The sequence below is a fragment of the Euprymna scolopes genome, chromosome 16 (assembly GCF_053919585.1).
Source record: "Euprymna scolopes isolate OS-2025 chromosome 16, ASM5391958v1, whole genome shotgun sequence".
NCBI lineage: Eukaryota > Metazoa > Mollusca > Cephalopoda > Sepiida > Sepiolidae > Euprymna > Euprymna scolopes.
Window position 1 is genome coordinate 21,228,435 of NC_136497.1, and position 72,089 is coordinate 21,300,523.

General features: G+C 32.8%; 2 protein-coding genes across 2 annotated transcripts; both read left to right on the forward strand.

Moving 5' to 3' along the window:
• The first annotated feature begins 4,755 nt into the window (after positions 1 to 4,755).
• On the forward strand, positions 4,756 to 21,700 carry LOC145296309 (uncharacterized). Its single transcript, XM_080142509.1, has 4 exons — positions 4,756 to 4,923; positions 9,764 to 9,902; positions 15,844 to 15,992; positions 21,689 to 21,700. Exons 1-4 carry the CDS (start codon positions 4,921 to 4,923, stop codon positions 21,698 to 21,700), a joined length of 303 nt encoding a protein of 100 aa, XP_079998635.1. The 5' UTR covers positions 4,756 to 4,920.
• A 32,652-nt stretch (positions 21,701 to 54,352) lies between these two features.
• On the forward strand, positions 54,353 to 59,568 carry LOC145296249 (uncharacterized). The gene is made up of 2 exons (XM_080142461.1): positions 54,353 to 54,907; positions 58,765 to 59,568. The coding sequence occupies exon 2, from the start codon at positions 58,779 to 58,781 to the stop codon at positions 59,346 to 59,348; it is 570 nt and encodes a 189-aa protein (XP_079998587.1). The 5' UTR covers positions 54,353 to 54,907; positions 58,765 to 58,778; the 3' UTR covers positions 59,349 to 59,568.
• Positions 59,569 to 72,089: the final 12,521 nt, after the last annotated feature.

Consider the following 72,089-nt stretch of genomic DNA (forward strand, 5'->3'; position numbering starts at 1 on the left):
AATCCATTTTTAACCCCATTCCACTACAGACTGGAGTATTCCGCCAGGGTTTCTACTATTGCCTTGGATATGTGTTCATTAGTTTTCCCTCGTATCTGTCATAGAGCGTGTTGTCGTTAGCAAATATACCCATCTTAGAGATTATTTTATTAGGGAGGCTATTTATGAATATCAGGAAGAATAAAGGTTCAAAGATCGACCCTTGATGCACACCTATATTTATATCATATTGTTTTGACTTACAATCATCGAGGATAACTTAGATTCTTCTCTTATTTAAGATGGATTTAATTATGTTAAGCATTCGTCCAGTAATATCATATGATATAGCATATATAAACAATTCCTCCACTATCCAACAATCACGAGGTTGTTTGCTCTGCAACTGAGAAGGCTAACATGCTTGCCAGTCGGTTTGCCTCCAACTCCATACTGGATCTGCCAACCACCCCGTCTCTGACTTTCCTTTGCGGATAGACGCCACACTAGACGATCTGAAAATCACCTCTTCTCAGGTGCATGCTATCATAAGAAATCTTCACACTGCAAAAGCATGTGGACCTGATCTCATCCCGGCTGTGCTATTAAAAAAGTGCTCCGCCGAAGTAGCTCCAATTCTTTCCAAACTTTACAGCAAATGCCTTAATGAATCTTGCTTTCCTGCCTGCTGGAAAACTGCTTCTGTTGTACCAGTTTTCAAGAATTCTGGTGAAAGAACTGACCCAGTAAATTATAGTCCCATTAGCCTCCTCCCACTTTTCGCCAAAATATTTGAGACCATAATTAACAAAGCTCTAGTCCATCACCTTACAGATCCTAAACTTCTGACTGATCAACCATATGAATTTAGGCAAGCTCGTTCCACAACAGACATCCTAACTGTAATCTCAGAACGTATATACCATTCACTGGACAATGCGAGGGAGGGCAGAGCGCTAGCTCTAGATATATCTAAGGATTTCGACAAGGTACGGCATGAAGGTCTTCTCAGGAAAATCAGATCGTATGGTATCACTGAAAGAATACATAACATAATTAAATCCTTTTTAGATGAGAGAAAAATTCAGGTTGTCCTCGACGGTCGTACATCTAAACAATATGATATAAATGCGGGAGTGCCTCAGGGGTCTATCCTTGGACCGCTGTTATTCCTAATATTCATAAATGACCTCCCTGACAAAATTGCCTGTGAGATGGGTATGTATGCTGATGACACCATGCTCTATAACAGACACGACAGGAAAACAAATGAATACATATCTAAGGAAATGGCAGAAACACTAGAGGATGACCTCCGATCTTTAGTGAATGGGGACATAAATGGTTGGTCACATTCAATGCTGCCAAGACTAAACTGGTTTCCTTCAATAATTACAAAAACCTTCTCTACCACCAATAGCAATGGTCAATGACTCTTTATCTGAAAGTACATCTTTTAAACTCCTCGGCCTAACGCTCACAGAAAACATGAGTTGGAAGAATTGCATTGAGAGTATCGCCAGGACCGCTGCGAAGAAGGTAGGCTCTTTCTACTGTGCTAGAAAGATACAAATACCCGAAAATATCCTATACCTCTATAAGGCCACCATTCGCCCATGTATGCAGTATTGTTGTCATATTTGGGCTGGTGCATCTGCCACGAGTCTCTCGCTCCTAGACAAGGTTCAAAAGAGAGTCGCCAATCTGATAGGTCCTGAACTGTCAGCTAAACGTCAGCCTCTGTCCCATCGGCGAAATGTTGCATCCCTCTGGCTGTTCTACAAGTACCTTAACGGCGAATGCTCTGACGAACTGCAAGCACTTGTACCCCTTCAATGTAAATACCCCCGACAAACTCGACAATTAGCTAAATTTCACCCCTTCACAGTAGAGATCCCTAGATGCAAGAGAGCCTTCTACAGTAGTTTCTTCCCCAGAACTGCTAGATTTTGGAATTTCCTTCCAGGTTCATGCTTCCCCAACTGTACTGACATGCAGAAGTTCAAGTGCAACGTGAACCGACATCTTGCTGCCCAACTCCCTACATAGTACACCTGATGCTTATATCCCTGATAGTAGCCCCCTACAACAAAGTGGCAATGTGCCTTGTTTGGGGTAAAAATGTATAAAAATAAAAAAATTAAAAAATGATCTGATTTCCCTGAGAAGACTATCGTGCCATACTCTGTCAAAAGCCTTGGACATCTCTAGAGCTACTGCACAAGACTCCGCTGCCTTATCCGATGCATTGTATATACGTTCAGAAATTACAGTTAGGATATCTGCAGTAGAACAGCCTTGCCTAAATCCATACTATTGGTCGGACAAAATTTAGCAACTGTTTAACCGTGGACTAAAGCTTGGTTAATTATGAACTCTAAAAGAATTTGGGCGAAAGAACTGACCCTTAAATTATCGCTCTATTAGCCATCTCCCTCTTTTCGCCAAAATATTTAACTGTTACCACAGAATCAGTTTTCCAGCAGTCACGTAAGCAAGATTCGTTTAGCCATTTGTTTAAAAGTTTTGAGGAGAACTGGGGCAACCTCAGCCGAGCATTTTTGATAGTACAGCCGTTTATATATATATATATATATATATATATATATATATATATATATATATATATATATATATATAGCTTAGTGAGTTAGAAGAAAAGAGTAAACCCAATTCTACAAAAGGGGACTTATCGGGACAATATAAAGCTCAACAAGTATCATTGGAGCTTCTGTAGGAGAACAATAGGAATGGGACATGAAGTCACAAATATATATATATATATATATATATATATATATATATATATATATATATATACTTAATTTACTCACATAAAATTAATATACGAAAGTACAGATTTATGCCTAAACTTTAAGGTATTTACTTCAAAAGTGCTCAATACGTAGTTAGAGCTAGTTAGTAATTTATAAAATGTATATGGCGATTAAGCTACACTGAATAGTGGATGAAATGCGGAATATTCAGTGTAGCTTAATCGCCATATATATTTTATAAATTACTATATATATATATATGTATATATATATATATATATATATATATGTATATGTGTGTGTGTGTGATGTCTATTATCTATGCAGGGGCATTTTATTGACAGATGCAACCGAGACGACAACAACACTCTGAAGTGGTGTATAATTCTATAATAATCTTACACACCGATGAAATAGAATTACCACTCATCCACACTATACCTCTCCTTTAGCCTTTAAACATATACTACATCCATTTAAGACTATGATAAAGACCCAGTACACCTTTCTACATTACATTCTATATAATACGCTCCTAGTTTATTTAGAATTCGATAACCCCCCCCAACATCATCTATAATTTTAATTGATCTATTTCGTTCCTAATGAATCCCAGGCTAGACGCAGCATCCCCATTATGTTACCTAGCAACTTCTCTACTCTTCTGATGAGGCTTCGAAATGCCTTGGCATAAATAGTCCCTTCTATCCCCCAACTAATTGTTTATATTCTCTTATTGAATAAATGAACCAATCTATATTTACCAATATATAGTTTTTGTGACTTCATTCCTCATTCCTATTGTTCTCCTTTATATATATATATATATATATATATATATATATATATATATGTATATATATATATATATATATATATATAAATCTATTATATTCGCAACACTTATGTTGCATTTAGAAGCATATTTTACAAACAAAAATTGTTAATATATAAAATAAATATTTAAAAAAAAAACTAAGCTTGACCAAATTGATGCGAAATATTTAATGGATTCTGGAACTAATAGACAAATTAAATAACATAAAGTCTAGGATAACGTAATATGTAATTGGACAGATTAAACACTATAGGCACCATTAACGTATTTGATAATGCGTTTAAATAATAATATTCGTTTAAATAATAATATTCGTTTAAATAATAATATTCGTTTAAATAATAGCAATTAATTAATTTTACTTTTGTTCTTCGAATTTTCTTTTTTTAAAACAAACTCCTATCAATCTCCGGATCCCTGAATTTTGATCGTACATGACTGACCACTTTAATAAAACTATTGCATAATATTTTTGTTATTTAGAAACTTTTTTCAATTTTCTTATCATTTTGTTATAGGCATGGGGCATCGTACGGAATGTATAAAATTCACCCGCATATTCAGACAGTCAGACAGAAAGATCTTTTTTATGATTCTAACTGTTATTTTAAGTGCAATTGTTTGTATCTTTCTAGCATTTGGTGTACTGGATATATTCACCATGTAGTTTTTGAAATTCTTTTCCTTCTTCTATAATTACTGGAATGATGGGAATCTTCCTAAGATTCCAGTTTCTTTTAATGTCGTACATAAGTCCTGAGTATTTTGTTATCGTTTCCCTGCCAGCTCTGATTAAGACAGTATAAACGCGTTTTTTAATAATATCTTTTGATAGTAAGTTATAATTTACACTAAGTTTAATTCAAATTCATGGAGGTTTTCTAAAATTTTAACCCATGTGAAATGTTGACTACATCTGTGTATCTTTTCTGTTTTGAAATCCGATAAAGAATGATATATTGTTTATAAGTTGAAACAAACAAAGAAGAAATACAGAAAAAAACGGGCAATTCTTTTTCAATGAACGACGCACGTTTATTCGACATTAATCATAAAACTGCAATTTGGGCGGTTAAATAATTAAATTACAATCTATTTTATGCGGGCCTTAAGTGGGTCGTATGTTTAATGTGCTTGCTTTAACAATGATAATTTCTCTATTGTACTGAACTCTTTATAGGATCTGGATGTGGCAACAAATTCCCAGAACTAACGCCACCCGGACCGACTGTCTGTCTACCCGGGAACGACGCAAGCGCTTGCCCTGCCCCCATCTTCATACACGCGCCGCTGTATGATTGCGTGACCGGAGCTCAATGCTGTGTTATGGTAAGAAATTAGCATTATTGTTATTATTGTTGTTATTCTTGTTATTGTTATTATTATTGTTGTTATTCTTGTTATTGTTGTTGTTATTGTTATTATTGTTGTTGTTATTGTTATTATTATTGTTGTTATTGTTGTTGTTATTGTTGTTATTGTTGTTATTGTTATTATTGTTGTTATTGTTGTTATTGTTGTTGTTATTCTTGTTATTGTTGTTGTTATTGTTATTATTATTGTTGTTATTATTGTTGTTATTGTTGTTATTGTTATTATTATTGTTGTTATTGTTATTATTGTTGTTGTTATTGTTATTATTGTTGTTGTTATTGTTATTATTATTGTTGTTATTGTTATTATTGTTGTTATTCTTGTTATTGTTATTATTGTTGTTGTTATTGTTATTATTGTTGTTATTATTATTATTATTATTATTATTATTATTATTGTTATTATTGTTGTTATTGTTATTATTGTTGTTGAGTTTTATGGCATATCAATCATCGTTAGGTAATTCCATGTCGAAGTCGTTTTTTATGAAATCAATTTGTTCGATTAATTTCCATAGATTTTTGTTATATGCACGACCTAGTATTCATAAGTGGTCACTCATTTAGTATTGGCCAGATTTAAAATTGCTTTACTTTTGTTACTTTACATGCACCCCAAAATATGGTATGTTATCTTATCAGTTCGAATTGATTAAACGTGATTTTACGTATTAATTAATGAACTTCCATATCCATTTTCGTCCAGCTCTGAACCCGATAATACTATTTTTATGACTTTGAAATTTTGATAATTTCAATGTTTCAAGATATAAAATAAAATACGATCATGATGTAAGTTTTGCAAGCGTATTTTTCACCAGACACATACAGAGACAACATTATAACTTTAATTCAACCATATACTAGCAAGGAGACACGACGTTACACGGGATTGAATGATGATCAACGAAAGTTCTACACTTCCAATACTTTTATTGTGATCGGAATCGGTGAAATGGTCTATTTTCAATAAAATCGATTGCTTGCTTGTTCTAGTTCGAGACCCACCGTGGTAAACTGGGAGGAAACTTCACATGTCTCCCTGCAGTGACTTAGTCGAAACTGCACTGTAGGGAACTTACTGTTGATTCGATGAGATTATTTCATATAATGGTTTGAATTAAACTTTAAATTGCAAAAAATCAAATATTGTTCAATTGTGCTTTAAACAGAAAAATACATTTCGAACTCGCCCTTTTCTTATAAAAAAATCTGTTGTTGATTTTATACGTCGGTCCATTCTGCTTGTACGGTGATAACACTTCTCAAATGCACTTGTGATGTTAGGCTGTATAAGAGTGTTAACTTTGGTCAAAATTAAACTGTTCCTTCTTTAATCAGAATTTTATCGACTTTCTATACTTATCGATGGGAAAACTATCTAAGAACAAATAAACCGTGTATTTCTTCTTTTTCATCTTCTTCTTCTTTGATTCTGGTAGTGTCGCCGTCTCTCACGTTGGCGGCTGTAAAGAGGCACACACGGATTCATCAAAATTTAAAGAAAACACACTATTTAGTGTTTTCTCTCTCCAATGCGTTTCAGCATTAAATGCAAATCACTTTCCTTCTTCAAGTGTCCATCGTAGACTGCACATATTATGAACTTGCATGCGCATCAGCGTAAAATCTAAAGTGGTTTTGCGCAGCAATAAATTGGCAGCATTTAAACGATTTCGCTTCTTTTCCACCGTTCCAAATTGTACGCAACACGAAGCATGAAGTATGTTGGAGCAACGATGAAAAGGCGGGGAATTGTTGCTTCGTTTATTCTTGGAATGCGATAATGGAAACGGTACGTTCAAGAGCGAAGAGATACCGGGTAGACTAAACTGTAATTGACTGTGTGAAAAGATATTTTAATATAGTGAGTCACTTTTGTTCCATCAGTTGACGAGAAAACCACAAGCGTAACAGGTGGTCACGCTGGTGACTTTCATCATGGCCACTTGAATTAAGTAAATATACTTACAGTAACATATGGATATAATATAAATTATGACACAAAGTAGCTTACGATGTAAAGTAACTTATAAAAAGTAACTTAGACCCAAAGTAACATAAATGCACACATGACGAAAAGTATTGAATGACATAAAGAAACGTATAATTCAAGAAAGGTATAATGTAAAGAAAAATATGACGAAAATTATCGTATGAACCAAAGCAATCTATGATTAAAATTAACCGTTGACGCAAAGTAACTAATGATGCATATTAATTAATGACACCAAATAATAAATGACGCAAAGAAACTAATGACGCAAAGTAACTAATGACGTATAGTAAGTAATAACGCAAAGTAATAATGCATAGTAAGTAATAATGCAAAGTAACTAACGACGCATAGTAACTAATGACGTAAAGTAACTAATGACGCATAGTAACTAATGACTCAAAGTAACTAATGAAACAAAGTAACTAATGATGCAAAGTAACTAATGATGCAAAGTAACTAATGAGGCAAAGTAACTAATGACATAAAATAACTAATGACATAAAATAACTAATGACATAAAATAACTAATGATGCAAAGTAACTAATGATGCAAAGTAACTAATGACGCATAGTAACTAATGACTCAAAGTAACTAATGAAACAAAGTAACTAATGATGCAAAGTAACTAATGATGCAAAGTAACTAATGACGCATAGTAACTAATGACTCAAAGTAACTAATGAAACAAAGTAACTAATGACGCAAAGTAACTAATGATGCAAAGTAACTAATGATGCAAAATAACTAATGACATAAAATAACTAATGACATAAAATAACTAATGACATAAAATAACTAATGATGCAAAGTAACTAATGAAACAAAGTAACTAATGAAACAAAGTAACTAATGACTCAAAGTAACTAATGATGCAAAGTAACTAATGTTGCAAAATAGGGAGGATGTTGCAATATTTTGGAACACTAATGGGGTATAATCCCACACAGTCAGACGATTCTATTTATAAAGGATGCTGCTAAGAACTGACGAATCAAATTAATTCACGTGCTGCTACCAACCAATCAGAAACCAGAATTGCTTCATAAATATTGAACTTTTTCTGGAGCAATTTCACATGTTCTTTCCCGGGTTTCGACACGGTAAGAATATTTTGTTCTGTGGAACTGTCTACTACAAACAAGTCACCTCCCAGGACTTGTGTGTAACAGTGAACCATCTGAAACTGTTCTGAAACTCAAAATGGCTTACACTTCTAGATGATGCAAAGTAACTAATGACATAAAATAACTAATGCCATAAAATAACTAATAACATAAAATAACTAATGAAACAAAATAACTAATGAAACAAAGTAACTAATGAAACAAAGTAACTAATGACACAAAGTAACTAATGACACAAAATAACTAATGACGCATTATAACTAATGACGTATTTAAAATAATGACGCTTAGTAACTAATGACGCAAAATAACTAATGATGCATAGTAATTAGTGAGTCATGGTAACTAATGACGCATAGTAACTTATAACGAGAAGTAACATACGATATAAAACAACATCGTATGACACAAGGTAACGTATGATATAAAGTAATCTATGATGCAAATAAACCTATAACCAACAGAAATTTATTAAGCAATGTAACGTTTGATAATGCCGTACAACCACATCCGTTAAGTTCCATCTTTATTTTCGGTGACTTTAATGCTCATTATACTGACTGGCTCCCACACTCTTATCACACATCATATCATTGTTGATGAAATCTTAACTTTTCCCTCATAACTTGGCCCAAGTTACGCCCATCCCTACATGTTTTCTGTAAAATGACTTCAACCATTTTTACTTGATCTTTTTCTCACTTTTGTTTCTGAATCATATTCTGTTTTCTCTTTTTCTCCGTTGGATTCTTCTGATAATCTGTTGATGGTGAGATTGATTTTTCTGTCAAGTCTTTAGTTGATCGTCCCTTTCATAGGAAGATGTTTAACTCCAGGAGGGCTTATTGGGATAGTCTCATCAACTTTCTATGTGACATTTCATGGAGTCCTGTTTTTGGTATGTCTCCGAATGCGTCTTAGGAGGTTACTGACTGGCTTTTGTTAGAATTGACACCTTCATTTCTCATTATCAGTTTCAAAGCGAACCTCATTCTCCTTCCTGGTTTTCATCTGTTTGTGCCTCTACCATTGCTCATCTTAATCATTACTTCAATCAGTATCGTCGGGATGGTTCTGAAGATTCTAAATAATCCTGGAGAAGACAGCAATTCCTGAGGCTATCTAGCTATTCTCAAGGGATTCGTGACCCTATCTCCTCTCAAACAGTCGGCTATGGTGACTTTTGAAGAATCTATAATATTAATAGTGACAAATCTGCTATTCGCCCTCTTTTTAATGGTCTCCAGTTTATTTCATTTACTCAGAATTAGACTGATCCTTTTGCTCGCCTTTTTGCTAAAATTCTTTTATCGATAATTCTGGTGCTGTTCTTCTGGATTTTCCTTTGAAACCTGATCAAACTCTTGATTCTGTAATTATCATTCCAAAGATGGTTGCTAAAATAATTGCTGATCTTGACTAATCTAAGGTTCCTGGTCCTGATTTGATTCTTGTTGTTGTTCTCAAACGTTGTACACCTGAAGTTTCTTCAATCTATATTATTCAATCTCTGTTTATCTCAGTTCTGTTAGAAGAAGTCCTATGTTGTCCCTATCGTCAAAAATACTAGTAATCGATCTGATCTAACTAAATATCGTCGTGTTAGCCTTCTCTCTGTTATTAGCAAATGTTTTGAGATGTTTGTCAATTGCTATTAATTCTCTACTTGAAGCAACCTCCGACTACAGCTCCGCCAACAACGACAGCAGCCCCAACCACAACACCTGAACCGACTACAACAACACCTGAACCGACTACAACGACCCCAGAGCCAACAACGACCACGCCATCACCAACGCCAGGTCAACCAGGTCAGAATAATTACATTGAATATTTCTTTCTGAAAAAAAAAATACTTCTCTTCATATTTGAATTTTTTAACAAAAAAGAATGATTCAACATTTTTTCTTCTCAGCTGAGTAATTTGTAGTTAGACTATAAATAATAATAATAATAATAATAATAATAATAATGCAAAAAGTAAGCCACACAAACTACAAACACTAACCAATCTTATGAAAACTGCAACAGAAGTAAAATAATGGGATCAAAAGAAAACCACAGGAAACTGGCGCTGCAAAAATTCTTATAAACTGACCCCCCCCCCCCGAACAAGCGTCATCCTTGGCTAATTCCACGCAAAATAGGCGTGAAGGGGCAAGGAGGATGGAATGACCGTGAATGGAAAAAAATAACAAGACTTCTATTGAATAAGTGCTAAGAGTACTTACAGTCGCTGCCAGTGAGACACTAATAGCAACCGGATGTTGCGAAAATACAAAGTCATTTGCAAAAATTGTCGGAAGAGGCGCATGTTACCGGAAATATGGTGAAACTCGTTGTCACTCTGACTCCAGAAAACACTACTGGTTATTGTCAGTTAGTAATCTCTGATAATGGCCTGTGTGATAACTACTAGGAAATACAAATAATAATAATAATAATAATAATAATAATAATAATAATAATAATAATAATAATAATAATAATAACAATAATAACAATAATAACAATAATAATAACAATAATAACAACAATAATAATAATAATAATAATAATAACAATAATAATAATAATAATAATAATAACAATAACAATAATAATAATAATAATAATAATAATAATAATAATAATAGTAATAATAATAATAATAATAATAATAATAATAACAATAATAACAATAATAACAACAACAACAACAACAACAACAACAACAATAATAATAATAATAATAATAATAATAATAATAATAATAATAAAGTGTAAACACGTGGGCAGTATATACTCTGAACTGTTTATAAGCTGGACCAAAAAAGAACTAAGGAATCTCAACTAGAAGACCAGGAACCCCATGACGATGCACAGTACACTACATCCAAAAGATGATATTGGCCGACTATATGTGAAAAGTAAAGACGGAGATAGAAGGCTGGTCTGTATAGAAGACTGTGTAAATGACACACAAAAAGAATTGGAAAAATACAAAATGCAGAAAGAATAATTACTACAGCAAGAGGCCCTGAAAAAACGAAAAATAGAAAGAAAACGAGGAAAAAAATGAGAAGAGAAGTAGCTACACGTAAGGATGACTAAAGATGAGACGAACAAAAACACCTGGAAATGTCCACAAAAAGGAAACCTAAACAGGGAAACAGAATCCCTTATAATAGCCGCACAAGATAACGCGATTTGAACCAACCACATCAAAGCAAAGATCGACAAGACACAAGAAATGCAGACTCTGCGAACAAAAGACGAAACAATAAACTACATAAAAAGTGAATGTAGCAAACTAGCCCCCCCCCCCAATATAAAAATATTCACGATCAAGTCGGGAAGTCAGCACACTGGCAGATGATTGCACCTTGTACACCCAGATAAATGGTACAAACACAAAACGGACAGCAGTATTGAAATATGAAACTCACAAGATCCTATGAAACATGGATATACAAACGGATACACCCATCCAAGCAAGAAGACCGGATATCATAATAGTTAACACGACGGAAAATACCTGCCAGATTGTAGATTTTACCGGTTCAACAGATCACACACCGAAGATGAAGGTCACGGATGGGCAGATCAAATACACGGAACTGGTCAGAGAAGTCAAAAGGATCTGGAAAACGAAGAAAGTTAAGATAACACCACTAATAGTAGGAGCGCTAATAACAATACCGAAAAACTTTGAAAAAAGAATGGGAAAGATTGGAATTAAGAAGGATAGCTGAGAAGATACAACGGATAACAATAATGAAAGAAATATTAAGGAAAACTCTTGAATATGGAGCCTAACACACGAAATACAGACACAAATTGAACACAGAGAAACGACTATATATGTAAGGCAAAAGAACATCACCTAGAATCAAATCTTTCTTTTTCTTAGTGTGTGTCACCATAAAGTGGCACCACACCAAATAAATGAGGGTCAAGGAGGATGGAAAGATCAAGAGGAAGCATTAACCAGACCTCCGCTGGTTGAGTGCAAAGAGGATTGGGACCTTGGGGAGGCTAATTGCCACCCAAACTCCAGTGAAGATCAATGATCGCTGCAAACGAGAAATCAATGATATGCAGCTGTTGCGATAACACAAATTCTTTTACAAAGGTTATCGAAAAAGGTGGAGAGTACTGGAAATTTGCGAAGTCTTGTTGTCACTCAGATTCCAGAGAACTCGACGATTCGGTCTGAGAGAAAGAGCGACCTTTGATGATGGCTTGTGTGACTTCTCCTAGTGAGTAAATAATAATAACAATAATAGATTTCTAATTCACATTTGAACATTTAAAGTCGCCTTTACATAATTTGTGAAGTGTTTTCGTAGTAAAAGTGTGATTTGATTGTTGAAAAAAAATGAACTAAAACATACAGAGAAATCACACAAGACAGTGAAAAGTAATAATATATGATTAAATGAGAAACGTCTTTGCAAAACTAATTGTGTCTACGACTTAATTAAAAGATCTCTTTATTATAAAATGATTCCTTTTATTCCTAAACAAGCCAATTCTTTAAATGCGTCCAATTCAAGTTAGGAATAATTTAAATGGAGACGTTTACTTGGCGTCTTATTCGGGTAAAGCCAGCATTCAAAAGAGAGCGAACAAAAACTTTCTGTCTTCATCCCTTTAAAATTAAGTCTGCTGATTGGTTAAAAAGAATCAGATAAGGCTGTTGATTGGTTAAAAAGAATCAGATAAAGCTGTCTTGTCTAATCAGATAAGACTGTTTTAGAACAAAAGAGCGTAATTTATTGTCGTGAGAGACGAAGGCATAGAATCTATTTTAGACAAAGGGGAAAACCTTTTTAAGTACTTATGCAGAATAACGATCATGCTATAGTCAAAATTTTCTAATCAGTTCATGTAAAACATCGGAAAGTGCCAAAGGAAAATTTCGTGAATTTTACCGCGCAAACGCTAGTCGCCATTTTTTTTCATTGAAAAGTATATTATTTCTGTTATTACAAACGCTAATCGCAATTTTTTATTGAAAAGTTATTATTTCTGTTATATTAAATTCTTTTTGTTAGGAAGAAAATACAAGGAATAATTATTGGATAGTTTTTTACGAAACTTTAAGAAAATTCAAATTCAAATTATGAAAAGTAAACCCTCATTGTAATATAAGTTTACTGAATAAATATTTACTGTTTTAATAAGAAACAAATGATAGAAAAAAATATTTTAGTTTTATATGATTTTTTTAAATGATTTTTTTTTTGTTCAAATTAAAATAAATATTCAGTTTTTCTCCATATATAATATTTTAATTGCAGAAATTACCCTCTGAACGAATGTACCGTAGGTTTGCAACAACAGATGCCACATACAAATTCCATGCATCTACCCTGATAGCCACTATTTTATGTAGCTTACCACTCCAATTTCTGCCACATTCACTTGTAATAATAAAATGCTACATTACATTTGATGAGCGATATCATCACAATCGCCACATCTATAGAGGAAGAAGTTCCTATTTTTCTTTCTCAATATATAGTGTTCCAACCGCTACCAATTGAGACCGGGTCAAATATTATATTTTCCTACGATATTGTGCTTGCACCGCCACTAAATGGTCTTTACATGCATACACATAACATACTCTTTTTATTTTTTCGATTCACAAAAAATAAAGTCACCCCTGCCTTATTCCGTTCATTGTGATTGGCTAATATCTTACCATTCTTATATTCGGAATTAACAGTATCAACAGCATAAACGGTCGCTAACCCACCATTCAAATATGACGTCGCAATGATACCTATTCTCCCCCCCCTCTGAATAATAGCTGTGCTCTTTTTCTTAGATTATGCCGACAAAACACACCGGACCTTTAATAGATGAAATAAAATACATTGCTTCTTTCCATTTTTACACGAATTTTCCCTATTTACAAATACTGCTACATGGCGATATTTCGGTAGATGGCGAACATAGGAACATACGGACACAGAAACATGTTGACCGCAGAGAACTAGATTTATTTATTGCACGCGCGTCTTTATATATAGAAAATTTATTGTCTCCGCAAAATCTAATCGCGATTTTCGTAATTAGCGTACTCGGAAACCTACAAAAGCCGTCAATTTAAAGACATTTGAGGGGGTTGATTTGCTGTAAAAAAAAACAAAAAAAAACGTAAAACCATGACAAAAAAGGAACAGTAAGAAAAAAAAGTAAATAATAAAAAAAATCAAAGTTATGAATTTTTTTAGTATTTTTTATAACAAAATAATGCTCATGCTCAGTATAGACTAACGGTTTTCGTTGAAAAAAAAGTAGTAAAAATTGTGAATTGATTAGAGTAGGTTGTTTTCATGGTCGTTTTGGTTAATAAGTTCAATACGTTTGATATAATCGGACGGTTGTTTGTCGAGTGTCGCTGCGCGCCGAACGAGATCCACGGAGAAACGTAATGTAAACAGTAGAATATATATATATATATATATATATATATATATATATATATATATAGAGAGAGAGAGAGAGAGAGAGAGAGAGAGACAGACAGACAGACAGACAGACAGACAGAGAAACATAGACAAAGTGTGGAAGATCATATATATTTATATATGATGATTGCAACGTCTTGTCAAACGAGTGCCACTTCATCAGACATTTAAAATCCATGAGCCCAAATGTCTGAGGGAGTATCTATACAAATATGATGTTACAGAGTCTTAGCTTTGTACGACAGCTAAGTTTCTCTCTCAGTTCAAAATGTTGAGATCCAGCAACAAGCAAGAGCAAGATAGCCAGCAACAAATTAAACTGCAGACCAGCTTAATGCGGGTAATAGTCTTGCGCTTTATGGTTTTTTAAATCAGAGATTTGCTTCTCCTAGAAAGGTTGCCTTCACCACGGCTTACGGGAGCCCTCTCCACCCCAATAAACATACACACACACACACACACACACACACACACACACACACACACACACACACACACACAAATATACACGGTGCTAGTTGGCCGTTAACCCAGAAAAAAGAGTTCATTCGCCCTTTGGAAAGTCTTGTTTTTAATCCTTCAGGGAGACTAGCCGCCCTCCTCACCAAACAAGTCTGGTGGGGGAACCAGTTTAGTCGCCGGTAACCCGACCATGAGGCAGGTAGTACTGGGTTGCATGATACCAGTAGCACATGACATGACCTGACAAATTATATATTATTTATATATACATATATATATACATACATATATATTCTTCACAACTCTCTCTACCTCTCTACCTCTCTCCCTCTCCCTCCTTCTGTCTGTCTGTCTCTCCCTCTCCCTCCTTCTGTCTGTCTGTCTCTCTCTCTCCTTCTCCTTCTCTCTCTCTCTATCTCTCTCTGGATATTATTTTTTATAATGAAAATAAAATACAGTTTGCCACACTTATTCCGTCTCAAAAAAAATTTTTAATTTTGTCTGGGGGGGGGGTCCATTCAAACAAACTACGCCACAGCAACGCATGACCGGGTACAGATAGTTCTTATAATAAGCCAATGATAGCAAATAAATGTTTACTTAAATGACGTAAGCTGCTGCGATTTCATTGGTTCGGCGTTTCGGCACCTTTGTTTTACGTAAACTACTCGAAAAATTCCGACGACAGTACCGTCCTTATGCTACACAAGTACCAATCTGTTTTTTTAATGTCCCAAACGGGAATTTTAAAATCAGTATTCAAAACAAAAACTGATAATGCGCTTATGAGAAACGTTTTATTTTTCTATTGGAATTCATTTTTTAGGTCAAACTTGTGGTAATAAATTCCCAGAATTAACTCCTCCGGGTCCAATCCTCTGCCTTCCGGGATCAGGTGAGGGGGCCTGCCCGGCACCAGTGTTTGCCTATGCACCGTTTTTCGAATGCATTGCAGGATACCAATGCTGTGCTTTGGTAAGTAGCCATCTCTATTTACATTTTTTTCAATATCTTTCATTAGCACGGCGGTTATCAAAAGTCTACCTCGTGTTTTTACTTAACTAATTAACATGCGAAAAAAGGTTAATTTATTTGAATAATATAACCTAGTATCACGAATGTGACCAATAAATATAGGAATATTAATGTAAAATTGAAGTTTAGACGTCACTTCGAATAAATTTATCTTGTTTGTGCGCTAACAAAAATCATATAAATCTGTGTCGGTTTAAGTAAATTTTCACTTTCGCATTTCAAAGTGGTCAATCTATGACTGTTCATAACTGTTCCATTATCAAATATTAAAGATGCGCTGGTCAGTAACAGCTTGTAATTCAATCTTGACTGTTACGAGATAAACTTTTAATAAACTTGAATTCCTCTTGTGCCATTTCGCTAATAAGGTCGGCGTTATTGTCTTTTAAATCAGGAGAACGACTACAGACGTGGCCAAACCATCGGAGTTTCTCTGTGAAATAATGATTACCTAAAGTCTGGACATCTTATATCGCTTATGGGTTGTGATGTTGGGGTTTTGACCAGTGATACAAAGCTTGAGGATGCGTCGGAGATACTCGAGGTCGAACACTTGAAGTCTCTGAATGTCGGCGACACAGAGTAGGAAATAATAATAATAATAATAATAATAATAATAATAATAATAATAATAATAATAATAATAATAATACATCGACAAAACTGCAGAATCACCGATGTGCAGAATGTGTAATGAAAGGGAAGAAACATTAGCGCATATTGTACCAGAAAGACCCATGCTAGTTCAACATCAATATAAAAAATGGAGACACGGCAAAGTTGCTCAGGTCCTACACTGGACTATATGCAAACTTTATGAGAAGTGAGATGAGCATAAACCAGAAGCGGTGCAGGAAAACAACAATGTTAAACATCTTTGGGATATGCGCATACAAACTGATAACGTCCTTGAACACTCCAGACCTGATATAATTTTATTAAATAAAAACAAGAGAACTTGTTCAATCATTAACGTAGCCTTCCCTTTCGATACCAGAGTGAGAGAGAAAGAACAAGAAAAAAAAATACCAAGATCTAAAATGGGAATTGTTAGACTCTGGAAATGTAAAGAAGTCAAGGTGATACCCTTTGTGATTGGAACGCTTGGGACAATAAAAAAGCCATCACAAATGGCTTAATCAGATTGACAAGACAATTTCTTTTACAATCTTACAAAAGGCTTGCCTGTTTTTTTGGGGGGGGGGTACAAAGTAGTCGCCACTTATCAAGGCCCGGAAGCCACTCAGGGATAGGGGTTATTGTGTGTACAGTACGTTAGTGTTGGAGATTTGATAAAGGGTCTTACTTAAGGGGGTGGTTCATCAGGATTTTGTTTACATTGACATACAGGTTGTAGTCAGGTGGGAAACAGGCAACCGGAACAGAGTTCCACAGGCGTGCACTTCTAAGAAAGAAGCTTTGTTCATGGAATCTAAGTTTTGATTTTGGCACAGATAAGGAGTGGGGAAAATTTTTGACAGTGGTTTCAGCTAGGCGGGTGTTTATCGTGAAAGATTGGTGAGGGGGGGCAGAGATTGGAGTTCAGACGAGCACCTGCCATGGTAGTAACGATAAAATAAAGACAGGCTCGCAACGTCTCTCCTGTGAGAGAGAGGTTGCAGGGAAGAGAAAAGGGCATCACCCACTAGGCTACGAAGCATATTTTGTACTCTGTGAAGGCAGGATAGGCTGTTTTTAGCAACTCCTACCCAGATGTGGCAGCAGTACTCCATCCTTGGACGTACTTGGCTTTTATATCAGGGGTGATATATCTTCTGGAGCAGTAGAAGGATCCTACCATTTTCCCAGCGACCTTGGCAACTGACTTGATGTACGTGTTCCATTTCAGGTCAGAAGTAAAGGTCAAGCCCAGAAGCTTATCAAAACATGGAGCTTCCCCTAGACGAGAGCCATCCATTTCAATTGATGCCAGATGGGGAGCAGAGCGTTGATGATGTAAAGATAGGAGCTTGGTTTTAGATGCATTAAAAGTAACCAGCTACTTCATCCCCCATTGTACCACGCGCTCAAGATAAGAGGATCAGAGCGAACTTTGTCATTTACGACCTTTGATGTATTGCCATAGATGGTCGTGTCATCAGCATAGATGTCCACGAATGATTTAAGCATGGGTTTGGGAGATCATTGCTGTATATCAGGAAGAGAGTTGGGTCTAGGATGGACCCATGAGGGACTCCAGCATTAATATTGAGGGCCTCTGATTTCTGCCCACCAACCACTACTCTTATGAGCCTATCGGGGACAAATGATTTAATGATTGAGTAAACATTTCCAGTTATACCGTAGCTGGAAATCTTGTGAAGTAGGCCCTTATGCCATACCTTATCAAAGGCCTTTGATATGTCAAGATCAATTGCCCTAGTTGGGAACCGCAAAAGTGTTAAGGTATAGCTTGAATGTCTAAAAAATAAATAAATAAAGATAAAAATAAAAAAATAAAAATTTAAAATTAAAAAAAAACATCAGAAAGTTAAGAATGTTATGAAATAATAATAATAATAATATGTCAATGCCTCCAACTCTATGACAGTCGTTGTGATTCCCATTGTACCTATTTACTATGCCTCCCCACGGGACAGAGTTAGACACCAGGGTCGTTTTTTAACGTGGAGAAAAGGTACAAAAATAAAAAATTGTCTCAGTCGTGAAGGATTTCTCCTCCACCGAAAGAGAACAAGAAATAGAAGTGCAGCATCTGAAGAACAGATACTACACTTTGATCTTGTCCCGAAGGCCAAGTTGTTTTTCCCATTGTAATTGAAAAGCTTGGGAACATAACAAAAATCCACCATAAATGACTTAATCAGATTGACAAGACAATTTCTTTTACAATTTTGCAAAAGGATTGCCCGTTGGGAACGACGCTAGTCTTAAAACAGCCTGAATGTCTGAAATCAAAGGAATTGACCTGATGTTTAAGAAAGAAAATCCAACTAAAACATCCAAAGTTTGAGACTACCATAATAATAATAATAATAATAATAATAATAATAATAATAATAATAATAATAATAATAATAATAATCATCGAAAGACACAGACTGCAATATAAAGTTTCTTCGTTTTTATTTGTCTCATATTTGTATGTAAAATATCTTTTAAGTACCAATAAACATTATTTTGCGATATACGACAAAGTATAGTGTAACTTAAAATCGTGTTATTTCATTATTTTCTTTTAGTTAATGTGCAGAGTGGAATATTGAAATTAATAAATTGTATAAACGAAACGAAATATAATTCTTGCGTTGCGGTGTGTGTATAATCTCATGTTGTAGTCAGTAAACCACGTGTTACCATCTCTTTACTCGATCCGTTAATAGGAATACACCGGTTTTCTTTTGTTGGTGGCGGATTATTCGCATAAGAAAGATTTATTGAAATTCAGCTACAGAGAATATTTAAGGCAGAGACGAAACTGTCGTCCCACACGTGTATTTGCTGAAAAAGAAGTCACAAATAACGTCACGTTTGTTTTTCTACCATCTAACGAGTTTACATTTTCACGCAACATCGGTTCATTATTCATCAGATTTGTCGTTCGCTCCGGGGTCATTTTCATTAACCCGTTAATCTTAGTCGCTGATTATGTAACATAATTTGGTTTTATAGTTTTTATAATTGTGAAGTAAAAACATGTATTAAACAAGTGAAGCATGCAGGGTCTGCCGTGAGTTCATAGTGAACGAGGCATAAAAAAATGACAAAGTTCAGCATCCCTCCCATTTAGCCGCAAAAGTCCCCAGAGGACGTCAAATTCTGGTGAAAATGAACAAACGGTTCAGTTTTAGGCCTTAACATATGTTAACTTGAGTTCTGCACCATGCAAAAAAGAAATGACCATTATTTACCTCATCCCCCATTTAGCCCCAAAAGTCCCCAAGGCCTTAACATATTAAAATTTGAGTTCAGCACCATGCAAAACAGATAAATAGACATACACAGAAAATTTTGGACAATTATGGTAAAATAGTCCCCAAAAATGCAGTGTTTTTATTAGCCCTGAAAGAACCCGTTTTTTTTTATTAGCCCTGAAAGAACACGTGGCAAGAGTTATCGCGAAGTATAGACAAACAAAATGATATAGAAATCAGTTAGTTACAAGTTTTCAAAAGGTGTTATAAAAATCTAAGAAATCAATTTTTTTTAATAAGCACAAAAGTGTCAATTTTAGCCTTTTTAACCCGAAAGGCACCCCTAGGGGGGGATAACCGGAGTTTTACCTGAAAATCCAGTCTGTTACTTTTTTACTCATATCATGTTTAATGTTTGTGCAAAAAAATTTTTAATTCTACGGCGTAGTTATTGAGAAAAGTGCGAACAGACGAACGGACGAACAGACAAGGGTGAATTTACAGGTCCTAACTCCTTTTGTCAGGGAATCAATAACTATTTCTTATAAATAATATTAAACTTAGTTATCATTGTACGGAAAATATGCAAACACTTACAAAAACAACAATATAAAAATATTAATACTATTAATAATAATAGTGATAGTAATAATAATAGTAACGAGCGGTACCTGTGAAAATTCCACATCGGCATCTTTCATATGTAATATATAACTGCTGGTCATTCTTTCATATGTACTATATAACTGGGAAAATTCTTTCATATGTAATATATAACTATGAAAATTCTTTCATGTGTAATATATAACTGCTGGTCATTCTTTTATATGTAATATATAACTGTGAAAATTCTTTCATATGTAATATATAACTGTGAAAATTCTTTCATATGTAATATATAACTGCTGGTCATTCTGTGGACGTCCAGTGTGAATGGAGACACTGGGATATTATTTGTTAAAACTGTAAAAATATTTATCTAAGAAATTTGGTTAATGTAGTGTTAGAATATATCGGGTTATTACAGCTTATCTCCAATATCTTTATAGGAGTCTGTGACATATTTCCATTGCATGGACGCCCAGTGCGAACGGAAACCCCACGGTATCATGAAACTATCTTTAGACAGAACAGATACTACCCTTAGATCCTAGCCAAATGACTTGGAGGGTATATTTTAGTTTCATGTACGACCCAAAAGCGCCATCATTAACATTTTTTTTACATTGCGTCTTCGGTGATCGGGAGATTCTATTTATTAAAAAGGATGATAAAAAACGATATTAAATTAGAATATAGATACGCTAATTTAATGTTTGTAGTATGTTATGACCTTCTATCCTCCTTTTTAATGAATAGGATCTCCTGGTCGACTAATTTATAATCTTGAAACCGTGACACACGTACGTACGCACGTGTGTCAAAGGTACTACAGAATTAATATATAGATAATAGTAAGAGTTGTTGTTGTTATAATAATAATAATAATAATAATAATAATAATAATGATAATAATGATAATAATGATAATGACAATAATAATAATAATGACAATAATAATAATAATGACAATAATAATAATAATGACAATAATAATGATAATGACAATAATAATGATAATGACAATAATAATGATAATGACAATAATAATGATAATGACAATAATAATGATAATAATAATAATAATAATAATAATGACAATATTTCTACCACTAGTACAATTTGTTACGAAATTAAGATTCCCATTTTTTTTTATTTCAGGTGGAAAAGTGAAATGTTGCCCGACAAGAATTTTGTGAGAGAATTTCAACAATTGCTGTTTCAAAATTATGTATAGCATGAGAAATAAATCAATTTAATACAATTACCTTATTACAAATGTTTATTTACTTTTTTCAAATACCACGTAAGACTCGACCGGTTATAAATTCATTCCTATTTACATCCCAACTATGACGAGAAATGAGATAACAACATGGTTGCCATCAACACAATTCACACGTGGGAATTTTACATAAAGTCACGCTGATGAGCTGTAGAACAGCGAAACATGTTTTCGTAGCTTACTGTTTTATAAGCAAAATAAATATTATTAGGTTGAGTAGAAAGTTCTTGCAGAATTTTAAATTTTGATTTCAAATTATATATTTTATTTTCGAATAAGTATCGCTTTATCGTTATTTTCATGGCAAGTGCTCGTCTTAGCTCCAATCTATGGTCACCGTATGCCAAACATTTACGAAAAGCATTCGTAAAGATGAAATCACTATCAATAATTTTCCCATCTTTACCTGTGCCCAAACCTAAACGTAGATTCTATGAACAAAGCTTCTTTCTTAGAACTGCACGCCTGTGGAGCTCTCTTGCATTTGCCTGCTTTCCAGCTGACTACAATTTGGGCGTCTTCAAGTTCGACGCAAACAAGTTTTTGATGAGCCGCTTACACTACTAACGATTTGTCCCATTGTCTACTGTAGACTCACTAACCTCTATCCTTGATGAGTGATAACTCATATGTGATATATATATATATATATATATATATATATATATATATATATATATATATATATATATAGTCTTGGAAGTTTTTAATCCTTAAAACTATACAAAAAACATTATTTTCTATCATTCGTTAGAAAACCATTTAGTCAGTAAGCCATTCAATCACCTGCAATCACTGCATCAACTTGCCCTCTCGAATACACTATCGTACCAGTAATAATTTATTTTTTAAGGGATATATATCAGAATAATGAGATTAATTAGATCACAGATAAGTGAATGTTGTGGTTTCAAGTCTTACAAGATAATTGGGGGGGGGGCAATTTTTTTATAAGACAACCCTTGTTTCAACACTTATGTTCTTTCTTTATGTCCTTTAAGGAGATTTGGTTTTTAAAATATATTTTCTATGTATGTGCTAAATAGCAAAATTAAATCAATTCAAAATTAATATTTTGCTAATTACTTTTTCCTCTGAGGAGATGAGCCTACATCGAAAATCCATGGATGAAGGAAATTAATATAAGTATGGTATTCTTTGTCCAAACAATAATTTTGTTTTTTTTGTAAAATTATATTTTTCTGAATGAAATTTAAATATAAAAACTCTAAATTATATATATATATATTATATTATATATATATATAACTATTTCATTTGTTTACTTTCAGTATTAATTAACATGCATATGCATAAACTATCACCCATATATATGTATGTATATATATATAAATATATATATGTGTGTATATATAAATTAACATAAAAAAGCCTAACCTAGATTTAAAACAGGTCAAGACACTAGATACCCAGGCTAAATAGAGCACACACAAAGAATCAGGTCAACCAGAGGTCAAATGGGCCTTTGTCCTGTAAGTGCATGTTCATTGGCTGATAGGAAGGGCGCGGTGGATACTAGAAAGCTGACTGGCTAACTAAAATCTCAATAGAAGGTGCGTATATAAAAAAGACAGACAACCACAAAAGTCGCGCATAAGCCTGAAGAATCCTAGAGTGGATGAAACGCGGAATATTCAGAGTAGCTTAGTCGCCATATATATTTTATAAATTACTCTCTCTCTCTCTCTCTATATATATATATATATATATATATGTATATATATATATATATATATATATATATATATATATATATATATATATGAAATACAAATTCGAACTTTATCGGTTTTATTTCTGTAATCTAATAAATAAAAGGTGCCATAAAAGGTGTTTGTAACTCGGAAAGTTCTAGAAGTTTCGTAATAGTTTTCATCTTGTCTGATTGGAATAGGTGTGAAACTAAGAATGATAACAAAATCGGCAACTATAAAAATACGTTCACCAAGTCAGTAAGTAATATTGTACGAACGGCAATAATGGACACAAAATGTGATTCAAACATGTTACAAGCATAAGCAAAGAGAAAGCAAAAAAAAAAAAAACGTATATTCATTCTCTTCTCTGCCTTCATAGATAGATACTATTGAAAGTGAATTGCATAAAGCATGCAAGGAGCAAATGTAAATATCGGATGATTTTTTCGTTATTTTGGAGGATTGAAAAAACTAAGTGATTGTGTGATTTATGGCTGTTAAACTACGGAGTAGGAACAGCACGATACGTAAGCATATCTGTATTTGTTTGTTTCGTTTTCCTCTCTTTCTTTCTTTATTTCTCTTTCTCTCTCTCTCTCTCTCTCTCTCTCTCTATATATATATATATATATATATATCTCCGTCGCTCTCTCTTTTCTTGTGTAAACGAAGGTTAGTAACAAAATGAAAATGTATAAAAGAATACTTTAACAGTTTATGCGATTAATTGGTTTCCGTCTTATATTAATCGTGAGAAATACTGGACTGGTTATTTTTAAAATGAAATAGCGAAATAAACGTGTGTTGTTTTTAGGATAGTTCCATCTTGTTTAGTTTCTAACCGTTCGAAAATCACTGAATCCTATATTCTGTTAACCTGATAAACGTATGTGAACAGCCAATTTAATTACCTGAACTTTTTGGAGAGGGGTCCGTATTTTAAGCTTACAAGATAAAAGAACTAATGTTAAATATATTATAATGAAAAATTGCTGGTGTGAAAAAAATGAGGCAAATATGTAAAAGTTCACGGTCCTGTTGAATGTAAGAAAGGAGAAAATAATTAGAGAATAAATATCGTGCAATCGCTTGTAAAGGTAAGTTGTTTTTAAAAAACTCTCCAAGGGATTTTGTTAGTTTTTTTGGTAAATAATGACAGCGACTGTTAAGAAGTGCAAAACCTACTTCAGATATTGGCTAGAAGTGTGAGTATAGTGAAGTTAGATGTGGTGTGTGCGTTTATATAGCTACTAGCTGGCAGCCCGACTTTTCCCAGCCATAGCCTATGCTTAAACATAATATTTGAATTTATGCAGATTGCGTATGTATTATTATAGAATGTATCCTCTATTGATTATTATTATATATTGATTATTATATATTACGAAGAAATATTTTGTCGGTTGACTAATTCGCAAAAAAATAAATAATAATAAAAAATAATAATGATAATGTCGTTCATCAAAATCTGTCTGTGTTTACAATATCACGTCAGCTGATATTTGGGCCTGACGATGAAAGCCCTCGAGAAGTCACTTCTGATTAATGTTTAGTTTTAAAATATGCAAAGGAAGAAATGATTTGCGGCGATTTTAATGTTAGCTCTTCTTTTATAGTAAATTGAACTCATTAATAATAAGAAAAATAAATAAAATAAAATGGTGAGATACATCCGGGCCTTAGCACGGGATCATTCGATCGGTAGTTGAATGCTTTATCTCTAAGCTATGTCTCCAGATTATAATAAATCTGTTTGTTTTTTTAAAGAAGAAATGATTTGATGAAATATTATTATCTCAGTGTAACGTAAAATATTCACCTGTAAAAATTATTTTTATAAGAGAAATACTATTTTAAGATCGGATTGTTTCGATTGTTTATACTTATCGGATTAATTTTCGTACAGAGCATATCTAAGAACGCTGCCAGACATATAAATTAGCTGTTTGTGACATTTTCAAAAGAAATGCTCAGCCGTTTCGGAACCTATAAGAAACGAACCAGCACGCACACACACACAAAATGACTTCTATATAATAGTAGAGATCGAGATAAAGATAATATTTTCTGGTGGGAACTGATATTATTTTATTACGTATAGCAATTAAATATGAAGGATTAACATATTTATGCATTTAGCCTCGTATTATTTGCATTATTTGAACTTTATTTATGCAAGAACTTCATCTATGCAAGAACTTCATCCATGCAAGAACTTTATCTATGCAAGAACTTCATCTATGTAAGAACTTCATCTATGCAAGTATTTTATCTATGCTAGAACTTCATCTATGCAAGAACTTCATCTATGCAAGAATTTTATCTATGCTAGAACTTCATCTATGCAAGAACTTCATCTATGCAAGTATTTTATCTATGCTAGAACTTCATCTATGCAAGAACTTTATCTATGCAAGAACTTTATCTATGCAAGAACTTCATCTATGCAAGAACTTCATCTATGCAAGTATTTTATCTATGCTAGAACTTCATCTATGCAATAACTTCATCTATGCAAGAACTTTATCCATGCAAGAACTTCATCTATGCAAGAACTTCATCTATGCAAGAATTTTATCTATGCAAGAACCTCATCTATGCAATAATTTTATCTATGCTAGAACTTAATCCATGCAAGAACTTCATCTATGCAAGAATTTTATCTATGCAAGAATTTCATCCATGCAAGAACTTCACCTATACCAGAACTTCATCCATGCAAGAACTTCATCTATGCAAGAACTTCATCTATGCAAGAATTTCATCTATGCAAGAACTTCATCTTTGCAAGAATTTTATCTATGCTAGAACTTCATCTATGCAAGAACTTCATCTATGCTAGAACTTCATATATGTAAGAACTTCATCTATGACAAGAACTTCATCTATGCAAGAACTTCACCTATGCAAAATTTTATCTATGCTAGAACTTCATCTATGCAAGAACTTCATCTATGCTAGAACTTCATATATGTAAGAACTTCATCTATGCAAGAACTTCATCTATGCAAGAACTTCACCTATGCAAGAATTTTATCTATGCTAGAACTTCATCTATGCAAGAACTTTATCTATGCAAGAACTTCACCTATGCAAGAATTTTATCTATGCTAGAACTTCATCTATGCAAGAACTTCATCTATGCAAGAACTTCATCTATGCATTAATGTACCAGATAAAGTACCAGATAAAACCCACTTGTAAGGTCAAATCCTCAATACAAACGATTCTAAGATCACATTGTGAATTACTTTATCTTTTACCCGGTCGTCGCTGAGATACGTCGTAGATGAAGATGAAATAAATGGTTACGTTCTAAATTCACTGCAAATTCCCCGAGTCTCACAGAAAGATTTCCAAGTTTAATAGAAAGCTTTCCGAGTTCGGTAAGATACCTGAAAGAGGTCAAAGGCGACAATCGGCCGAAACATTGTATGGATGACGATCAAGATGAGGACAGTAGTTTGAATAATCCAAATAGTCCAAATTATTAATCTTTATGTAACAAATTCAGAAACAGCATTTATTTTTGTGTTAAGCACAAAAAAATGTAATTATTACAATTCACAATATTCCGCCTGGAAAATGATATATTTTCTATCAAAAAATGCTCAATACACTAAATAGGGCTAATGTGTTTAACTATTGCCTTACTGAGGTTAAAATTTTTTAGTCGTATATTATAATTTTATATACAAACTACTTGGCGTTGTCCTGGAACCATGATACTAATGATACAGTAGTAATATTGGAAATTTCGCATGACAAAGCGCTTAATACAGTAGGTATCTTTGAACACTGTGTTGTTCGAGACAAAAGAAATGCACAGAATTCTTGGTTTAGGGTTGTTTACAAGAAAAACTACTTGGCGAAAGCAGCAGCAACAACAACAATAGTAATAAAATAATAATAATAATAATAATAATAATAATAATAATAATAATAACATTATTCAATATAATAATAACAAATATAATAATAACAATAATAGTAATTACAAAATAATAATACCAACAACTATAATAAGAATAAAAATAATAATAACAACAATTATAAAATAATAACAAAAATGATAATATTAATAACAACAACGACAGCAACAACACTAATATTAGTAGCAATGATAATAATAACGATAATAACAATAATAACAAAAACGACAACAAAAATAATTTTAATAATAATATCAACAAAAATAATAATAATATCAATAATAGCAATAAGAACAATAATAATAACATAAACAATATTACTAACGATGATAATAGTGACAATAATAACAATTGTAAAACAAATAATAATAACAATAATAATAATAATAACAACAAAAATAATAAAAATAATAACTAATAATAACAATAATCATAAACAATAATAACACTAATTATAATGACAACAACGTGAATATTACAATAGTAATAAAAACAATAATAACAAAAATAATTTCAATGATAGTAATAAAAATAATAATAATAACAACAATAATAATAACAATAGTAATGGCAAAAATAATAATAACAACGATAATAATAATAATGATAATAATAAAAACTAATAATAACAATAATTACAATAATAATAACAATAATGACTATAATAATACAATAATAATGATAACAATAAAAACAATAACAGCAACAGTAATAATAACAATAATTATAACAATAAGAATAAAAAAATAATACTAATAATAATAATTACAATAACAAAACTAATAAAAATAAAAACAATAACAACAATGATAACAATAATAATAATTACAATAATAATAAAAACAACAACAATAATAATATCAACAATAATAATGACAACAACAAAAATAATAATAATAAGACGTTTCTGAATTTTTTAATAATAGTAATATCTACAATAATAATAACAACAACAATAATAATAATATTAATAACAGCAACACAACAGTAATAATAATATGATAATAATAATATGATAATAATAAGATTATAATAATAATATGATAATAATAATGATATGATTATGATAATAATAATAATAATATGATAATAATAATATTAATAATAATAATATGATGATGATGATAATAAGACGTTTCTGAATTTTTTGATAATAATAATATCTACAATAATAATAATAATAATAATAATAATAATAATAATAATAATAACAGCAACAACAGTAATAATATGATAATAATAAGATGATATTAATAAGATGATAATAATAACAATATTAATAACAGTAATAATAATAATAATAAGAAGAAGAAGAAGAAGGAGATTATAATAATAATAATAATAATAATAATAAGAAGAAGAAGAAGAAGAAGAAGAAGAAGAAGAAGAAGAAGAAGAAGGAGATTATAATAATAGTAATGATATGTATTTAATCTATGTAGAATGGTATTTGTATCAACATCATTCATATTATTTTGAAATCTACTTGATTGATAACTGTAAATATAAATATATATGTATGAAATTCAGTCTGACTTATTTTTCTTTATCGACATCATTTACATTCGTATGATTGTGAAATGGAGAGGAAGAAATTAGGAATTGACTATGATCACTTGTTCTACTCGGCATTGGCCTGGGTCAATTATTATAAATTTACGTTTGCTGAGTAGCATACTTCAATTTGCTTCTTATTATTGTCTTTATCTCAATTATTTTAATATTATGATGAAATGGAGAAGGAACAAAGAAATATGAGGGGTGGGCAAAAAATTAGGAATTGACTGGACCAATTTTTCTATTTGGTGTTGTCTGGGATCAATAATTGTAGGATATAGTGTGACTTTTAGTACGTCGTAAATATTAAATCTTTTTGGACTAACTTCTTTATAAAGATTATTTATCTTAATTTACTCAACATTAAAAAAAAAGAACTGGGAAACGTCGTTTGTATAATTACTTAGAAAGTAATGTTGAATGTTAGAATAGGAAACAAAAAAAATGTGAATTGATGTTTTGATTGTTAAGCTACCCAGTGTAGTTCGCAGTACAAAAAATTTAATATTGTCATATTACGTTTGGTAATTGATATATATTTACTCTCTTCGAACTATTTTAAATATCAGCATCATTTATATTCATATTACTGTGAACTGAGGAGAACGAGAAATTAAGAAATGACAGATATTTGTTCTACTCAGCGTGATTTTTAAAGTAATAAATGTTCGACATGTATCTTCGGTAAATGCGTTACCTTATTATTATTTGTCCTCACACAGGTCATCATCAGAGATTAGTCACTGACAACCAGTGGTGTTCCCAGGAATCTGGGTGATAAGTCTCCTCAGGTTTCATATACTCTACACCTCTTATGATACTCTCTTCAAATGTATTTGCGTCATCACAACAGCCGTTTGACATTGATTGATCGCTGGCAATGACCATTGATCTTCACTGAAATTTTGAGCGGCAGTAAGCCTTCTCAAGGTCTCAGTCCACTTCGCACTGATTCAATGGAATGACGCTTAATTAATGTTCTCTCTCTCACTTTCTCTTTCTCTCTCTCTTTCTCTATCTCTCTCTCTCTCTTTCTCTTTTGTCTTTCCATTGGCTTCCACTTTTATCAATTATTTGGTGTAATGCCAGTCGAAGCCGACTGTACAATGGGGGGGGCGTAGTTTATCGTTTTGTGGTTTGTTTTCTTATTTCTATGTCGTTTTTTATTGTTGCTGTGCGTTGTATCGTCTCAACCTTCGGTTGATTTCAATTCTTGATTTTTTTTTGGGGGGGGTCTTCTTCTTTTGCGAGTATTTTGACTTTATGTTCTATATTCCTTACAGCTCCTTGTTGTTCATCCTTTGGTTTGCTGAAACAGCGAAGTTTACAATCTAATGCTTTTTTCTTCTTGTCAACAATGTGTTTATCCGTTTTTTCTTCCACGCCCCATAGCATTTTATAATTTTCGTTTTCAAGTACGTCTACCGGTTTGTGTTGGTACTATTTGCCTGATCATTCAAGAGTACTGCGTTCCCCACCTTATATTCTTTTAGAGTTAATTTGATGCATTCACTAATTATGTGATTTATCGTTTTACCATCTGATCCACAGAGTTGCATTTGTGTTTTTCTGTGTCTTATCGATTTTAACTTAATATAGTTGGTTCTAATCGCGTTTCTTATGCGGCTGTTAGTGGTGATTCAGTTTCTCTGTTTAGGCGTCCTTTTCGTTGCCATGTCTATGTGTTTTCGCGAGTCTCATCTTTTGTTATACTTATGAATTGCCCTTGTAGCAGTTTCTCTTCCCAATTAATTTTCTCGTTTTAGCCCTTGCCTCTTTGTTCTATCTTGTTTTCTTTTTTTCTTTACAGTGTCTCTTGCTGCGATGATTAGCTTTTTCGTGTTCTGCGTTGTGTATTTGTCTAATTTCTTTTTGTGTCATTAACATGGTCTTCTATACTAATCAGTCTTTTTCCTCCATCTTTCCTTTACATGTAAAGTCGGTTAACCCTATCCTTTCGGTGCAGTGCATTGTGCATAGTTGTAAGTCTTCTTTTTTCTGGACAAGATGGTCTATGAACGATATAAAGTATCTTACTAGTGATACTATCCATGTGTTTTATAAGGTTCCTACAGTATAATGTTGTTTCACAGAGATTTTTTTTATTCTTAGTAGGTATTCTTTTACCGTTTCCTCTATTTCTGTTGATTTGATAGTGTCTGCTTCCAAAACCCCCAAATATTTGTGTCACGTTTTCCTCTCCCCTTAGTAAAGTAGTTCCAGTTTTCTTCTTATCATAATCAGCAGTGCGCACTTTTTTATTCCAAACTGCATTTTGCCTGTATTAGTAAACTTCATCCAGCCTGGTATTTCCTTAGTATATTGTTAAGGGGCATCCTGGCAATAATGAACAGTAGTGGTGAGAGGAAATATCCTTGGAAGATATCTCTTTTTATTTTTATCTCAGTTATTTGTTGTTCTTCCGCTATCAGTTCACGCCTCCATGTTCTCATTGCTTTCGCAATTAAATTGATAATTTAATTTGGTATTTTCTAAATCCTCAAGCACTCTTATCCATGATTGAGAAATCCTGCCGTACGCGTTCTTTTAGTCGAGTCATGTCATCTCTATGTTCTTTTTCTACGTCTTTTCAACGGTGTAGTAACAATTTGTGCTTTTTAAATGATGCACAACTGAAACCTCATATGAATTTTCTTCTTCGAATATCGAGTCTGTTCGTAGACATCGATGATCACGGCTCACCAGTCTTTTCTGCATTCAGACCATTTCACAATGATCTTCATTTCGATTATAGTACCTACAGTAGGTTGCAATTACTTGATATAGTGATTGTACTCATACAGAACGGGAAGTTTCAGCCATTGTACCTCAATCAGTATCATTTTTCTAATGCAACAAAAAGTTGACGAATTCCGGAAGAAGCTATTAAGATGTTTGATAGTTCATCCATCACCTGCCTGTCGTGACTTCACGCAGCTTGATCAGGGAACTAAGCGGGTATTCGACTTTGCACAACGGTTTTCCACTAGATAATAGAGGGGCGAAGACGCCTTTATTCTCTTGTTGGTGGGGGTGTTCCCACCCTGTCACACAATAAAGCACTTAATATTTATAAATGGTCACCCATCTGGTACCGGTCAGGCTCATCTTTGCTTAACTTCACTGATCTGACGGGAACCGGTGTGTCAGCGTAATTATACCGTTTCATATAAATCTAATGTAGTCTAATCCAAATGTTATGTTGGCTTTTTGGCTATGATCACAGCGTAGTATCTGTGTTATGTTGTGGCAGGCAATATCAAAGGTCTGAACGATTTTTATTATTGATTTGTTAACTGTTATGTAGAAAAATATATGCAAAGAGAATATTTTGGAAGAAAGGAATGCTTAGCTAAAATATTTAAACGGTGTAACTTAGATTTATAAACAATAAAATATTACAGAGACATTTATGCAATAAAATTGATTTAGGAATTCAATTTTATAAACAATAAACAATGGAATTGACCTAGTACCAAAAATGAGTAGGTTTTAATAGAGGGATACGAGTAAAAGTCAGACCGAGGGCGCCGTCCACAAGAGGAGGTTGACTTTGTCAGTTGTTGGAAGCATTCGACTGAGCTAAGAGACGATGTAAGGACTAAAGGGAGAGAAAGCGTTGTAAATCACCTAACTGTGAAAATGAGATTAAACGGGGAAAACAAAAAGAAGTTATGTTGTTACTGCTTCACAGTGAAATGTTTTTTGCAGTGTCCAAAAACGAAGGGAGCCAATATCTAAGGTTAGTAGTCCGTTATTAAACAGTAATTCTGTGCTTATGTGCCATGTTTGTTGAACCCGTCTAAAATTAATGTCTTTTATCTTGTCCATGCTACGTGAACTCTGTGTGAATACGTGTAAACACGCACACACACACATACACACACCCACAACTAACATTTTTACCACTAGACTATACACGATCATCGGTTTCATACAAATGTATATTTACATAGACAAGACGCGCATGAATGCATAAATATACACTCATTATATATACACCTAATAATACAGCACAAATCCAACAAAGTAAAATATATTGATATGCCTACATCTTTATGTATTCTATTTTGTTCAGTAATTTGTTTTCTATGTGTAGACAAAACCTATTGTTTCTAATTTTTGATTTCCAAATTGTCATTGCTATTTAATTTTTTGTTTCTCTATTTAGATAATGTTATGATATTTTTCAATTTTCATTTGACATTGTCATCAAATGTTTGCATTAGAATGTGTTTTCCGTTGTATATTTTTCTTTATTACATTTTATACATTCTTAAGAGAAAATTGTTTCTGTTTCTACATTCATAAAAATTATAATTTTGTTAGTAGTATTATCACTATAATACTATTATGAATAAATCTATTTAGGAATGTATTTCTTAATTGATTTTAATATATAATATATATATATATATATTTGTGTGTATAATATGTATGTATATATATATATACATATATACATATATACATATATATAAATCTGTATATATATATATATATATATATATATATATATATATATATATATATATATATATATTAGGGATAGGACAACGAATGTGTATCCGTTGATATTTTATATGCTTTTATATAGAGTGATGTGGTTCTAGGTTGATTGACTGTGTCTAACTGTGTCGGATATATACTCGAGAGTCAAAACAATGATAAGAATATGCTGTGGTTATAGCCCTAAAATATATATATATATATATATATATATATATATATATATATATAATAGGACAAAAAGAGAATGAAATAAAGACACAAAACTATATATAGGTAGATATAGAATGGATCATTTATTGAATAATGGAATACAGGCAACATTTGGGGGATAGAAGGGACTCTTTATGCCAGGACATTTCGAAGCCTAACGCTTCTCATCAGAACAGTAGAAAAGGTGCTAGGTAGCATGGGGGAGATGCGGCGTCTAGCGTGAGGTTCGTTATGGATGAAAAAGATTAAGAGGAATTATAGAGTGTTGTGGGAAGCTTTAATGAATTCTAAATAAATAAGGAGAAGTTTATTCTATATAGTATAATATATAAGAATATTAATTATTTTTTAACATAGTATTGATATTAAGGGGTATATGTATTATGGTTGAATCGGGGGTGTATTGCAGCTGTGTGTTAATTTATTATAACGGTTTATGGGCTGTCTATTTTCTATGGAGCGGGTAATTTTTCATTAATTTAGTGGGGGGGCGGGGGTAATGTAAGGTTGTAAAACTGAAAGGTAATATGCTGCAATATATTTATAAGTTTCTACTTTTATGATATATGGAGTATGATCATAAGGGGGCGGTTGGAGATTAGGGTGGCAATGACTATGAGTGCGTATAACTTGATGTAAAAAGTTAAGTATACATATTGATGTTAAAATGGGGGAGTAAGGGAACCATAGCTACTAATGAGAATGGTAAAAATATACCAAATAATAGTAGGGTCATTATAATAGTACGGAAGATAATAGTAATGACAATTATAATAATAGTAGTAAAAATAAAGTTAGACATAAATTAGATGTAAAATCAAATATGAAAAAATAAATTTTATATTAAGAAAAATAAAATAAAATAAATAAAATAATAATAAAGGAAAAATTAAAAGTAAACATCAAATTTAACTATTAAATATAGTGTTAACAGTAGCTGTGATGAAATTAAAATCAAAATTACTGTTAATGACAGTGAAGATGGGAATAGTAGTAGCAATTATTGTAGCAAATACGGGAATGATAGTAATGATATCAATTATAATGAAGATTATAATTATGATAATGATGATAAAAACAGTAATAATAATAACAGTATCAAAATCGTAAAAAAACTGTGCAGTACTAATAATATTATATGCCGTGCCATAACATTGTATTGAGATTAAGGGGTATATGTATTATGGTTGAATCGGGGTTGTATTGCTGCTGTGTGGTAATTTATTATAGCGGTTTATAGGGTGTCTATTTTCTATGAAGCGGGTAATTTTTCATTAATTTGGTGGGGGGGGGAGTTATATGTAAGGTTGTAAAACTGAAAGGTATATATATATATATATATATATATATATATATATATATATATATATATCTGTGTGTGTATGTCAGGTGGGACCACCTTAAAATAGAGAAAGCATCCATGCTATACTTTCAGGTACCTTCAGTACCATTATAATGACCCTACTATTATTTGGTATGTTTTTACCACTCTCATAAGTAGCTATGGTTCCCTTACTCCCCCATTTTAACATCAATATGTATACTTAACCTTTTACATCAAGTTATTCGCACTCATAGTCATTGCCACCCTAATCTCCAACCGCCCCCTTATGATCATACTCCCTATATCATAACAGTAGAAACTTATAAATATATTGCAGCATATTACCTTTCAGTTTTACAACCTTACATTACCCCCCCACCAAATTAATGAAAAATTACCCGCTCCATAGAAAATAGACAGCCCATAAACCGTTATAATAAATTAACACACTACCTATATATAGTTTTGTGTCTTCATTTCATTCTCTTGTTGTCCTATTGTATAAGCCCAAATAATTATTATTGAACTTGGCATGATCTGGATAAGTTTCCTTTTGTGGAATTGACATTTCTCTTTTACTTAAAGCTATATATATATATATATATATATATATATATATATATATATATATATATATATATATATATATATATATCGTTTGTTAACATTCGAAACCAGAATGTGTATTTAATTTTCATTCATAATATCAGAATCCCATTAACCAGTTCATCTGATGCAAAAGGATATTCCTAAGAAAGCAGTTGCAAAATTTTTTTCTTGGAATGAAAAAGAATTTGGTAAGAAAAATTTTGATGAAAGAAACGGAAATTTTTAAACTTCGCAGAAACATATGAACTAAAACACTTAATTATTGCAGCGTTTGTAGGCAACTACGCCAAAAGAAAAACCATTGAATTCAACCCATGCGTGTGAAATCAGTTTTATGCCGTAATATATATATATATATATATATATATATATATATATATATATATATAGATATAGATATATGTGTGTGTGTGTGTGTGTGTGTGTGTGTATGTCAGGTGGGGCCACCTTAAAATAGAGAAAACATCCACACTATACCTTGAGGTATATTTAAGGCTGTTTACATTCGTAACTTTTTAAATTGCCTGGAATGTGCCTCAAAATTGATTATAGATTCTTTCTCTGTTTTAAGCAGGTCTGACTCTATCACGTACAAATATTGGCTAACAATCTTACTCTATTGTTGTGAAGGATCAACAATGAATAAGACAACACAATGGTGTATTTACAACAGTGTGTATTTACAAAGTATAGAATGGTAAGACTTCCACAATTTACCGCCTTCCCACCGTATGATGTGGTATAAGTCAGCGCCCTTAAAACGGAGGCACTATATCCTATAAAAAACTGCTTAGGAATCGCGTCGGTACTTCCAGGCCGAGGCGCCTCACCCACTTAGCAATAAACAAATCAAAGAGGGGAAGAAACGCCTCAGAAAGTTGACCTCCTAGGACTACCCATGGCAGATACCACATTCCGACAGAGAAAAAGCATCCCAAATGGCCGGGTTTCTATTAGACTGAGTGTAGGGGACGAATCCAAATGAAGATGTGATACAACGCAGTGTCCTCAAAAAGAAGCGCTCTGTATTATTAAAAAATGCTTTTGCAGCCCGTCGGCATTTTCCGGTAAGGTCGCCTCAGGTAGTAATTAATGAGCTTACTTCACTCGAAAGACGGAAGTCAAGGCCCAGGACAGTGGAATTCGTACGACTATCCAGAACCAACACCACAATCCGACAGATAAAAGGTCATCGAAATGGCCCAGTTCTCGTCGAACTGATCGTCGAAAACAGATCCCCAACAAGTACTTATCAGTTCAGTCTCAATGCAAAACTACTAAAATTCTGGAGAGAATTGCTGTCACTCAGATGTCAGAATCACTGTTGTTATTTCCATTGAGCAATCACAACTAATGACTTGTACTAAAAAACACTCCTAGCGAGTAAATAATATATTTCTGCCATTTTACAGATTGAAGTGGGCGATTGTTTTCGAAAAGATTGAAGAGATAACAAGTGCTTACGTCAACAACAAATGCTTTTCAGTTACAAAAACTGATTGCATTTTCATCATCATCATCGTATCATTTCTAAATTGAATTCCATCGGTTGTTGATTGTTTAAACAACGAACGAGCTTATATGTACATTTGATACGTCAATGGACAGCAGAAGCATTTGCTATAGAAACTTGAAAAAAAAAAAAACTCATCGCAGGTGTCACGGTAAAAAAGCTGATTCAGTAATAAACCAGTACGAACCCGGCATTATAAAATTATAAAACTCTCTATCCGTATACATTGTTGACTCAGTGTATCTATTTATCCATCTATCTATCTCCATATATATATATATATATATATATATATATATATATATATATATATATATACAAATACGCACACACATATATACATATATATACACACATACACAAACACACATATATATACATTGCACACATACATGCATATATATATACATGCACATACACACATACATCAGTATATATATATATATATATATAAATATATATATATCAATATATATATATACATATATATAAATATATAAAATTTTAGTCATTCAAAATATATATATATATATATATATATATATATATATATATATATATATATATATATATATATATAAGACTAAGTAAAAAAGTGACTGCATCGATAATTATGGATTTCCGTAAACATTATATTGCGTAAGTCATTACAGGTGCGTCAAGAGGGTACAAACCACTTCTTTAGCGCATGTGTGGGTGGCTTCCGACTCTCGAAACAGAGATGAAGTGTCCTTAGATCTGGATAATGTAACTAAATACACATACTTTGTCAGTTGGTGTAATGTATCACAAATATCGCTTTCATCACAGTGAACATAATCTGCCCAGAACAATGAATACTTGCTAGACACCATCCTCAAGTGGCCAAGGTCAAGACAACCTGGCATAGTGATAATTCCCCGTTTACTTAAACTCTGCCCAAATATGCAAAATAACATAGAATTCAAAATCCAAAGACGGTCTCTCGGTATAACTACACACAGACTTATATAATGAACTGAGCATCTTCTTCAAGAGATGTTGCTTCTAGTAACAGCATGAAGTTAGATACTTCACCAGACCAGATGAATTCTTGTCCTAGAATCCGATAATAGCAAGCGACCATAAGAAAGATATACTTATATATATAATTGGGTTTGTATTACTGTACAAAAATTCGAAAAAGTGGCCAAAATCAAATATATACCAAATAAATGCTATCAAAAATTTTCTTTTCATTATTTTGACTCTCGAGTATATATCAGTTAATATCTTATATGCTTTTAGATAAAGTGATGTCGTTCTCGATTGATTAACTGTGCCTGTGTTGGATATATACTCGAGAGTCAAAACAATGAAAACCATATTCTCTTGTCATAGTCCTAACTATGACTTACCCTTGACCAATATGCAACTTTTTTCTGTATTACTCTGTACTCAGATAAATGACAGCCCTTTGTTTTATAAAAATATCAATCATCTTTATTGTGGATGTTGTGTTGGCGCCGATTAAGTGGGAATGAATGGTTTTTGTTGGCGCTGGCGAAGTATCAGAGGATAGTTTGAGCTTGGGTCTTGGCTGACCGCGTACCACTGGAATACGGTTACTTTCTGTCGCTAAAATAAAACATACTGCTCTCAACTCAGTTTCAGTCTACGGTATGTAATTCGTTATGACAGTTAATAACTGATTCGCCTCTTGTTTGATGGCGTCAACTTATGACAAAACAAGTTTAATAACTAGGACAAATCATTCTCATTGTTTTGTCTCCGATTTATTCTTGATTCTTAGCGTTTGGTTACGCCTGACCTTGATTATGCGGAAAAATAAATTATTCTACCGCTCTAGTAGGTATCTCACTGCCGATGCAATCTTCTATCTGCATAAAAGCTAGGTACGTCCTAAAATGGAGTAGGGTTGCCATATCTGGGCAGGTGCTGCTCGGCGCGACATATCCTGCCTTGATAGAGTTCAAAACCGGCTTCGAAACCAAGTGATGTCCTTTTTCTCTTCCTTGCAACCTCTTTCCCACAGAAGAGTCGGTGCTAGTCTATCTCTGCTCTATCTTTATTTCCATGGCAAGTGCTCGACTGAACTCCAGTCTATGCCCCCCTTTCTAAACGTTCACAAAAACATTCGACTAGGTACAATCACTATATACGATTCCCTGTAATCTCTATCTGCGCCTAAATATAAACGCAGATTCCATAAACAAAACTTCTTTTCCAGAAATGCCCGCCTGTGGAATATTTTTCCACTAGCCTGCTTCCCAGTTGAATATAACGTGGTAGCCTTCAAATCCAATGTAAACATGTTCTTGTTTCCATAAATAATCAAATTTTACCCAATTTACACCATTAACGATTACTACACTACCAACTTACATTCATTAACCCTTGTACTCGAGTGGCCTTCAGGCCTTGATAAGTGGTGACTCCTACGCGAAACGGATATATCTCTACTATAATATAACAGGAACGTTGTCTTGTCTGACAGAGATCCGTATGGACTTGGAAATGGTTGAGGTCGATTCTTTTTTTTTTATTACACAGGAATGTACGTCATGCATTTGGGGGTGTTTTTACGTAGGTTTTGTATCAGAAAATAATTTTATAAAACCAGCAGTAGGTTCTCTACAGTGCAATGTAAACTACAATGTGTTGTGGATAAAGTCATTGCGGGGAGACATGTGAAGTTTCCTCCGGTGCTAGAGCAGGCAATCAATCGAATTGATCGAAAAATGGGCAATTTCACCGATTTTGATGATAATAAAAGTATGGAAGAGTGGAAGATTTGTTGGTCCTCATTCAATCCCGAACAACGTTGGGTCTACCTGCTAGTATGTATATATTATAGTTTAACTTTTTTATCGCTCTAAATGATATTAAAATCAAAACGGGCTATACTTTTATGATGCAACATATGACAGTGTAATTCGTATATATAATACATTGAAAACACCCACAAATTTATTTAGATTTTCTTGATTTAAGTATTTATGTTAAAAGGAGCTTCTAATAAATTAATATTATGTAATAGATCGTTGAAATATCGCCTCTCTATATATATAAAGCAGCCAGTGTATGTGTGTCTGTTCGTGTGTCTGTGTGTAAATATTTAACCGATAAACTCTTAAACTACTGCTGATAACACTGAAACCAACAGCAAATATTAATCATACACCAAGGATGGTTTATAGCAAATAAAATCTTTGTTTGAATGGATGAATAGCGTATACAAACATATATCGTAAAGTTGAAATGCCACATGTTCATTTCAACTTGCCGACATATTTTTACTTCTTTCTGCGCATGTCCAAATTCAATTTCTTTCTTCAAATCGTTTAATATTAAATCTTTTTAGTCCGTTTGTCGATCGCTATATCGGTAAGAGACTGAAGTACTAAATATTTTGGTTTTGATTCGAGCTGATAGCATCCAAGTCATTTTTTCTTCTCATTTTTTTTAAATCACTACTATATATTAGGTTCAATATAATATTCAATAAATTGCTCTGTAACAATAAATATATAAAATATATATGAATTAACATATATTTAAGCGTATTTCATGACCCGGCAAAATCGGGCGACCCCCACCAGTAGAAACTAAAACAGAAGTAAAATGGTAAAACAAAAACATAAAGAAACACTGCATAAAATGAAGAAAACTTAAACCTACGAAAAAAAGTGGCAGCATCAACTGGTATAACACTAAATAGTCGTGAGGGGTCAAGAAGGATGGAAAGACTGAGGAGATAAAACACTAACCAGACATCCACTGGATTAGTGGCAAGATGATTGGAACCTTGGTGAGGCCTAGTGCTACCCAAAGTTCCAGTGAAGGTCAATGGTCGTTGCCAGAGAGAAATCAATAGTAAATGGCTGTTACAATAACGCAAATTAATTTGCAAAAGTTATCGAAAGATGTGTAAAGTTTTGAAACTCTGGTGAGACTTCTTGTCTCTCAGACTCCAGGGAATACCACAGATTCTCAAGGGTAAATCGCTGATGATAGCCTGCGTGAAAGCTTGTAGTGTGATAATAATAATAATAATAATAATAATAATAATAATAATAATAATAATAATAATAATAATAATAATAATAATAAAATTTTATAATTGGCTTGTTGTTATAACCTCTTTGAAATAATAACAGGATGACTGCAGCATTCATGCATTCAAATGCTGTCTTTGAAATACTATTAAAAGAAGTCTCCAGCCATATCGACTGCATACACCTAAGAAAAAGCGAGGTCCATATGCGACATAATAATATGTATGCTAACGAATCGCATATCACAAAGCATCACTTGTTTATCATACCTAATTACACGTTGCACCTGGAAAAAACATATTTACCTTTAATGTATATATCTACAAATATGTAGCTTAATTAAATCTTAGTTTTTATTAAACACAAAAAATCATTTGCTTAAAGAATTAATCGTTGCTAATTGTCATTTTTCTCTAGATTAATAACACAGGCTGATCCATTAGCAATTCCACCCACAGAATCGTTAATAAAAACCGCAATCGTTTATGCAGCTAAACCATATTTGGTACAAATAAAATTCAGCTTATATCTAACTTGTTTAGCTTACTAAACAAGTTAGGTATAAGCTGAATTTTATTCATGTATTAATGTCTTACAGTCTTTATTGTATTGCAATTCAATGATAAGTATTCCCGTCGTCGATATACAAAAATTGTCGTACTTTGATACGCTCCTCTTTTGCCACTTGTTTGTTTGTTTTTCTGTGATGACCCTTTTCAGATAAGGAATAGTCTGGGATTGTTTTGATATACAGAATTATCTTTGCGATAACTCCATGAGTAACGTAAATGCGAAGTGCTTGTACTATCATTCCAACGAATCATTTGAAGTGAAAGGAGTTGTCCAATCCTGTTGAACATACAGGGTGCGTCTGGTGTTTGAGAAATGAAATGAGGGTTATGTAAAAAAAAAAAAAAAAAAAAAAGTCCAATGTGAACAAGTTCTAATTGAATCGTCCCCCTAAGTAATCCAAGTTACAAAATTCCCACTGTTTACTATGCTAAAATCACAATGACTAATGTATACCTATTAACCCTTATCCTCGAGTGGCCTCTGGGCCTTGATAAGTGGTGACACCCATGTAAAAAAAAAATTATTGATTGAGATTTCTGTTACAAACCTATATTTGAATTTCAACAAATATATTTCTCTCCAGTGAGAATATTAACTGCATTCATATCTATTAAAATTACATTAACGACTATATGACGTCACTAAAATTTCCCTCTCTTAAACAGCGCAAGACCCCCCTTCTTTTTGAATTTCCAACGTCTTTTTCCGTTTTTCTGAAATAGAACAGCGTCACGCTTTGCACGTGAAACATTTTCAAATATTTTGTACTGGTATTTTTTGTTTCTTAACTTCTTTCATCCAGAAGAAGTCTCGAAATAAAGACGAAACGTTGATGAACACATAATACGGTTTGTTCCTTTTTATTTCTCTCTCTCTCTCTCTCTCTCTCTCTCTCTCTCTCTATATATATATATATATATATATATATATATATATATTACGTTCATCCCTAACAAGGCATATCGCCACTTGGACGTAAGGGTCTACTATTTGGAACCATGCCTAGGAAAGATTAACAAGATGTTGATTTACGTTACATTTAAACTTCTACATATCAATACAGTTAGGAAGTATGTAGCAGGAAAATAATTCCAAAGTCTAGTTGTTCGAGGGAAGAAACTATTTGATTAGAAAGCTTTCTGACATTTAGGGACCTCAACAGTGAAGGGGTGTGATTCTGTTGCTAATCACTAATTATTACTACATATTAATGTATATCTATCTCTATACTTATTACTTCATACGTCAATAACTCAGTTCACTTCATGGAAATAATAAAAAAATGCTCTAATTCATTCCAGCCAGATGATGAGTCTATATGTGATGAGTCTGTTCACGAAAGTACCCACTGATGAGACTGACAGTGGTACGGGATAAGCTGACATCGGATGCCTCACTGAAAGAACGCATTTGCATCCCAATTGACAATATAATGGAGATGTTGGCCTTCTGTGTAGAAACTACATAGTTCGTGATGGGATCTGATATATATCGGCAGGAAGAAGGTCTGACGATGGAATCACTATTGTCCCCGGTACTGGCCGATGCATACATGAACTGGTTTGAGAAAATATCATTAAGATCAACACCATTAAAGCCCCACGATGTAGTTGCGATATGTAGATGACACATTCATACTCTGGCCCCATGAGGAAGATGTTCAAACATTACTAAACTATGTGAACTCGATCCGTCCAACTATACAGTTCACAATCGAAAAAGAAAATAACAATAAATTACCGTTTCTAGATGTGTTGATAACTATCACAGGTCATGGGTTTACGTCATCTGTATACCGAAAGCCAACTCTCATTGGACAGTATCTAAACTACAACTCCCACCATCTATATAATGTAAAGAAAGGAATCGTCTGTTGCTTACAACACCGAGCAAAAGCAATATGTAGTAGCATCAGTGCATATCAAGAGAAAATGGACAGTTTAAGGGAAACCCTCCACCGAAACAACTATGCTCCAAGAAATCTGGATCAAAAACAAAAGGACACGACTCAGAAACTCACCACAGTTTGTATAGCATATATGAAGGGCATGTCTGAAAAACTTCCACGAATATATAATCCATATGACATCAGGACAGTATTCAGTTCAACTCTCCGGAAATAGATTGTGAGAGACAAGCCCCTTACAGAAAAAAATCATGACTAAGAACTGTGTATATGAAATCCCATGAAAACGTGGAGAACTATACAAAGGAGAAACGTGTCGTCCGTTGAAAGTACGGCGGGAAGAACATCGAAAAGCCGTAGTACGTGTAGAGAGTGAAAAGTCACGTATAGCTGACCATATCTGGAAAGAAAATGAAAATCACCTACCATTATGGGACGAAGTAAAAATTATAGACAGAGAGGAACGGTGGAGAGTAAGATGACTGAAAGAAGCAGCACATGCTGGGGAATAACCAACTGCTAAGTAGACCTAGTATAGAATTCAATACGATATGGGAACCAGTAATTATAAACAATAGATAATATATACAAGTAATAAAGACATTAATATATACACGTAATAAGTATAGAGATAGATATACATTAATATATAGTAATAATTAGTAATAAATAGTAATATTTACAACTAGAAATAAAAATAGGTTTAAGGCTCCTAAAATCCGTGCTAGAATTGTCCGCAAAGACCCGTGGCGCAGTGGTTAGAGTACTGGGAAAAATCAATTGTAAAAGTGATATTCTCCTGAAGGTTGAATGTTCAATCTTTAGTGTGGATCTCTATCAAGTCATGGCTGAAGGAACAAGAGCACGCTACCCCCGTAAAGTAAATAAAGGGTTCCGCTCGAAATTCCGTCCAAATTCCTGAGTTCGACCGAAACGTTGTGAAAATCACACTCAAGATGATTACAGTAGTCCGATGAATAATAATACAACTAACCAATTCTCATGTAAAAATTTAGAAACGTAATAACTAAATAAATAAAAATAAAATTCATAAACTGCCCCACACATCTACACATACGCAAATAGATGGCAGCCATCATGGTTGCTATCACACGAAATACTCGAATGAAAAGATTAAGTAGATATAGCACCAAGCAGACCTCTACCAGAAGAGCACGGAGTGTATTGAGACCATGAGAAGTCTTATTGTCACTTAAATTCCAAAGAAGACAAATGGTCGTTTACAGCGAGAAAGCAATGGCAGTTGCGATAATGCAAGCTCATTTGCAATGATTATCGAATAGAATTGAAAAGTATTGGAATCTGGGAAGATTTCTTGTAACTCAGAGTCCATGGCAAATCACATTATTATCAGTGAGCAATCATTGATGAGTACCTGTGTGAGAACTCCTAGGGAGTAAATAATGATAATAATCTCTCTACATATGTTAATTATTTTTTAATTGCATCACATGCAGATTCTCACCGAGTTACCTTACATTTTACCGAAATGCTTACTCATAAAAATGATTAATTAATATTAATTAATAATGGCTGCGACTTTCCACCACTTTCGGTAATTGAACTGGCGACGGGAACACTAGAAATAGAAAGTAATGCAACACACCAATCTCAGCAAAACCTATAATTATATACAATTGATTTCTTTTACCGCACAAGTAAATATACAAGAGGAGCAATTAAGTATATTAAATAAAAGATGAGGAATAAAAGTTGCATATAACTTTATTATATTGTCATGTCCATACGGAAAGAATAAGAAAGAACCCCATCTTTAGGCCATGGCATTTCGAAACTAAATGCTTATCCTCAGAAGAGGAGCAGGGCCAGCAAAATATAAAATATGAATAAAAGATGGCTTAAGAACATTTGTATTGGAAATGAACCAAGTATATATTAAGACATATTAAAGAAAAAGTAAAATACAAAAATGAAACAAAATATAATTACAAAGAAGGGATTAAAACATATATGAATAGGAAGGTAAAAAAACTGAAAAGGCAGTATATAAGTAAGTAATAATAAAAAAATATATTGAACCAAGTGTATAAAAATGGATAAACTCGACACTGCCGAACTTTTAAACTAACATTTGTTTGAATCAATATGACACAAAGAAAAAATATGCCAAAAACCATTTATATAAATATTTTCGGATTCTGACTATAACAAATCCGAATTATCACTATCCCCCAAACATATTTCTAATCTTATATATGAAATAAAGTCAGAATTTCCCTTATTTCTCTGGCCGATATAGCTTTGTAAACAAAAGTTACATATAGAATGTTACTTCGTTTGCTCTTTAGTCACGTATTAGTGCATGATTCAAGAAAAATAAAACGTTTCGTTTGAAGTCACTAATTTTTGTATTTTATTCGTTCAACTGTTTCCTCTTTACTTACTAATTAAAGCGCGGTAGTTGGAGTGATTAACCCCAACATTAAAAGTCCTCATCCTTAGATCTACTATATTTTAAAAGAAATACGTTAGAAATCTAATTTGGGTCGCCTCTTCGTATTACATAGTCAGTCCGTCCAGTTCATATAAATCATTTAGTGTATCAACAATTACCCGGTTTATATAATAAATTTTTCAAAATTAGATTTCTAGATTACAAGTAATTGAAATTATCCACAACATTCTTTGCCGTGACGTTCTTATAATGTACATAACAAAACGATATCTGCAAATGTTTTATTTTAAACTCACACTATAGAAAAGATCGCACTATTTTTTCACTACTTATTGTTAAGCATGAGTTGTGAGAAATTCCATTTACATTGCCATGACTCTTGTTTAAGCCGCCTACACAGTTCTAGTAGACGGCCTGTGATTGGTTAGTTTGAATGAGTCAAATTAATTATTTGGCGCCCTTTTTTGTACCATACCTTTTCATTTTTAGTCCACGTGAAACCCTCAGCAGGAAAATGACTCACCAGGCAGTTTTGAGAAGAAAGCCTTACAGAGAATGGAGCTGCCATAATTTCTTCATGTTATATCACCAAAATGTTGGTGAAAAAAGGACTACAAGCAGAGGCACCTTTATATTGTGCCGAAGATATCCTAATTACAGGATGGCATCCTTTGAATATTTTCTTCATGTTTGTATCTACTAAATATTGGAACTTTTCTCAATTCAATTAGAGTCCCAAGGGGCTCGCTTGGGGCCTAATTATAGGAACCAGCATTCTTGCTGAGAACATCATGGATTATCATAAATCCTTTCGAGGAAATGAACTAACACTCCACCAATATGAGTTTAACTACCGGCTGCCTGTTTAGGGAGGCAAAACTTGCCTACCGTTTTACAATGGACTGATAACTTTTTTTTTTTTTGCAGTTATTATTGAATAAATTTTGAGTTTGAAGGTATGGCTTTTGCAATTTGTGGATTTATTTTGCCTCTGCCAGGGAGTATTGAGTTTGTGAGAATTAAATTTCTCACAGAGTTTTTAAATATTTCGTGTCTTTATTAAGAAAAGAAGGGAAGGATGATAGTAGCAGTTAATGGGTTTCAAATATCATTTCTTACCAGTCTCTCACGATGGAAGCATAGTATAACATCTCAGTTACCATAGAAACTTATGATGATTTCTGGTGTGACGAAATACACACGTTTCAATGCGTAATATAGTGAATATGAGCGCGATGAAAAATATCAGCAGCAGCTGTAAGAAGAAAAAAGACGTATGCAAATTAGGAAGTGTGCAGAAAAAGTAATAAAAAGACAACACGTGCTCGAGAAAGAAGCAAAGTGCTGCGTCGAAGAAAATGGACGTGTAAATGCGAAAGCAAGAAATGGCTGGCTACAGCAACGTGAGGTCGGAGAAGAAAAATGTACACTGGGCGAGATGGATGATGGCGAGAAACCTTTAAGTGGTGTCTAAACATTTATAACGGTAATAAAAACATTTTGCAAATAAGAAAATGAATTAAAGTGGAACGACCACGTTACAAATGTTTATTTTTATTTATACATATAATTTAAATTTAGTTTTTATTTAAATTTATATTTTGATTATTATTCAAATTCAGAACTGTTGTTCCGATTATTCTTCTAATTAAACACTGATCTTCTAGCATATAACTTCAATAAAATTATTTATTTACAAATAGATTTCCTATAAAATAAGAGCCTCTTGCCGGTGTTTGTTTGCAGAAGGCACCATTGTTAAGAATTCCTCACTCTAAACTTACAATGCAACATAAAAGCGTTTTAATATTAATTTTGTTTCCTTATCCAATTTCTCTCTGAAATAATTGCTTTCAAGTAAATGTTTACATTTTCGAAAAAATAATATAACAAAATATAATTAAACCAAACATAAGCAAAGAACATATAATAAATAAATATAATGAAACAAAATATAATTATCAAAAAAATTAAACAAAATATAATTAAACAAAATATAATAAAACGAAATATAAACAAACAAAATACAAAAGAATAAAATCAAACAAAATATAATCCAACAAAAAAAAAATATAATTATCCAAAAAATTATACACAAAATAATCAAACAAAATATAATAAAATAAAATATAAACAATCAAAATATAATAAAACAAAATACAATTAAACAGAATATAATTAAACAAAATATAAATATACAAACTATATTATGCTTAATTAAAAAACGAATTAAACAAAAAATAATTAAACAAAATATAATTAAATAAAATTTAATAAAGTAAATATAGACAAGCAAAATATAATAAAACAACAAAGAATAAAATAAAATATAAAACATAATATGAAAATACATAATTAAAGAAAACATAATCAAACAAAATATAATTTAACAAAATATAAAAAAATTAAATTATACAAAGTATAATATAAAATAATAAAATAAAATATAATAAAATAGAATATAATCAAACAAATTATTTTTAAAAAAATATTTAAAAAAATATAAAAACAAAGAATATACAAAATATAGTCAAACAAAATATACTCAAACAAAATATAATTAAACAAAATATTACCAAAAAATATATATAAATAAATATACTCAAACAAAATATACTCAAACAAAATATAATTAAACAAAATATAAACAAACAAAAAATTATCAAACAAAATATAATTAAACAAAATATAATTAAACAAAATATAATCAAACAAAATAAAATTAAACAAAATAAAATTAAATTAAATATAATTTAACAAAATATAATAAAACAAGACATAATCAAACAAAATATAATTTAACAAAAATAATTTAAAAAATATAAAAAAACAGAATATAAAAAACACAATATATTAATACATTTATAGTTACGCTGGATATAAAAAACGATACACAATTAAACAAAATATGATTAATATAATAAAACGAAATATACTTAATCAAAATATAAAAACAAAATATAATTAAAAACATAATCAAACAAAATATAATTTAACAAAATTTAATCACACAAAATGTAATTAAACAAAATATAATTAAACTAAATATAATCAAAAAATGTTTAATTAAACAAAACATAATGTAACAAAATATAATTAAACAAATTTTAATTAAACAAAACTTTTTCAAACAATATATAATTTAACAGAATATAATTAAATAAAGTATAATTATACAAAATATAATGCAACAAAATATAAACAAACGAGGTATAATTTTTTAAAATATAATTAAAGAAAATATAATTAAAGAAAATATAGTTATACGAAATATAATTAAACAAAATATAATTAAACGAAATATAAAAAACGGGGTATGATTTAAAAAATATATAATTAAAAAAATATAATAAAACAAAATATAATTTAAAAACTATAAACGAACAGAATATCATTAAACAAAATATAATTAAATCAAATATAACGGAACAAAATATAATTAAACAAAACATATCTTATTTAAAAGTCGATACTCCAATAAAATCTTTATAACGTCTTTAAATCTAACAAATACTTTACATTTTGTGCTTTGGTAGTTGTTACCAAATTAATTTCATGGGATTTTTAAATTTTAATTTATTACGGTATGGTTTTATCATTAAATTAATAATTGAGTCAAATTCTGATAAAACACTAGTTAAAAACTTGAAAACAAAGTAGTAGTAGTAGTAGTAGTAGTAGTAGTAGTAGTAGTAGTAGTAGTAACTATAACAACACCAGAAAGAATACGATATACATATAAAGTAGAAACTATAGCATCTTGACCCATCGATTGTTACAAACGAAATACTGTCGCAGTCCGCATTTGAATCGTAAGAAAACAATGCATGGTTTGAAAACAGTAATCGATTTTCAATTTAAAAACCTAAGATGCCAAATAAATGGGCATTTCTACATAGTTTGGCATCACATGCTTCAAAAATCAATCAAGAAATGCACTAATTATCCTTGAGCGGCTTTTTGAGCTTCATAAGTGGTTAATCATTATATATATATATATATATATATATATATATATATATATATATATATATATATATATAATGAGCAATATTAAAAATAATAAATGCAAAAATATAATAATCAATATAAAATAGATTCAACGAGTACAGTGAACTTAAAACTGACTACGAGCTATGTGTCTGATGTAACAACAAAGGCGAAAAGAAACCGAAATACATTCTGGTGGATTTTTACAGAAATAAATTATTTGAAAATAAGATTTTAAAAATGTCGTCTGCTATTACATTTTTATTTCAATAAATATTCGATTAATAGTGACAAAAATATCAATGTGGTACCGTTACCTTTACACGAAAAAAAAAACAAGCAGACATGTTAAATTGTCTCACCTGTGTAATATAGAAAAATCTGTAAATATCGAATATTTTGTCATCAATAGCAGTCGACCTACAATATTTTATCTCAATTCTTCAGTCTCTTTGCAGAAACATCGCTCACGTTCTTTGCAACAAGATAATGTATTTATATCCAGTTTCTCTATATACAAAAAATCCAACTTTATGGTCGTAACATATTTAATAATGACCGAAAAAGAAATAGAAGTAGCAGAAGTTTATTATATGTATTAATGCTTAGCTTTATTGCACTATCAAGCTGTTTGTTTTCAGATAAATTTATTGAAAAGGTACCACTCTTTGCGGACGATATGAAACTGGTATCAGCTAGACGTAATTATGATAAATGTCAGTATAATCTGAACAAAGTTTAATCATGATTGTCAGTTTGGGATTTGCCGCTGAACTCTCCAAAATACAGTCATTTTCTTATCACTTCTCCGCATAATACTCTGTTAACTCTCGATTTTCGACTTCAATCAATGCATATCATCGTTAATGCGAAGAACCTTTGTACGTGTATGGACAACTCCTTCAACGCAACGCACCATTGTATCGATTTTGCGAACAAAATCAAGCAGGTTCTTTACCTGATCGACAGATTTTGTTTCAAACTAACAGCAGAGACTTTTTATCCTCTATACATAAATCTTGCCTATGCCATCCAGGTAAAAACCTCTTATCTTCAAAAATATATCATACTCTTTGAGCGTATTACATGATTGACATCGAGGATGGCGAAAAAACTCTCCACGCTACCAGCGGTTCCAAAGAATAAATCGTTTCGTAACTTAAACAGCGGAGGGTGCAAGAAGACCTGCTTCTAGCATACAATATCATCAACGGGAATTTAAATCTGCCTTTCGAAGTATTTTCTTCCCAGCGCTAAGTAGTAGTTTCCGCGGGCACTTGCAAAAGATATATCACCATCGTTTTCGTGTTTTTGCTCTCTAGGACACCAAGCCAGAAAGTGTCGTAACGATGATTATGTTATCTAGATTTAAAGCGAGATTAGAAAAACATTTCCAGTGTATCTGAATGTAAATAGCTTCTACCTGTACCCTTATATTATCTTGTGCACTTTTCTATTTTTCATCAATCAAGTTTAATTCGATTTGATTTACTGTATCATTCAAACACAGCAGCGTCTGAATATATATGGTTAAGTGGTAGTTTTAGTCATTTAGAACTGCTTTAAAGCTTCACCGCTCACTCATTTTTCGACCAAATTTCAAACAATTATTACAGTTTATAGATCATCTTCTCAGCTATATTGTGAAAAACAAATTTCATTTTTGTTCAGTAAAACAAAAGTTATGATGAATTTAGTAGTGTTAAAAATCGTAAAAAGACGTAAGGAGGTGAGCGACGTTTTTTATGACTGGTTTCTATAGCAACCACGTCTCTTCAGCGGCTAGTGTTGCTATTAATTCACTGATATCGCGAAAAGAGAAGTAACAAGTGAAACAGACAATAAAAGAATGAAAGGAAGATAATTGGGAGGATTTTATTGAAGCAGACGAGTGCTGTACATTGTTATTACATATGTGTATGTTATGTTTATGGGGGCAAAAAATCAGACTGAAATTAAACAAAGAACAAGTGAATTTACTGGAAGCCTGAAAAAATCATGGATTACAATAGAAAAATGCGAGCATGAAAACTTGTATGGTTAAGCTTAAACGTGTCGTAAAGACTGGATGTTAAAACTGGAAAAGAAAAGGTCAAAATATTCTTATAAAAATATAATAAATTTATAACTTAAAATATTGCATTATAAATATTTTTTTAATTCAATTTAACATTATATAATCAATTCTTAATGCCGCAATATTTTAAGTTATAAATTTATTATATTTTTTACCAGAATATCTTTTCCTTTTCTTTGCCAGTTTTAACAACTAGTCTTTTACTTTTCCATGTCTAAGCTTAACCATATTACTTTTCATGTTCGCACTTTTTTATTGTAATATAGCTCGTAGACTAGTGAATCGGACTGGACATTTTATTATATTCTCATTGTCAATTTTGTTTTCATTTTTCTCCTTTGCTGAAAATGTGCTAATAAGGATAACTAGTTATTTATTTTCTTCACAAAATGAATATTTTATATAGACAAGTTAAAACTGTCAATATCACATAAACTGTGCAATACTTATTGGGCTCTTTTTAAAGATTGCTTCGCGTCAATAAGGACTGGTTTTGTTTTGTTTTTTCAAAATTGGCACGAAAATAGTATAGATTTGAATATATTTCCTTACTAACCATTAAATTTATACTTGCTAAACCAAAGTGGAGTACTTTTTATCATATACGAAGTACCAATTAAATAAAATAAAATCGTTAAAGAAATTGTATATATTGATTTACGTAAAACAATCATAGCATATAAGTATTTGAGTTATCTGCCTTTGATTATACTGACCAATGAAAAGAATGTATCAGGTTATCATGCAGCCAAATATCTAATTCCACAAAATGGTTTCCTCTTTCCTGCTGAGCTTTTCACAGCCATTGAACGTGCTGCCATCCTTCCTCTTTCCTGCTGAGCTTTTCACAGCCATTGAACGTGTCCATCGTGGGCTTCACAACCCGGACACTGTGCTCTCATGGCGTGTTTCACGGTCGCAGTTCCAATGACTCCTTTTTAGTAGCAGGAACTGATATTGTGAGATCAGACTCGCGCACACGTAAATAAGGCGTACTCATGCATTGTTCATGCATCTATCTCTATCCGACCTTGAAACCACAAGGAGCAGTTAGCCTCTTTTCGGTCTATTTATATTTATGTGGCAGGTGCTAGAACGAGCTTAACTCTATGCTCCCCTTTTAAGTTTTTCGCAACAAACACTCAACTAGCTACAACAACTATCAGCATTTTCCTTACTTTCTATCTGTGCGTGAATCTAAGCAAAAATTCCATAAACAGAGTTTTTTTTTCAAAGAACTGCTCGTCCGTAGAACACAATACCAGGCAGATGCTTCCCGGCTGACTATAGCGTGGTCGTTTTCAAATCTAATGTGATTAGGTTCTTGTAGAGCCGCTCTCTAGAATAAATTAGCTATCAAATTTCCATTACGGTACACATTAACTCTTATCTTTAAGTGGCCCCCGGGCCTTGATGATCGGTGACTATATGTTGTAAAAGAAGAACGAAGGCGTTAGTCTATACTCCTCGAAATTACCATATTTTGGTCCACGGTTGTGTGCAGCTTTGTGTGATACCTAGGAAAGTTGGGGATCTTCATTAGTTGATAGGGTTGGAAAATAGGATAGGCAGAAAATGGTTGAAAGGGCTGAGCAATATGGACTCCGATAAACATCTTACCTAAGAATGTCTTGGACATTTTAATGTTGTGGGTGTTTAGTTCTCTCCCACTGCAAGAACTAAGACACCAGGGCCGGAAAGTAGGATTGAGAAGTCAGCGACCCCGAGGAAGAGCATTCTGACCTGCAAAAAGTGCCTGGGCAGCCCGGTCGATGTGAGGCGACTAGAATAAACTAGTTTCTTCTTAAATTTAAAGCCTGGACCCCCTAGAGCTGCACAGAACTAAACTCCTGCCGCAAAATCAACAGGGACCGGATCATTACAAGAATGGTCTAATCTTTGTTGATTTTGGGGGCCTAGGATAAAGACCCTAGTTGAGGTTGTGACTCGATATAAATTCTATTTGAGTCATAGATGACACTTTTATATCGGTTGTAAACAAGGACTAATTCTGCAAAACCAACGTTCCTAAATTAAGATCTCGGTATAAAATGAATTGTTTAGGTCTTACGCTCAAGAGAGAAAAAGAAAGAGAGAGTGTGTGTAGGAGAGAGGAGGGGGCATTTTGATGAAACACTCCTTTTAAGTTTTATTTTAAACATAAAACCAGAAAAACTTGACTTTTACAATCACATTAAATGAAAATCTTTAAGTAAATTATCTGGACGATTTAATCATGCTGCGTGTCAATTTTTTTTCTTATTCGTTTAGAAGAGTAAGACTTTGAAAAAAAAAAGAAAGAAAAAAGTAACCAAGATTTCTATTCTTTTTTAAGAGGAAAAGAAAAGAAACATCGTTAATCGTCAAATTTCGTGCGGAAGTTAAAAATCTCAACAACAACGAACAAACATGGCGACGACGCGAGATCTTCAAAAAAAAATAATAACACATATGTACACACAACTACGAAGAATTGTAAAACAGCTTTTGAGTGGAAGTAGCAAGAATCGCAGGTGACACGCATCTTCAGAGTCGGTCAAAAGTAAACAGCAAAATAGTATTTATTAGATCGGGCGAGACTTCCCTGTTTCACAACTTGAGACATTGAGAAAACTTTTCGCCGCTCTCGTTCACAGTTTATAACGAAATAACGAGCCGGATTCCCGCCAAATTGCCGAACACATTTCAACAAGGTCTTTGGTAAGTTGAAACATTTTTATTCATAATTTGAAACAAAATTCTTATGCGTGGTATTTCTTTAAATTATTATCTAAGAATTACATAATTTTGCGGCATTTTCGGTTCTTTTATACAACAGGAGCACACAAAAAGATTAATATGTCCCTTCGGTTTAAGAGAACAAATCAAAAATAATCATTGAATTCTGTATTATGTTTCAGAATTTTTTAGATGGGGATTTGCATTATTTGGATCATCCACACTACTGTTTTCATTTGATTGTTATTTTCACAACACTTCAGCCGATGTAACCTCCGACCTTTTTCGAGTGTATTTTGTTGAATTCGGGAATCTTTCTGACAAACTCGAGAACCTTTCTATCACACTTAGAAATCCGAGCAAAATTTCGAACGGAAATCCTTATTTAATCCACACAAGTAATATGTTCTCGTTTCGTTAGTCTTTGGTAATTCGCTATTGTATTCTTATCTGCACTGAGGATTGAAACTTTATCCTCCATAAGAGTTTCACTTAGAACTGAATTTGGTGCAACTTTACTATAGTGTGTCGTCCAACCCAATCGTGTATTTTCAAACAAAAACATTTAAGAGAAAAGCATTATTATGTACTTACGTGCCATGTCGAAATTAGTATAAATTCCAAAATTTACGAAACATCGTCCAGTAGAAGACGTGATAGAGCTAATTTTCGGGAAGAAAGCGTGCAGTTTTATCAAGACTAAGAAAGATGGTTGACCTAAAAAGCAGTTATCGCCCCCTCATTCCGAGCATCTAAAGGGTTAATTGAAAAACAGCAAATTCGAAAAATTCTATTTTTATTTATAATTATTTTTTACTGGACCATTTTTTCTTAATTTTTGGAATGTATACAGATTTCGACATGGCACGCAAGTATGTAATAATGTTTAACTCTGAAATGCATATTTTTCGAAGATACAATCTATCCAACACGGCAGCGGCTGAGATTGAACTCACAACACAAGTTTGTAGTGTAATTTAAATCTTGTCTGTAGCTGAATACTTGATGCTTCTCCAGGGCTATCAAGGGTATTTTTATCGTGACGCCATCACTAGAAGGGGTGCCTACCACGGCTTAAGAGAGTCCCATCTACCCCCGAGAGAAGGATAGACCGCGCCAGTTTCTTAACCTGGTATTTTACCTCGCGGTTTCGAACATACACTCATCCTTAAAACATAGTACTTTATCCATTACCGGATGCTACATCAGCCGAAACGGTAAGAATAACACTCAAGAAGAGAACAGTAGTCCGAATAATTTGAATATGAATAGATTATTTCAATAATTATTATCCTAATACTGTCTTTAGGTAATAATACTGTCTTTGAGATTCGAACTTGGGAATATTTTTCGAACTCAGGAACCTGTATGACATTCCGATCTTAACTGTTTATTCAATCCATGGGGTTAAATTGTTCTCATCTTGTAAGCTATGACTGGATAAAAGGGTCAATTATTACTGATATTCTCGTCTATAGAAAGGGTTGAACCATTAAATAGTAATTTAATATGCATTGTTAATCAACGCTATTAACCTTTACGCCACGAATTAATGTAGACAATTCTAGTATGAATTGTATGAAACTTTGAGTTTAACATAAAGATTTCTATGTTCTAATGGAAGATTCCCATGTTCGAAAATTTGCGCCTAATGAAGGTAGTAAGTTACATCGGCCAAAACGTTGTGAATAATATAAAAATCAAAATGAGAACAAAAGTTCCAGTAATTCAAAAAGTAAGAATTGGCAACTATCTTTGGAAAAATTGAAGGATGAGTTGTTATCTGAATGTTTCATCCGACTATTGTCCTCCTCGACGTTGATATTTATACGACCTTTCGGCTGATGTGTCTTCGGCCTTCTTCGTGCGTATTATTAATTTCTATTGAAACCCTCATGCTTCTCTAAAAACTCTCAAAAACTAAATCTGATGACCCGGTACACAAGCAATCATGTACGTACGCATTTGTTGAGTTGTAGTGCATCTCAGCACTATATACGATCATTTCATTATTATTTAAATAAAAAATCGATGCCTCCATTCAGTCTCAAGAGGCACGGGTTGCGCAATCCGCAACCACCCTTCTCCTGAATCAGCACTACTTGGTTTCAGTGGATAAGAAAGGCTCAAGACTATCTGGAAACAATGCGGGATGGACGGTGAACACATACAGCACATGGAATTCCCAAATGGTCACCCATTTTAGTACTAACTAGGCTCAACATTGCTTAACTTCGGTGATGTGACGGGATTCGGTGTGTCAACGTGATTACGCTGTATGAATTAAGTTCAAAATTGAACGTGTTAAATTTTACTAAATAAATGAGGAATATAATTTTTTTGTTAACAGTTTTTGTGTCAATTTTCAAAAAAATTTTCTTCAAAGTTTCGATGAATTTCAGTATCCTTTGGAATGTAAATTACATTTTTTTATTTTATTACTATATTTTTATGAAATATGCAGAGCTTCTTGAATCTGTGTGTGTGTGTGCGTGTGTGTGCGCGCGCGCGAGAGAGAGTGAATGAGTGTGTGTTATCAACTACAAAAAGCTGTTTCGAAGTTTACAATTCATCAGTATGGTTAAACTATCTAGTGTATTCATTTGAAGATTTGAAATCCAAACGGCCGACCACATATAAATGCGACCCAACAATCCACGTACTCTCCTTTCTGCACTAACAAACAGCCACAAACGGTGGAATAACTTACTTGTTCTTCGCACCTGGAGCTCTTTCTATCAATTTAACTAGTATCAGAAACATATTGCGAGAGATGTTATATTTATATTATTGCTTAAATATATGAAAAAAGTAGCATTTATGCATTTTATATTGTTTTTTTTTTTCTGTTTAAATATAAAATTAATTTAGTAGAAATTAATTTTATAGAAAGTCAAAAATATTTTGTGTATATATTAACATCAGTTTATTTAGTAAATTCTCGGAGACAGCCCGACCTTGACCAGTCGTAAAATACACTGTAATATATTTTAATTCATGTTGATTTCGTATTTATTATTACAAAGCCAATTTTCTATTGAATATATATATATATATATATATATATATATATATATATATATATATATATATATATATATATAGTACTAATTTCAAAGTTTAAAAATGACTTGGGTGCCTTCAACTAGAATTCAAACAAAATTATTTAGCGTTCCAGCTGCGTTACCTATCGTTTGAGCTATCGACAGATAAATAAGAAAGATTTAAACTTAAACCATTTCAAGCTATGAATGAATTTGTGCATGCACAAAAGTAATAGAAATATGCCGACAAGTTGAAATGAACATTACATTTCAACTTGTCGACATATTTCTGTACGTGTCGTTCGTCCATTCAAACAAAGATTTTACTCGTTATAAAGCATCACTGATGTATGATTATTGTTTCTTGTTAATTTCAGTGTCATCTGATCAGTAGTTTAAGAGTTCATCAGTTAAATATTTTCATATAGATATACACACATACATACAATAACTGTTTTATTTATGTAAATTAATTTTATAGATGCCCCAAAATACGATTTTTAGATATTATCATTAGTTTACTTAGTAAAAATTAATTTTATAGAAAACTAAAAATAATTTGCATAGATATTACCAACAGCTTATTAAATAACAATTGATTTCATAAAAAACCCAAAAATTAATTGTATAGATAATTACCATCAGTTTCTTTAACAAAATTAATTTTAAAGAAAACCAAAAATGCTCTCTGTAGATATTACTACCGGTTTATTTAATGTAAAATTAAATACTCTTGGAAGTTTTTACTTGTTTGTATATACGATGATATACTGATGATATATTTTCCTATTTCAGACACATCCGTACGAATGACATCAACGACGATTACCCTCGCTTTATTTGTGAGCGGTGCCTTCTTCCTTGTGACATGGGTACAAGGTACTGGAAACCATCAGCAACAGCACGGATCAGAGCCTGATCCAAACCGACCATATATGAAACTCTGGAGAAAACGTGGGCATAATGCTGTTAACTATCAATACAGCATGCATAAGCCCGTGAAGAATGGCCAGATTAATCAACATGGTTCAGTGACCGTTTACAAACCGCCACACAAGAAGAATCAGCCTGACCGTTCTGGCTTCATGGTCAGCTATAGTATGAGCCAAGATTTCGATTCGAACAAACCACTTCAGCATAGTCAGCAACACAATATGAGGGATAATGCGAACAGGTCACCCCAAGGATCTTCCCATGACCAGTATCCACGACACCAGGCTGCACACTACCCCTCTGCGCCACAGTCTCACTACAGAAACAATGGTCAAGCACACGACCATCATTGTTACGACAGTGTGAACTCTGGTGAAGTTTTCTGCTGTAGTCTGTCTTATAATGGCGGCCATGAAAGATGCTGGAAGCAGAATCCGGGATGGTAATGAAACAGTCTTTGAGTCACTTTGTACCATCTATCATTTTACACTCAAGCATTTTGAGCTCGGATCAAATAGAGCTATTAAATGTTACATTAGGGATAAATAATAAAATATTAAATCTTAGACTCTTTAAACATAGTTGTAGGGATAGACTTTGATTTAGAGAAGAAAAAATACGTTTTTATTGTAAATGTTTTGATTAATTGTTCTTAAACTTGTAATAAAATTTAAGAAAAATTACTTTTTTGTTTTTGTTTTCTGTTTGTTTTTATTTATTTTGGTTAAAAAGATAAAAAGGTTTTTACTCTTTCATATCGTATATTTTTAAGCACCATAATGTGCAGATATATCATCGACAAAGAGAAAGAAAGAAAGAGAGAGAGACAGAGAGAGAGGGAGAGAGAGTAAAAATTATATTTTGAACATACAGGAACACAATGTACATTTTTGCATTTAGATAAAATTCAAAATAGAATATAAAACACGATTCAATATAAAATATAAAATTCGATTGGAAACACGGAGCAATATTTTTCTAAAATTGACTTACGAAACAGAATAAAACATTTACATTGTATAAAAAGGATTCTTAATATCAAAGAAACGGTAAATAGATTCATTCTGCTTTATGTGATTTATCTATCTATCTATCTATATCTACTATTATATAAAGGTTACTTTGAGTGTGTGTGTGTGTGTCTGTGTGTGTGTGTGTGTGTGTGTGTGTGTGTGTGTGTGTGTGAGAGAGTTCCTTCCTCACAGCTTCCGAAACGGATGAACCTATCTTTTGCAAAAAATTTCACGTAAAGGGAATTTAAACGTCTGGCACTGTTTGTAGATATGTTTTGTACAAAAATTCATCCGATAAGTATCAAAAACCGAAAAAAATCCAATCCTAAAAACAGTCTTTCGTTCTTGTAGATAAAAAAAATTACAGGGAAATAGTTTACTTACACCGACAAAGGGTAATAATAAAATCTCAGAAAATTATTTCTTCTTTTGCATATTTTAAAACTAAAAATTAATCAGAAGTGACTTTTTTCCAGAGTATTCATTATCAAATCCAAATATCAGCTGACGTAATATTGTAAACAAAAACAAACGGAATTTGATGAACGGCATCATCATTATTATTTTTTATTATTTTTATTTGTTTATTTTTATTTATTTATTATTTTTTTATATGAATTAGTCCACCGGGCAAGTTATTCCTCGTAATATATAATATTCAATAGAGGGATTTATTCTATAAGAATCGCAATCTGCATAAATCAAAATATCATGTTTAAGCGTATTGTACGACCGGGCAACGCTGGGCGTCCAGCTATGATATATATATATATATATATATATATATATATATATATATATATATATATATATGTGTGTGTGTGTGTGTGTGTGTGTGTGTGTGTGTGTGTGTGTGTGTATATATATATATATATATATGTAATTATTATAGTAAATAATTATGTATATATACACACACATAATTATATATATATATATACACACAAGCATATATATATATATATATGTGTGTGTGTGTGTGTGTGTGTGTGTGTGTACAGGGTGACCCCCCCCCCCAAAAAAAAAACAAAAGCTAAATGGAGGCCATCTAGAACATATACTGTAGAACGGAGAAAAAAGGCCAAAGACCCTAGCGTGATGTTTTCAATATAATAAACTAGTTATGACCAAAGTTTCATTTCATTCGGACAAAACACTAAGAAACGGGGTCTAATTAGAGTCGAGTCCACTTTTTTTTTGGGGGGGGGTCATTCTATATACACTGCGTGTCAAATTATTAACGAGATAACATTTTTTTACAAATTTCAGAAACTTACCGGTAGTTTTGTATCAAAAACTTCGGAAATGTTGGCAATGATGAGCTGCGCGTACTGTGAAACTTTCATACTCTTCCGCGCAATGTAAACAACTTGCCATCGTAATTGCTGAATCCACGGTATTTGAGGTGTGTCAAATTATTAACAAGGCAGTTTGTTTCGTCAATAAAATGGCTCGTAAAGGTGTATTGAGTAGTTCTAAAAAGAGTACTATTAGAGAATAGCTAGCAAAAGTTAAAAATACCCTCGAAATATCAAAAAATGATAGGAAGGTACCATCAAACTGTGAAGAACTTTGTCAAGGACCCTACAAAGGTACGTAAGAGAGCTGATAAAGGTCAATCTAGAGATGTTTCACGCTGTTTTCTACTCCAAATTTAACGTGAAGTTGTTAAGAACACTGGGCAGACAAGTCGAGAAGTCTTTGACCGAGCCGGATTAAAGAATGTCTCAAAAAGTACTCGATGTCGCCTTCTGGAATAAGTGACAACGTCTGTTAAGCCGTGACAAAGCCTCCATTAAAGCAACATCACATACAAAACCGATGGAAATAGGCAGAAGACAACATGAAAACGGATTTTTCCAAAGTTTTGTTCACGTATGAAGTGCGTGTCACTGGTGTATTGGCCCAGATGGCTGGAGCAAGGGATGAGTCCTAGATGGACGACATCGTCATCAGCGTTTAAGGCGCCAAAAAGGTGGTGGGATAATGATTTGGTCTGGGATTATCGAAGGTACTTTAGTTTGCCCATGGAGAGTCCCAGAATGCACAAAAATGATGTCAAACGCTTACATAGCTTTTCTGAAGGAGCACTTTGAACCATGGCTGAGGAAGCAAAGGTTGACGTTCAGAAGAACTATTATTTTTATGCAGAATAATGTTCCCTCGCATGCAACAAACAAAAGCAAAGACTATTTGCAACAACTGGGGTTCTCTGGGCGACGGAAGATGGAGTGGCCTGAAAATTCACCAGATTTGAACCCAATTGGAACCTTTGGAGTATCATGAAGCGACGCCTCTATGCGAGTGGACGCCAATTTTAGAGCAAAGATGAGTTGTGGGATGCTCTCGAAGAGGTATCGCGAGGAATAACTGTTGACAGAATCACAAATTTGGCTAATTTTGTGGACTAACGTCTTTTACAAGTCATTCATAAAAAGGGATCGCATATTCCCTACTAATTATGTCAACATAGAAATTGCTATTTAGTCATTGTGTTCTAAGGATTTTTCCTAGTTCATTTAATATTTGAAAATTATTTCAATAAAAAAGTTATGGGTATATTGTGTTTTTTTTTCTCAACCTCGTTAATAACTTGACACACTGAAATCAACAGATATTCCTATCTTCTGCTATAGTTTCGCTAATACTGCTTTAAATACTTTTATTTTCGGACTGGAGTAGCTGAATAGTATTGTAAGCACTTTCTCAAAGTTTCATGGATTTGTATTCACTCGTTCCTTAAATATTTTAAAAATGTAAACTCCTAAATAATTTGATACGCAGTGTATATATCTATATACATAAATTCGTATTCCTGTCTGTTTGTTTGTTCACAATTTGATTAATATATATACAAAACGTGTCTTACTCTAATCTTTCATTTATTTCTAAATATAGTATGATACTTGGAAAAATATACAATTAAGAGATCACCTTATTTGCATATTACAAAACGCGGATTCCATGAACAAAGCTTCTTTCTTAGAATTGCACGCCTGTGGAACTCTGTTCCGTCTGCCTGCTTCCCTCCGGACTACAACTTGGATGTCTTCAAGTCAAATGTTAACAAATTCCTAATGAACCGCCCCCTTAAGTAAACACTTCAGCAAATCTCCTCACTAACTTAATGTACTTGCAATAACCCTTATCCCTGAGTGGCTTCCGGGCCTTGATAAGTGGTGATCACTGTGTAAAAAAAAAAAAAAATTACATTAAGAAAACTTGATTTTAATAAATAGCGGTATCTTAGTTAATATTTTTAGCGAGAGAATTATTTTAAGTATTCTATTTAAAATTGTTATTTAATAAATTTTAAACAACAATTATATTGAGAATATATTTCATTTATTTTGGAATGAATATTTCCAACAGCGACCGTTTTCTAAAACATTTTTTTAGAGTTATTTGACCCTAGATGCTATCCATAAAAAACAACGTTTACCAAATATCATTTGGTAATTTCATTATGTTTCTAGCTGGAAAAATAATTCCGTGTAGATAGAAAAAATGTTTGGCTTTGATTTTTTTAAATATCAAAAAAAAAAAACTTACGAAAAAAACTGAAAAGATTTCATTTGTTTGTTTTATTTTATTCCTTACGGCAATACAGAAATCGGTGAATTTTTACCACGTAATTCAGCGTCGTTTAATACCTAAAAAAATGAAACTCTCCCACCCTCTAAATACCACAATTTATACTTTTTCCCTTTTTCGCGTTAATTTCATCGATTACAAACTTAATTTTCTAATTAAAAAAGGTAACTTTATACGACGTGACCCAGCGGCGTTTAACCCCTAAAAAAGTGGGGATCTATTTTTTTCAGCCTAATACATTTAAACAGCCTTTATAAATATTATTAGTTTGTAGAAGTGCAAATAAGTCCAAAACAATTAGAAGTTTTGAAAAAAATATATATGTCAGTATGAGGGATCACTTTTCTATATAAATTTAAAGTAAAATTAGCACCCACTTTTTGGCCACCAAGCGTTCAACGAGACATGTCACCTCTAGCATTTTTTTTAAAGTTTGGCGATTGAGGGGGAGGGGTAAGACTGGGGAGGATAACATTGGCAACATAAAATGACGATAAATTTTATTATTTTTTGAGACCATTCTCTACTTTCAGCTAACAATTTAATAAACAAAACAAAGCCCAAAGTATGACAAATTCAATTTGGGAAGGGGAGATTACATTAGAAACATAAAACGACTAATAAAAAGAAAATCGAAATCCCCCCTTAAAAAAGCAAATCTAAAATTTTTTTTATTTACAAAAAAAAGCCAGTAAAAAAAGTTCCCTTACAAAAAATAAAGGTAAATGTGTAGTTTAGCGGCGTCAATTATTTGACAGACAAAAAAATTATAAAAACTATTTATTTTTATATAAAACATTATTAGACCATTTTTATGCTTTTTTATCATTTTTATTAGACTAAATGTGCACGCCTTACACGTTTAAAATTTAGCCTTTTGGGGGTTTGGCAAATTGGCTTTTTTAAGGCCAAATTTGGCCTTTTTACGCTCTTTCATTAAAAAAAAATATGGCGGACAAAAACATAGTTCATGAAAGAGCTTAAAAGGGCCAATCTGCCAAACCTTAGAAAGGCCAAATTTTAAAAGCAATATAATGGCCTCGAATAATACATATAAATGATAAAAAATGATAAAAATGAAATTTTTTCTGGTTTTATTTGCCTTTGGGTCTAACAATGTGTTTTATGTAAAAATAAATAGGTTTTATTGTTTTTGTTGTTTTTTTTTTTTGATCTGGCAAATAATTTACGCCGCTAAACTACACATTTACCAAAATAAAAATAAATGCCCGCATTACTGTTTATAAATGTTATTTTTTTAGGTTCACAAAATCGTTAGTTTTCTTAAGACAGTGATCCATTCTGCCGAAATATCTGGTGGAGAGGGTAGCTGATACTTCTTTTTGGGGGCGATTACATTTACATGTGTTTATCCGTTATTTTCTTTTTTAAATTGTTGTGGGGGTATCCAGGTTACCCATGATGAAAATGATTAGTATAGCAACCGTGTTTCAAACGGAACTTCATGTCAACCCAGGCAACGCCGGGTACCCATGCTAGTATATATATATATATATATATATATATATATATATATATATATGTATGTATATATATATATATATATATATATATATATATATATATATATATATATATATATATATGACGAATACTGACCTAACGTTAAAGGAAAAAACATGTAAATATAATTTATGTAATAATTTATTTCAACTATAATAAACCATCCGAAGAGATAATAGCATCTGCAGAGATTTGAAACAAATAACGGCATGAATTCACATTGTTTTACATGAGTTTTACATTGGGTAGAGAAATAATTACTTTGAAGAGAAACATGTTTGTTTGTAATCATCATTAGCATCAGCAGCATCGCGTGTAAAATGCACTTTAAATATCGAGTGACACAAAAAAAAACACTTGAAAGGCAATGAAATACAAGTTTCTTAGGAGGAGGTTAGGTGTTAACTGCTGTCAATTATTTTTCCGTTGTAGTGGATTTAAGGGGTCATGATTGCAAACACTATACTTAAAGTAATATGTAATTTAATCCGGAAAACTTTTCAGTAGATTAATATTATCTAGCGCGCTATTAAGTTTTGAGACATTATATTGAACAAAGACGGCGGCGTAGTTCAGATCAGTAATTGGCAGTAACCAAGGTGGCGGCCAAGAATCAAATGCGGTCCGTGGCGTAGTTAACGACGAACTGATTGAATTCAAATTTCGACAATTTTTATAATAATTTTGAAAGGTTTTCGTTGGTTTTTTAGCACAGCCGGTGGTTATAAAAATGATTGGCGAATCCATTCGTCTCATCCCCCCATTAGTCCTCTGATGGGGAATGTCTCCTAGCGGCTTCGGCTGCAGGGAGACAGTGTAGAAGTACTCGTCAAGGATTCGTTACTTGACACTCAGCCCGACAGGTGAAGGGCCGAAATTTGGGCCAGCACCTGTCGAACTGAGGTACACCGCTTGGGTACTACATAGGAGGTCCACTCTCCCAGGCCTTACCACCGGGCTTTCCGGTGGGGCAAGTTAATTGCTTGTCGCCTAAGGCGCCCCTACCGGGGAATGCTGACGGGGTGCCCAGGCAATTTTTGATGAGACAAGAGTGTCCCTCCTTTAGAGAGCTTGCCTATTTCCACCTTCCGGCCTTGTGCCACATTTTGGTGTGGTGGACACCAAATAAATAGCTACCCCCATTAGGAGTCAAAAACATTTTACACACCCCTTTTTTGATATAATGGAAAAATCCTTTCGGATTCAATTTTGGTTTGACTTTGAGAAAAGGAAAGAAAAATAAATAAATAAATAAATATAAAAATAAACAAATAAATGAGCAAATAAAAATAAACCAATAAAATAATTATTTTTTCTGGTTTTGGGGGAATTTGTCTTTATTCTCATTGGACAAAAAGAATCATTAATGTATTGGTATAATGTGTGCAAAAAGAAGCCATTTTTTATCACATTGAGTTTTTTTTTTTTTTTGATACATATAAAAATAAACACTTTCAAATATACATAAACATACAAATAGAATACTTTTCAAATACATATAAACATATGCACAAATATTCACAAATATACATTTTTTTCAACAAAAACTGGAAACATTATGTTAGGTATTAGTTGGTTAATTTGGTTAGTAAGGTAGAAATGGTCGCAGTTTAACGTCGTGCCCGGGATAATTTACAATTTTCTTTTTTTTTGTTTGTGTGATTTTGACTGTTCATGCTTCTCTTTTTGGGTTTCTGAAAAGAGATTTATTCATAATTAGATTCCAAAAAGTTCGGTTATAAAATGTCTTAATTTTATTCTTTTTTTAGTGAAAATGTCGGCTATATTATTTTCAGACGTCACATAAGTAAGAGTAATATATTTTTTACTTATTTCATCCCTTATAAAATGATATCTGATATCAATATGCTTCGACCTTTGATGAATTATAGAATTATTTGCTAATAAGATACTACTCTGATTATCACAATGAATTACTATATGTTTTTTACTTAGATCTGGTTTTAAAATAGATTTTAGAAGGGTGTTCAAAAAAATTTGCCTCCTGCGCGGAATGAGTAAGAGCCACATATTCTGCTTCACAAGTAGAAAGGGCAACATTTTGTTGCTTTTTAGTTTTCCAAAAGATCATAGGTCCAGTCTTTGACAGTCTAAAACAATATCCTGTTATACTTTTTCTATCCTCAGAGTTACCCCAATCTGAATCTGAAAATACTTCTAAATTTAGAGGATATGTAGACTTTTTAAATATTAAAGAGTGTTCCTTGGTTCCTTTTAGGTAACGAAGGATTTGTTTTGCACAATTAAGGTCCTTAATTGTCGGTTTCGATAAGTTTTGAGATAGCTTTGTTACAGTGTAACATATGTCAGGCCTAGTTGCGGTCATCAAGTAAATGAGGCTCACTACCATTTCGCTGTATATTCGATTATCTATAGATTTTGTTTCGGTCCCTATATTTTTATTTATGTCCATTTCGACGGGAGTTTTACGCGGTTTGCAATCTTGCATTCCGAACTTGAGCAGAATTTTTTCAATGTATCGTGATTGGTTCATAGTTATAGTTTCATTTTCACAGGTAAATTTTATACCGAGGAACCATGACAGTCGTCCAATATCGGCCATTTTAAATTTTTTATTTAATTCATTTTTAACATGTTTTAAAGTGTTGTCACAGTTTGAGGCGAGTAATATATCGTCAACCCAAAAAAACAAAATCAACAATTTATTACCTACATTTTTGTTATACATGCACGCGTCTACGGGACATTGCTGAATTCCTGCTCTATTAAATAATTATGGAGTGTTAAATTCCAATTGTGGGCACTTTGTTTTGGTCAATATAACGATTTATTTAATTTCCACACCCAATTTTTATTTTTCATTTTAAATCGGTCTGGGGGGTAAATGTAGACTTCACAGTCAATTGGAGCATTTAAATAAGCATTTTTTACATCAATTTTATGTATTTTAAAATTGTATTGAGCGGCAAGTTGTAATAAAATTCTAATTGTCGTTAAATTTGTCGTTGGTGAAAATGTTGCAAAATATTCCACTCCAGAAATTTGTGAAAAACCTTTTGCCTCAAATCTTGCTTTAAAAGTTTCACTGCCTGAAGTTGTGTTTTTTTTTTTTTGGAAAAAAAACCAGCGTGAAGAAATTATATTTTTATCTGTTATCGTATGTGTTATTTTCTGATAAAGCTTTCAATTCGGATATCATAGCTTGTTCCCATTCTTGGTGATTTTCTGAATTAATCGCCTCATTATAACTTTCCGGTGCAGTGTTCAACGAGTAACAGTAATCCATGGCGTAATCTTGTATCTTTTCAATTTGTAAGAAGTTTGGCCTTTTTCGCCCCCTTATTGGGTTTCGACGTGTCTGGTTAATATTTTCGTCAGAAGTTCTACTGTAATTGTCGTCGTTATTAATATTTTCATTGTCATCCATTAAGATGCTAGGTAATATTTCACGTTTTTCATCCACTGGATCGCCATTTTTAAAAATTTAATGCATCATTGAATTTTACACATTTAACCCTTTTTATGGCATTTTGAGCTGGAAAGTAGGTTAAATATGCCGGACTGTTTTTGTCGTAACCTACGAAAATACCTTTTTCGCTTTTAGTATTTAGTTTACTGTTTTTTTCTATAAATGCAAAAAATCAGGAACAAATAGATGCATTCTGTTCATTTTAGGTTTTACACCGCAAAACGCTTCATACAGTGATTTTTCCTAGTCTCTTATTGAACGATTTATTTCTGATATATGCTGCTGCCATTAAAGCTTATGTCCATAAACTATGCACTAATTTCGATTCGATAAGTAGGCATCTTGTCATTTCAAAAAGGGTTCGCCATGCCCTTTCAGCGGTGCCATTTTGGAAGGGGCAATACGGCGCAGATTTCTAGTGTTTAATACGGTGGTTAATCAATAGAAGTTCAAAGTCTTTACTAGTAAATTCAGTCCCATTGTCTGAGCGAATACATTTTACTGAACCGTACGGGGCAATATCAGCAAAATATTTCTTAGTGGCGAGGATAGTATCGGATTTATTTTTTTAGAAAATAAGCTATAATTAAACCGGAAAAATCATCAATAAAGTTCAAAACGCACCTTAGATTATTTCTCCCCATCAGACTGATCGGACCTGATAAGTCACAATGCACAAGTGAGAGAATTTTCGTAGCTTTTTTGTGTGGCGTTTGGCTTATATATTTTGTCATTTTCCCCTGTGCACACACATCACAATTTGGGAGATCGTCTGAAGGTATTATTTTCATGCCTTCAACTACATTTGGTAATTTTTTTAATATCAACTGTATTGCAGTGTCCTAGAATTTTATGCCAGGTTTCCAAGTCGTGACAGGCAGTTTTTGAGGGAACCATACTTTTTAAATAATATAGTCGGCCATTGTCTTTAATATCAAATACAGTTCCATTGGGGTATATCAATTTTGACTTGTTTTGGCCAAACTTTATATTCGCGCCTTGTTTAATTGCAGCCTGCACGGAAAATATGTCTTGCTTAAGTGTAGGTATGAACGGAGCATTTTTTAGAATACAGTGACAGATTTCGCTTTTATTATTTTTTAGTGATATTTTAGCATCGCCTCTTTTCAAGACTATATCATTTATTTGACTACTGTCGGCAAGTTCAACAAAATGACTTTGCGGATTAAAGTTTGAATCAAAATTAATAAAATCAGATTCCTTGGTGATAACGTGCGCTGTAGCACCACAGTCTACAAGGAGATTTTTACCGTTTGTGGTATTGTCAAAGTTACTTATTTTCTACTATTGAATGTGGGCAAAGTTGTGTATTTTGTTTCTGTCATTTGCTTAGTTCGAGAAAACAGTATTATATTGGATGTGGGCGTGCGTACCCGTGAGTGCGTACGTGTGCCTCATCGTCCTTGTCTTGGTTCATGTGTGCGCGCAAGTGCATCTTCTGTTTTGCTTATTTATGTGTGTTGTTATTTGGATTTGTTCAATGCGGGGGTGAATTTTGTTATGAAGTTTTTTTCTCGCATTAGTAAGTAAAAGTAATTGTCAGTTTGGAAAATACGCATTGTCCTAAATTTGCCTTCACTGCATGTGTGTATGTGCCAAGTTACTCTATTACTGAGGTTTTTGGTGGCGACTATGTAGGATTTCTCGCATGCTGCACATTTTATTACATAGACCACATTTTTGGAGGTGCAATCTTGGTCTTTTTTTATTTTGAATGTTTGTGTAGGGTTTATGAATGTGTATGTGTTTCCCTCTAATATCATATTGCAAACTCCACATCTTTGTCTGTTGCATTTTGTGACTCCTTGTCTTGATTGAGTTTGGATGAAGTAAGAATGCGTTTAAGGTTTTTGGGTTAGCGTTTGCTTTTTATTATTTTTGTTGCATTAAGAAAGTCGTTTAGTTTGCAGTTTCGGTTAAGTAGGACGAGTTGTTTGTGTTGTCTGTGGAGACGTACGTAAGGATTTGTTCTTTGTTTCCTTTTTCGAAAAAAGAACTGTTAAGGGGTCAAAATTGAAAACTTGTTTCTTGCGGGTCATCGAATTTTTATCTGTTTACCACCTGTTTCACGACTGCGCATGCGCAGATCGTTCACATTATGTTAAGAATAAGTAGATTTGAAAACATTTATTAAAGCGCGTGTCAAAGTGGTATAATGGTTATTGTACTTGACTCAATGGATTTAGGTTTCGATTTCAGCTCGAGTATTTTTTTTACTTACAAAAATGAACTGGTAATAAAAACTATAATACTCGCATGCACTTGTCTCAATTTCTTTTCGTTTTTTACTTCATTTTTTTTAATGAATTGAACGTTACGTTTAACACCGGGCAACACCATATACGGCTAGTTCACTATTAAATAAAACAACAATAACTGCAAAATGGTTACCCTTTATTTATCCATAGTGGCTGCATGCTTCGTTTCGTCAACTATGATCAGAAGAATCCTAAGTAATTTGTATAATCCACTGAGGATTAAACCTTCATCTTCAGGAGTGTAAGATTTACAACTGAACTTCAGCAAGCACTCTATCCACTGCGGCTCATGTCTATCATAAAAGTTGCATTTCTTTTTGTGTTTTACTGTGAACGAAAGTCGCTACCACAACGAGGTCAACATCCTAACCAGATAAACATCAGAATTTACGAACAAAATTCCACAAAACTCCTTTTTATTCAGAGCGCTTTAATCCTACGTCTCTATCTTAAAGGTATTACGCTACAAGGTTCGTTCATGTAGTTTGCGCTATCGCATTTTTTACTTCAACAATCAGGTAATAGTAAATACTAATATGTGCATGGAGTGGAACGATAAATTTGTCGCCCTAAAGAAAACAACACTACAGCTTTATTTTAAAACTTTTATTGAAAAACATCAATTCAGGTAACTTGATTACGCAGTAGAGCTGACATCTATTCAATGTAGCCGCCTTCAGCCTCAATCACCGTCTCGATACGGTTCCGAAACCGAGAGCATGCCTTTTCCACAAGCGCGTGCGAGAGCTCGGCCGATGGCGGTAATCAGTCTGGCTTTGGTGTTATAGGGGTGATGTTGGTGATGTTCTCGACGTATGACCGAATGAAATAGTTCAGTTCGGGGAAGGAAGGGGTCAGTGAGAAAATGGTACAAAGTCGTAACACTCCTTCTGAAGCTGGCGCCAAGTCCTGCTGCCACATCCAGGGTCTGCCCGCGGCTACCTGATTGCACCAGGGGATCAGCACACTTTTAAAGACATCCAGGTACACTTTGGTGTTGTCTTTCAAGCCGACTTCGAAGATGTGAGATGGCATGATGTGGCTCTCACTAGAAACCACGCCGAAGACAATAACCGTGGCCAGAAATTTTGTTTTCATCACCCTAGGCATATTCTTGTTATTCGTGGCGATCCGACTATGCATTTTGAGGGTGCTAGCAATGGTCCTGTTGTAATAACTTGAATTAGTAGAGAGCATGAGTTTACAGCGGTGCATCTCCGATCTCATTCATTGAACATTGAGTCACTTTCAGACATGATAGAATGCTCCTGTCGCTCTTGGGATTTGTACACAACTGGCCAACTAGTAGATGGTCTGCAACGAAAA

Bases quoted from the DNA above. Each gene is read 5' to 3' on its own strand.
- LOC145296309 (XM_080142509.1), top strand. The intron at 9,903-15,843 runs GTCAGAATAATT...TTCATTTTTTAG, and splicing joins ACCAACGCCAGGTCAACCAG to GTCAAACTTGTGGTAATAAA.
- LOC145296249 (XM_080142461.1), top strand. From the start codon at position 58,779: ATGACATCAACGACGATTACCCTCGCTTTATTTGTGAGCGGTGCCTTC.